The following is a 72,089-nucleotide window of genomic DNA, read 5'->3' as shown; positions in this document are numbered from 1 at the left end:
CTCTGCGTATAAGTTAAATAAACAGGGTGACAATATACAGCCTTGAGGTACTCCTTTCCCAATCTGGAACTAGTCTGTTGTTCCATGTCCAGTTCTAACTGTTGCTTCCTAACCTGCATACAGATTTCTCAGGAGAGAGTCAAATGGTCTGGTATTCCCATCTTTTAAAGAATTTTCCATAGTTTGTTGTTATCCACACAGCAAAGGCTTTGGCGTAGTCAATAAAGCAGAAGTAAATGTTTTCTGGCACTTTCTTGCTTTTTCTATGATCCAGCGGATGTCAGCAATTTGATCTCTGATTCCTCTGTCTTTTCTAAAACCAGCTTGAACATCTGGAAGTTCACAGTTAGAAGCCTGACTTGGAGAATTTTGAGCATTACTTTACTAACATGTGAGATGAGTGCAATTGTGTGGCAGTTTGCGCATTCTTTGGCATTGCCTTTCTTTGGGATTGGAATGAAAACTGACCTTTTCCAGTCCTGTGGCCACTGCTAAGTTTTCCATATTTGCTGGCATATTGAGTGCAGCACTTTCACAGTATCATCTTTTAGGATTTGAAATAGCTCAACTGGAATTCCATTACCTCCACTAGCTTTGTTCATAGTGATGCTTCCTAAGGCCCACTTGATTTCTCATTCCAGGATGTCTGGCTCTAGGTAAGTGATCACACAATCATGGTTATCTGAGTCATGGAGTTCTTAACTCCCTTACCTTCTTATTTTTTTTCCATCGAACTCATCAACTTCTAAAACAATAATAATTTATTTAACTCATTTTTTTTTGTCTTGTCTTGTAGAATATGTTCTCCACGAAGGGCTTTTGTACCCTATGTGCTTATAGCAGTGCCAAGCTTGTAGTAGGCATTTAGGAAATATTGGCTGAATGAAATGATACTGAAGTAATAGAACATTACCATGTCTTTGATCTCTTTATGTGTTCTTCTATAACCACATCCCTTACTCACTCTCCTCCAATGTAAATACTCTCTGTATAATTTGTTAATCTTTTTGTTTTGCTTTCTTTTTAGTTGGATTGAAGTATATTCAGTAAATAAAGAGAATATACTACAAAGTATATTCAGTAAAGCCAACTTTTTAACTTTGCATAAAATGAATAGTACTTGTATGTCCCCTTCTGAGGCTTCTTTTTTTCTCAACATTGTTTATAACAGGAGTCCCCGACATCTGGAATCTAAAGCCTGATGATCTGAGGTAGAGCTGACATAACAATAATCGAAATAAAGTGCACAATAAATGTAATGCGCTTGAGTCATCCCAAAGCCATCCCCCTCCCCCAGTCTGTGAAAAATTTGTCTTCCACAAGCCCTGGTGCCAAAAAGGTTGGGGAACACTGGTTTATAACATTCATCCGTATTGATGCAAACAGTTATAATGCACTAATTTTCACTGCTGGATGTTATTCCAGTGTATAAGCGTACTTCAATCCATCTATCTTTTCTATGGCACATGTATATTTATGTTGTTTTTCTCCATAAACTATACTGTCAGAACATTCTTATATACATCTTTCTACATAGCTGTGTAAGATTTTTCCTAGGGTTCACACCTAAGAATAGAATAACTGGTCAGTAGGGCTATGCGTGTTCAATTTTATTGACTATGTTTTCAATAAAATTGCACAAATTTATCCTTCTACTAGCAGAATAAAAGTGTTCTACAGCTCCAAATCCACAGTAACTCTTTGTTTTGTAAGACTTAGTTAGTGGTGGTGTATGATAGTAACTCACTGTAGTTTTAATTTGTGTTTCTCTGATCATCAAGAAATTGAGAATCTTTCCATATGTTTAAAAGACATTTGTTATCCCTTTTCTGTGAAATGCCTGTTCATTTCTTTTTTTGGATTGTTTTGCTTTTCCTTACTGAGTCATAGGAGCTGTTTCTAAAAAAACATAATTTTCTCAAAGCATTGTCTTTGAGGCCAATTGCACTACACAGCTTCACGACACCTGAGGGCAAAACTGTCTTGAAGTTTAACACAACCAGTAATGTAGAACAATGATCCTGACTCACCAAGAGAAATTTACACAGCACTTGTTGATTAAGCAAATGAAAGAATAAATATTCACTAGGATCTGTTAAAAGTGCAGTCCTGCTTTAAGTTAGGCAAAAAAATAATATCTTTGAAGAATATTTTAATTAAATATAGGTAAAATGAAAATAAGGGTATGTACATAAATCTCTCTGTGGAATTATCCATTTCCTAAAAATGTTCAATATTGACCTCATAAGTACAATTAGCTAAAGTATATTTCAGATAGACTAATCTTTAACTTGTCTTTTTAATTATGTTATAAAGATTTTTTTCTCTTACAGTTCTAGACATAAACAATAATAAAAATTGGCATTAACAATGAAGATTAATTGGCATTAATGTAACATCAAAATCACATTTTTGGTAATTCTGACTTTCAATAAATCCTCAATAAACTTTTTTATTTTCTTTTAATCACTGTAAACTTTATTTTTTATTTTTTTTAAATTTTATTTTATTTTATTTTTTATTTTACTTTACAATTCTGTATTGGTTTAAACATGTTCTCTATAACTCTAGTGTCTTAAAATTTTTAAATTACATTTATTACAATCTCGAATGCAAATGTAATCACTCTGCTATGTTAGAGTGAATGATGCTTACTCATTACTAAGATGGTTCAGTTCAGTTCAGTTCAGTCGCTCAGTCGTGTCCGACTCTTTGTGACCCCATGAATCGCAGCACACCAGGCCTCCCTGTCCATCACCAACTCCTGGAGTTTACCCAAACTCATGTCCATCGAGTTGGTGATGCTATCCAGCCATCTCATCCTCTGTCATCTGCTTCTCTTCCTGCCGCCAATCCCTCCCAGCATCAGGGTCTTTTGCAATGAGTCAGCTCTTCTCATGAGGTTGCCAAAGTATTGGAGTTTCAGCTTCAGCATCAGTCCTGCCAATGAACACCCAGGACTGACCTCCTTTAGGATGGACTGGTTGGATCTCCTTGCAGTCCAAGGGACTCTCAAGAGTCTTCTCCAACACCACAGTACAAAAACATCAATTCTTCGGTGCTCAGCTTTCTTCACAGTCCAACTCTCACATCCATACATGACTAAGATGGTATAATGTACCAAAGAACTAAGAAATAAATCCCATGACACTTTGTTACTAGACACAGTGTTCTCACTTGGGAAAGATTTAATTCACACATCCTCCATTTTGTTTAGTTGTCAAGGGATTGCCTGGCTATCTGTGATAGAAACTCGGATGAACCTTATTCATTATGCAACTAAAACCAGGAAATTGTGGTTTCTTTATACTTCACACCTAGGAAAGACCTTGATTTATAACAGGGTAAATAAACTTGTCACAGGAAATTCAGTGTCCCAGTACTTATTGAGAAATACCTTTCCTAGTCTCTCTAGCTTCTTCATCCACTTAAAATGTCAAGCAGTAATTTTAATAAGAGATATTTTAGAATCTGATAAATAATATACAAGGATATTATTGTATATAGAACAGAGTATATAACCAATATTTTACAATAACTTTAAATGGAACATAATCTATGAAAATATCAAATTATTATACTGCACACTTGAAACTAATGCATAGTAAATCAACTATACTTCAATAAAAATAAACAAAACAAATCTGAAAGTGACTTTTGAACTTGAGGCTTCAGAGCATATTAGAAAATATGCTTTAAAGAAAATTATCTAAGAATAGAAAGATGACTTTCTAGTTTGAAAGGGTCCACTGAAAATAAATGAAAATAGATCTACATTAGAACATGTATACACAATGGAGTATTACTCAGCCGTTAAAAAGAATACATTTAAATCAGTTCTGATGAGATGGATGAAACTGGAGCCGATTATACAGAGTGAAGTAAGCCAGAAAGAAAAACACCAATACAGTATACTAACACATATATATGGAATTTAGAAAGATAGCAATGATGACCCTGTATGCAGGACAGCAAAAAAGACACAGATGTGTATAGCGGACTTTTGGACTCAGAGGGAGAGGGAGAGGGTGAGATGATTTGGGAGAATGGCATTGAAACATGTATAATATCATGTAAGAATCGAATTGCCAGTCTATGTCCGATGCAGGATATGGCACGCTTGGGGCTGGTACACGGGGATGACCCAGAGAGATGTTGTGGGGAGGGGGATGGGAGGGGGTTCATGTTTGGGAATGCATGTACACCTGTGGTGGATTCATGTCAATGTATGGCAAAACCAATACAGAATTGTAAAGTAAAATAAAAATAAAAATAATAATAATAAATAAATTTTTTTTAAAAAAGAACATGTAATTGTGAAATTTCAAGATAGTAGAGTTAAAGAGAACATGTTTAAAGTTTACAGTGATTAAAAATTAAATACATTTTAAAAATACCATTTCACCTTGAAGTACTGAAAATCAGAAAAACACCTGACTATAACAGTAACGGAGTGGTGCTTTAAAATTGGGAGAAAAAAAAATATTTCTGACCTGTATTGGTTATTCTATACCAAATGAAACTATGAATTAAATGTAAAGGTGGAATAAAGATATTTTCAGGTATGCAACATCCCAGAGCAAAAGCTATTCTGGGTTTCCCTGGCAGCTCAGTGGTAAAGAATCCACCTGTCAATGCAGGAGACATGAGTTCAATCCCTACTCTGGGAAATACTACATATCTTGGAGCAACTAAGCCCATGCATCATAACTATTGAGTGTGTGCTCTAGAGCCCAGGGACCACAACTACTGAAGCCCACCCATTAGAGTCCATGCTCAGCAACAAGAGAAGCCACCGCATGAGAAGCCCGAGCACGGCAACTAGAAAGTAGTCCCCACTCGCTTCAACTAGAGAAAAAGCCTTCATAGGAACGATGACCCAGCAAACCAAAAATAAACAAAATTATTAATAAAAAGTCATTCCTCCCTTTTCAGAAAAATTACTGGACAGTGTGCTTCTACAAAATGAGAGAGTAAAACAGGTAGGAAGAAAACATGGAATCCAGGAAAAAGGAACTCATTAGCACAGCAAGGTAAGTGTATCCTAGGAAGACCATGAAAGATGAGGCCCCAGGAATCAGGTTACACAGTAAGTCTAGAAAGCAACCAGCCTGATGTAGAACAAGAGGATGCAGGACTTCAAGAGGAATGTCTCCCACAAACTGAGAGATTATCATATGTGCTTAAATGTAGTGAAAGGACACATTTTTATAAGGATTTTGGAGGAATCCTAGGAGGAAAACTAAGCAAATAGGAAAGCAATGAAAGTATTTCTTTTAGGAAAACAAAAAATTTGTGTAAGGAAAGAAATGCAATTGTATGTAAGCACATTCATTTATCTGACTTAACTGTGAATAATAATGCAAAATTTGAATATCTAACCACAATTTATGATCTATTATATAGGAAGTATTGAAGAGGAGTGGTGTGTGTGTGTGTGTGTGTGTATGAGAGTAGTGTTAAACCCTTTTTGTCCATAGTGGGAAGTCAATGAGTAATAATTAAAACTTAAAAAAAAATAAGAACTGTAGTTTAAGGCTGTTATTTAGATATGCAGAGGTAAATTCCCAAATAAAGCATTGTAAAAGTGGCTGACTGAAATTTAGAGTAGAGGATGGAGAGGGTATGAACATTTCCATTATAAGATTCATAGAGTTGTTAGATTTTAAACTTACATATTCAACTTAGATAAAAATAAAAGTTATTCAATAATACAATTAAGCAAATTAAAAGAAATATTATAATATCACCAGTATGAGACATCTTTTAACAGAAGAGTTTAGTGGAGGTAATGGAATTCCAATTGAGCTATTTCAAATCCTAAGAGATGATGCTGTTAAAGTGTTGCACTCAGTATGCTAGCAAATTTGGAAAACTCAGCAGTGGCCACAGGCCTGGTAAAGGTCAGCTTTCATTCCAATCCCAAAGAAAGGCAACGCTAAAGAATGTTCACACTACTGCACAACTGCACTTATCTCTCACACTAGTAAAGTAATGCTCAAAATTCTCCAAGGCAGGTTTCAACAATACGTGAACTGAGAACTTCCAGATGTTCAAGCTGGATTTAGAAAAGGCAGAGGAACCAGAGATCAAATTGCCAACACCAGTTGGGTCATAGAAAAAGCAAGAGAATTCCAGAAAAAAATATGCCTTATTGACTATACTAAAACCTTTGACCATGTAGATCACAACCAACTGTGGCAAATTCTTAAAGAGATGGGAATACCATACCACCTGACCTGCCTCATGAGGAATCTATCTGAAGGTCAAGAAGCAACAGCTAGAACCATGACATGAAGTGACAGGCTGGTTCCATACTGGGAAAGGAGTACGTCAAGGCTGTATACTGTGACCCTGCTTATTTAACTTATATTCAAAGTACATCATGTGAAATGCTGGGCTGAATGAAGCACAAACTGGAATTAAGATTGCTAGGAGAAATATCAATAATCTCAGATATGCAGATGACACCACCCTTATGGCAGAAAGTGAAGAACTAAAGAGCCTCTTGATGAAGGTGAAAGAGGAGAGTGAAAAAGCTGGCTTAAAACTCAACATTCAGGAAACGAAGATAACCACATCCCGTCCCATCACTTCATGACAAACAGATGGGGAAACAATGGAAACAGTGACAGAATTTATTTTCTTGGGCTCCAAAATCACTGTAGATGGTGACTGAAGCCATGAAATTAAAAGATGCTTGCTCCTTGAAAGAAAAGTTATGACCAACCTAGACAGTACATTAAAAAGCAGAGACATTACTTTGCCAGTAAAGGTCCATCTAGTCAAAGCTATGGTTTTTCCAGTAGTCATGTATGGCAGTAAGAGTTGGACCATAAAGAAAGCTGAGTGTTAAAAAATTGATGCTTTGGAACTATGGTATTGGAGAAGACTCTGGAGAGTCCCTTGGACTGCAAGGATATCAAACCAGTCCATCCTAAAGGAAATCAGTCCTGAAAATTCATTGGAAGGATTGATGCTGAAGCTGAAGCTCCAATACTTAGGCCACCTGATGTGAAGGACTGACTCATTGGAAAAGACCCTGATGCTGGGGACGATTGAAAGCAGGAGAAGGGGACGACAGAGGATGAGATGGTTGGATGGCATCACTGACTTGATAGACATGAGTCTGAGCAAGCTCTGGGAGTTGAGGATGGACAGGGAAGCCTGGCATGTTGCAGTCCATGGGGTCGCAAAGAGTCAGAAATGACTGAGTGACTGAACTGACTTCTGGGGCCTGGAGAGAGAAAAGTCCAGGCTTGGAGATGAGCAAACAGATTGGCAGGTAGTGTAAGAGGCTCTTCTGAAGATTTAACTACTTACTGGAGATACACACACTGCTTGGAGCCAATGTGCTGACTCTAGCCCACCTGATTTTACACTAAACTTTTTAGAGTTTGATTAAGTATTCGCCCATAGAATTTTATTCCTTCTGGATGATACTATATAAAACATTAGTGAAAATGGAAATACAATCTCAGAATTAACATTTCTTGAATACCTACCATATGTTTAACATATCTTAACAGGTTTTATTTTCACAATAATCTGATGAAGTAGTAGTCATCCCCATTTTACAAATGAGGAAACTGAGGTTTCCTCCTGACCTTGCTCGAGGTCACACAGGTAACAAGTATGAATCATGGCATGGAACTCAGATTTGCCTAACTCCGAAGTTTAATAAGGCCTCTCAGCTTCTCTTCCTCCCATGACTATAAAGGGGTATGACGGGGATGTTTACAATCAAGGATCAGGTCTTTTACACTATAAATAGGACCAGTGGTGGGTGTGGCGCCATCTTGTCTAGACTTGTGGGTGGATATTAAGAGTACCTTGTCGCTACCTATCATGTATCTATATCATAGGATATATCACATCTCATCACAGTTAATTATTTGCACATCTGTCTCTCCAGACTGAAGAGCTTCACCAGGACAGGCAGTGAGTCCCACACATCTATGCAGGCTCAGCAACTGCCACTGAGTCAGTGCTCAAGAAATGTGAGTGAACAAACGTCTCAGTTTCAGGCTAAGGCATTGAGAATATTTCATGTTCTTTCTGGACAAATTTTACCACCTAATTTCCTATCCTTAGTCAGTCTAGATGGTTGATGGTTTAATTAGAAGGCAGTAGAGGGGAATTATTCATCAAAATCAAGATGATATTAATGTCACTTAGAACAAGTATATCCTTCTCATTATAGGGGACTGGAATGCAAAATAGGAAGTCAAGAAACACCTGGAATAACCAGCAAATTTAGCCTTGGACTACAGAACGAAGTGAGGCAAAGTGTAATAGAGTTTTACCAAGAGAACACACTGGTCATAGCAAACTTCCTACAACACAAGAGAGGACTCTACACATGGACATCACCAGATGGTCAACACCGAAATTAGACTGATTATATTCTTTGCAGCCAAAGATGGAGAAGCTCTATACAGTCAGGAAAAACAAGACCGGGAGCTGACTGTGGCTCAGATCATGAACTCCTTATTGCCAAATTCAGCCTTAAATTGAAGAAAGTGGAGAAAACCATTAGACCATTCAGGTATGGCCTAAATCAAATCCCTTACAATTATATAGTTCACTTCAATTCAGTTCAGTCGCTCAGTCGTGTCCGACTCTTTGCGACCCCATGAATCGCAGCACACCAGGCCTCCCTGTCCATCACCAACTCCCGGAGTTTACCCAAACTCATGTCCATTGAGTCAGTGATGCCATCCAGCCATCTCATCCTCTGTTGTCCCCTTCTCCTCCTGCCCCCAATTGCTCCCAGCATCAGAGTCTTTTCCAATGATTCAACTCTTCTCATGAGGTTGCCAAAGTATTGGAGTTTCAGCTTTAGCATCAGTCCTTCCAATGAACACCCAGCACTGATCTCATTTAGGATGGACTGGTTGGACCTCCTTGCAGTCTAAGGGACTCTCAAGAGTCTTCTCCAACACCACAGTTCAAAAGCATCAATTCTTCGGTGCTCAGCTTTCTTCACAGTCCAACTCTCACATCCATACGTGACCACTGGAAAAACCATAGCGTTGACTAGATAGACCTTTGTTGGCAAAGTAATGTCTCTGCTTTGGAATATACTATCTAGGTTGGTCATAACTTTTCTTCCAAGGAGTAAGCATCTTTTAATTTCATGGCTGCAGTCACCATCTGCAGTGATTTTGAGCCTCAAAAAATAAAGTCTGACACTGTGTCTACTATTTCCCCATCTATTTCCCATGAACTGATGGGACCAGATGCCATGATCTTCATTTTCTGAATGTTGAGCTTTAAGCCAACTTTTTCACTCTCCTCTTTCACTTTCATCAAGAGGCTTTTTAGCTCCTCTTCACTTTCTGCCATAAGGGTGGTGTCATCTGCATATCTGAGATTATTGATATTTCTCCCAGCAATCTTGATTCCAGCTTGTGCTTCTTCTAGCCCAGCCTTTCTCATGATGTACTCTGCATATAAGTTAAATAAGCAGGGTGACAGTATACAGCCTTGACGTACTCCTTTTCCTATTTGGAACCAGTCTGTTGTTCCATGTCCAGTTCTAACTGTTGCTTCCTGACCTGAAATTATATGGTGGAAGTGACAAATTTGCTAGAGTGCCTGAAGAATTATGGACAGAGATTCATGACATTGTACAGGAGGCAGTGATCAAGACCATCCCCCAGAAAAAGAAATGCAAAAAGGCAAAATGGTTGTCTGACAAGGCCTTACAAATAGCTATGAAAAGAAGAAAAGCAAAAGGCAAAGGAGAAAAGGAAAGACTTACCTAGTTCAATGCAGAGTTCCAAAGAATAGCAAGGAGAAATAGAAGGCCTTTCTCAGTGATCAGTGCAAAGAAATAGAGGAAAACAATAGAATGGGAAAGACTAGAGATCTCTTCAAGAAATCCAGAGAAACCAAGGGAAGATTTCATGCAAAAATGGGAACAATAAAGGACAAAAATTGTATGGACCTAACAGAAGCAGAAGATATTAAAAAGAGGTGGCAAGGATACACAGAACAACTGTACAAAATAGATCTTCATGACCCAGATAATCTCGATGGTATGATCACTCACCTAAAGCCAGATATCCTGGAATGAGAAGTCAAGTGGGCCTTAGGAAGCATCACTATGAACAAAGCTAGTGGAGGTGATGGAAATCCAGCTGAGATATTTCAAATCCTAAAAGATGATGCTGTGAAAGTGCTGCATGCAATATGCCAGCAAATTTGGAAAACGCAGCAGTGGCCAGAGAACTGGAAAAGGTCAGTTTTCATTCCAATCCCAAAGAAAGGCAATGCCAAAGAATGCTAAAACTACTGCACAATTGTGCTCATCTCACACGCTAGCAAAGTAATTCTCAAAATTCTCCAAGCCAGGTTTCAACAGTGCATGGACAGTGAACTTCCAGATGTTCAAGCTGGATTTAGAAAAGGCAGAGGAACCACAGACCAAATTGCCAACATCCACTGGATCATCGAAAAAGCGGGAGAGTTCCAGAAAAATATATACATCTGCTTTACTGACTAAGTCAAAGCCTTTGACTGTGTGGATCAAAACTGAGGAAAATTCTTAAACACATGGGAATACCAGTCCATCTGACCTGCCTCCTGAGACATCTGCATGCAGGTCAAGAAGCAACAGTTGGAACTGGACATGGAACAACAGACTGGTTTCAAATTGGGAAAGGAGTATGTCTAGGCTGTATATTGTCACCCTCCTCATTTAACTTATATGCATAGTACATCATATGAAATGCTGGGCTGGATGAAGCACAAGCTGGAATCAAGGTTTCAGGGAGAAATATCAATAACCTCAGATATGCAGATGACACTACCCTTATGGCAGAAAACGAAGAAGAACTAAAGAGCCTCTTGATGAAAGTGAAAGACGAGAGTGAAAAAGTTGGCTTAAAACTCAGCATTCAGAAAACGAAGGTCATGTCATCTGGTCACATTACTTCATGGCAAATAGATGGGGAAACAGTGGAAACAGCTACAGATTATATTTTCTTTGGCTCCAAAATCACTGCAGATGGTGATTGTAGCCATGAAATTAAAAGACACTTGCTCTGTGGAAGAAAAGTTATGACCAACCTAGACAGCATGTTAAAAAGCAGAGACATTACTTTGCCAATAAAGGTCTGTCTAATCCAAGCTATGTTTTTTCCAGTAGTCATGTATGGATGTTAGAGTTGGACCATAAAGAAAGCTGAGGGCCGAAGAATTGATGCGTTTAAACTGCGGTGTTGGAGAAGACTCTTGAGAGTTCCTCGGACAGCAAGGAGATCCAACTAGTCTATCCTAAAGGAAATCAATCCTGAATATTCATTGGAAGGATTGATGCTGAAGATGAAACTCCAATACTTTGGGCACCTGATGCGAAGAGCTGACTCATTTGAAAGACCCTGGTGCTGGGAAAGATTGAAGGCGGGAGGAGAAGGGGACAACAGAGGATGAGATGGTTGGATGTCATCACTGACTCAATGGACATGAGTTTGAGTAAACTCCAGGAGTTGGTGATGGACAAGGAATCCTGGCGTGCTGCAGTCTATGGGGTCACAAACAGTCGGACAAGACTGAGTGACTGAACTGAACAGAAGGACAAGTATGCTGTATTTTTCTCTGAAACAAACTTTTTCTTATGTACAGCAGTCATAAACCATGAAGCAAGGATGTATTTCAAAAGAAAAGTGACACCCTACAATGCAAAGGGAGTGGCTTCTGTTTAAGGAAGTGAACAGCTGGGGGGAAGTTTCCACGTGGGCAGTTGTCATTTGTCCACACTTTTCTTGCTAAACATAAACTATTCCTGAGTACAAATATTCTGTCTATCCTTTAAAATAGTATCCTGAGTAAGCCTGGGAGCCACAGATGAACACTGAAACCAAGACACCACTGTAATTATAACAAAGGATATGAAAATGAGTTTTTTCTTCTTCATTCTCATTCACCTTCCCACTAAAACTTATCACACAAAGGCTTCTGTACTAGCAGGCTGAAAGAAGCATGTGTTTGTTTCAATCCATAAAAGAAGAGTGAGGAAGTTAAGAAAGGAATGTTGAGGGCATGAGCCAGGATTAGATGAAAGACAAAAACTAATGGTGCTGTGCTGTGCAGTGTGTTTTGGTATCCCTTGTGCTTGGGAATATCCCAGAGCTGGTGAGCTGTTAATCAGGCTTGAGCCTGGACTAGGCTAGCTTTTTGCTTCTGATACACCTCTGTGTACCCTGAGTACTCAGAACAGGAAGTTATCATCACCAGTAAAATTATACTAGTAGTAAGAGTTGTAATGATAATTAACATTTATTGAGAGCCTACTCTATTCCAGGCACTGTGACTGTGTCTTTATATACCTAATACAATTCTGACAATAATCCTGTGAAAGTGAAAAGTGTTAGTCGCTCAGTCGTGTCCGACTGTTTGCGACCCCATGTTTGTAGCCCACCTGGCTCCTTCCTCTATGGAATTTTCCAGGCCAGAATAGTGGAGTGGGTAGCCATTCCCTTCTGCAGGGGATCTTCCCCACCCAGGGATTGAACCCATGTCTCCTATGTCTCTTGCACTGGTTCTTTACCACTAGCACCACCTGGGCATCCTATGAAGTAAGTACAACTATTATCTGCATTTTGCTGTGAGAAAACTGAATCTCAGAAAGGATAAGCTACCTGCCCAGGGTCACTGAACAATCAATAGCAGAACCGGAATTTGAATCTTCAGGATATTCATTCCCTGCTCCACACGTTATCTGAATAAAGTGAGTGGAGGTGCTGAAAGTTGAACTTGGAAGGAGAAGCTGCCATTATTCCTAAGGACTTGACTCTGACTTTCGAAGAATTCTCAATTTGGATTTCAAAACAATACACCTGCTGCCGCTCTATTGTCTTACACAAAACAGGTACCTTTGAGTGTAATAACACTAATGTTGGTGGGGTGTGACTGAGTAGGAGTAGTCTTACATTGGAAATTCTCAGCAGTTACCTGAGTATTGCACAAAAGGAGGTGTGACATTGGGCAGATTCTAGCATGGTTATGAGAATGAAAGTGGGCTAATTAGATAGGAGAGTAAAGGGCAGATACAAAAGTCCAGGGCACCAAGGCTGAGCAAAGAAATATTTATATCTTAAAATAACAGAGACAGTTTAACTTTAAAATAGGAGTTCAATTGAGAGAGCAGCATTGGGAAGTACACATTATCATGTGTAAAACAGATAGCTAGTGGGAAGTTGCTGTATAATGCAGGGAGCTCAGCCTCGTGCTCTGGGACAATCTAGAGGGCTGGGATAGGGTGGAGGGGCGGCAGGGAGGTTCAAAAGGAAGGGGACTTATGTATACTTATGGCTGATTCATATTGCTGCATGGAAGAAACCAACACAACATTGCAAAGCAATTATCCTCCAATTAAAAATAAATTAAAAAATACTAACAAAGCAACAAACAAACAAAAAAACAGCAGTTCTCCATTTTGGCCTCAAAAGGTAATCAGTTACAGCTCACCCACTTGGGGAGCTATAAAAATGCAGATGCCTGGGTCCAGTTGTATGCTCGCTCACAGGCCAAATGTTAGCACTTCTTCCCAACTCCATGTTCCACAGCATCATGTTTGTTGCTCTAAATGATGGGAGTATTTATACCATGGAGATAGCGAAGGACAGGGAAGCCTGGCGTGCTGCAGTTCATGGGGTCACAGAGAGTCAGACACAAGTTGTTGTTGTCAGAGACTGAACAACAACAAGACATCATGGAAACTGGCCAGTGCTACAAATCTGGAAGAGCTGATGGCTAGCATCTACTGGCAGCCAATGCCTGGGTCCACTCTCAAAGATTTTGATTTACAGTTTGGGAATCAGGGGTTTTAAAACTCCCCCAGAGTATTCAATGGATATACATTTGAGCAAACTCCAGGAGGTAGTGAAGGATAGAGAAGTACGGTGTGCTGCAGGCTGTGAGGTCGCAAAGGGTTAGACACAACTTAGCAACTGAACAACAACAACAACAAGGGGATTCAAACATACAACTAAGTACAACGGCTCCAGCCTAAAACTCCGTACTCAAAGTGCAGATTTCAGCACTGGGTGTCATCTGGGAACTCAGTAGAAATGTAGAATCTCTCCCCACCCTGCCACCCCTGGGGTATTGAATCAGAATCTGCATTTAATAGCATATACATATTATTGTCAGAGAAGCCCGGATCTAAAACATTTATAATGTGCTGGTGCTTATGGTCCACTGACTAATAATATAAAAAGGAAAAGAGAGAAGTAGAGCAGAGCAAGACAGAGAGAAGGGCATGAGGGTGAGAACAGAGGTACAGCCAGCCCACAGAAAAGATGTATTTGGCAGTTACTTGCAAGGCTGGGCTGAGATCCTATGTTTTATTTCTCTGTTGTTATCTGTAAGTATGCCACTCATGGGACTTTTTTACAAAATTCTTTCTCAACCATCAACTGCGAAGCACTGTGAAAAGAGGCAAAAGAAAAATATGTAGCTGAATTAACCAGTACTGCATTTCTCAGCAGGGTTTCCCAGATGGCTCTAGTGGATAAGAATCTGCCTGCCAATGCAGGAGATGCAAGAGAGGCAGGTTTGATCGCTGGGTTGGGAAAATCCCCTGGAGGAGGGCCCGGCAACCCTCTCCAGTACTCTTGCCTGGACGATTCCATGGACAGAGGAGCCTGGCAGGCTACAGTCCATGGAGCCACAAAGAGTCGGATACAGCTGAGCACACACACATATTTCACATCGGTGCCTTTTTTACACATCCCTACTGAGAATCCCAGGGACGGGGGAGCCTGGTGGGCTGCCGTCTATGGGGTCGCACAGAGTCGGACACAACTGAAGTGACTTAGCAGCAGCAAGCTTATAAAATCTGACTGAAGTCCCAATAGACAAAGCTTCAAGGATAAGGCCTGGCATGCTGGTGATGAATAATGACTTCACATGTCTTTACAGAGATTCTAGAGTTCAGATGTTTCTGGCAACTATTACTATCACTTCACAATTTCTTATATGGTCTCAGACAGCTGGGCTCTGCTAATAATGAACTGATGAAAGCCTAACATGAGAGAAAACCTTGCTGTAACTTTTGGGGTCTCGCTCTTAAGCAGGTTAGTATCAAGATCAGGAATTTTTTTTTTTTTTAGTGAAAAGGTTGAGAAATGCTTTAACTTACATCCAATGAAATGTTGAAATCTCAATGTTAAAAAGAATAATAGAATCATAGAGATTCTAATGGGAGAGACCTTAGAATTCCAACTTCAATCATCACTGAATCCACAAAATATCTCTTTCCCTCGAGGAACATGAAAATAATTTCCTGATTCTTTCATCATATTTCACTGGACATCAGACAGGGAAGTCTTCATTACTTATTCTCACAACAAACCTTTATTGAGTACATGCTCTGTGCAGGCACTGAACTGAACATGCAGAATTTCAAGATGTATGAGGTATGTGTCACTTTTACTGGTTCATGGATGATTTAACAAACACACTGCTACAACCAGCTACTGGCTGAACTGCCTTAGCATGCCCACCCAAACTCTCCAAACAGAATAAAAAAATCTGAAACTTTTCTCAGTGGGAAAAGACTGTGTGATTGGCCCAGAGTTTCTAGTGACGGCTTAGTTAAAGAATTCTATTATACTAGCTGAAGAGAAAAATTATTTTCAGAAGAGTGGAATGAATGAATGAATGAAGATATTATGACTCCGGGTAATTTCAACAGAAACATTTTTTATTGATTGGTCAAGTGTGGCAGTATTGACCTCTTAATCTGTGTGTTGGTATTTCCTGGTTGAAAAATAGAATTCCACTTGCCTGACTTTTTTATTCTGAGACAAATTCTTATCATGAAATAGCTTATAGGGCCAGAGGTACATGATAGACAGGAATCGGCTCGATGCACAAGTTCTTCTGCCAGACAGAATTAAAAGCAATACAGTTAAGTAATAAGCAAGTTCTCCTTTCCACAGTGAAAAATAAGCAGCATTCTAGACTTCACTTTCACTTTTCACTTTCCTGCATTGGAGAAGGAAATGGCGACCCACTCCAGTGTTCTTGCCTGGAGAATCCCAGGGACGGGGGAGCCTGGTGGGCTGCCATCTCTGGGGTCGCACAGAGTCGGACACGACTGAAGCGACTTAGCAGCAGCAGCAGCAGTCTGTCACTGGGGTCCTTTCAGATGAGCAGAATTTGGGGGTTCAGCAGCTTTCTGCATGAACACATTGAAATCACTGTACCAATTGGTGCCATCAGCTCTTTGACTTGAGAACACACCCTTAAAAGTTAAAGAGCCATCAGTCATGTGACTTTTCATATGACTTTTCAGCCATCAGACTTTTCTATTTGTTTACTCTCTATAAAGTCCATCATTGTTTTCTCCTAGTGACCTCAACCGTGTGTCTTGGATCATTTAAGAAGGAAAAGTCTGAGATCCCTTCGTTAAAAATTGGAAAGACAGCATTCTTACACAGAGAGAAAGGAGTGGGCCAACCAATTCCCTCTTTTTATTTGCATGATTCAGTCAACAACAAAAGTAAAACACACTTTTTTTTTCATACATAACCTCAGATGAGACTGTAGATTCCTTAGCTCTTTGCAACAAAATGTGAAATTGTCTATAAGCCAGTCCACATGCACCTCGCCTGGATCATGTTAAAACGTCTTCTTCCCCTCTTGGAGCAGAGGCCCTAACTGGCCTGACGTCTGGCTTGGCAAGCAGTGGACTTGCTGTGGACTCCAGCTGCTTCTGATAAGCATATGACAAGATAAAACACTCCTTTCATTGGAGTTCTCCACTAACCAGCCCAGGGTAGAAAATCAAAAACCCCATTTAACTGGGCCCTGTATCCGTCGGATCTTAATAAAAGGCAATATGGAGAAATATTCTCCACTTGTAGCAAACCTGTGATGCAAACTTCTAATTCTTTTTGTTTATAACTGCAATAAGTATGGGCTTTCCAGTGGTGCTAGTGGTAAATAACCCACCAGCCAAAGTAGGAGATGTAAGAGATGCAGGTTCAACCCCAAGACTGGGCAGATCCCCTGGAGTAGGAAATGGCAATCTGCTCCAGTATTCTTGCCTGGAAAATTCCACAGACTGAGGAGTTGGCAGGCTACAGTTCATGAGGCCGCAAAGAGTCGAACTTGATTTAGCACAAACACACATATATGATGAGTTATAGAAATGTTGAATAATAAAGTATGTCAAATTCTTTGAGGTGCTCATTTCAAAATTGAGAATACTGTTTCTTTTCTCTTGGAAGTATACACAGAAATAGTCAAAAATGAGATTAATTCACTGATAGTGAATTATTATTACTAAATTTTTATCATTTTTTTCACTAAGCTTTACATTTTGCACAGCATGTTTGCATCCACTACCTCTCTTAATTTTCACAAACCTGTCAATTGTGTAGCAAAGGGATATAGGTCATAGATTTGTTTGAACCCTGCTATGGAACTGACCAGATGAGGTCCCTGGGGCAAGACATTTAACTGGTCCAAAGGCTAAGTTTCTTGATCATGATGTGTGGGTTAATAAAAGTTACCTCATAAGAATCCTGTAAGGATTAAGTGAGATAATCTTTGCTAAATTATCTTATGAGTATTAAATAATTACATAAAGCTCTTTGCACATTGCCTGTCATATGGCACATGTTCATTAAATGGTAATTCTTACTAATATTAGACTGGGAAAAGTAGGTAACAACATTCAAGAGGGATTAAATGAATGTTCAAGGGCATATAATCAGCTGTTCGAAGCACCAGGGACTAGACCCTAGGCTTTCTGCCTTCTAACCCTGTATATTTTATCTGTGTACATGGAGTTTTTCTCCATGCAAATGGTACTATATGCAAGGGGTGAATACAAATGTTAAAAATCATAGTCCAGACTTCCATCAAGGCAAGGTGAAGGCACAGGTATTAGATTTACTCACCTGTCAATAACCTCAGATATGCAGATGACACCACCCTTATGGCAGAAAGTGAAGAGGAGCTAAAAAGCCCTTGATGAAAGTGAAAGAGGAGAGTGAAAAAGTTGGCTTAAAGCTCAACATTCAGAAAATGAAGATCATGACATCCGGTCCCATCACTTCATGGGAAATAGATGGGGAAACAGTGGAAACAGTGTCAGATTTTATTTTTTTGGGCTCCAAAATCACTGCAGATGGTGACTGCAGCCATGAAATTAAAAGACGCTCACTCCTTGGAAGAAAAGTTATGACCAACCTAGATAGTATATTCCAAAGCAGAGACATTACTTTGCCGACTAAGGTCCATCTAGTCAAGGCTATGGTTTTTCCTGTGGTCATGTATGGATGTGAGAGTTGGACTGTGAAGAAGGCTGAGCGCCGAAGAATTGATGCTTTTGAATTGTGGTGTTGGAGAAGACTCTTGAGAGTCCCTTGGACTGCAAGGAGATCCAACCAGTCCTTTCTGAAGGAGATCAACCCTGGGATTTCTTTGGAAGGACTGATGCTAAAGCGGAAACTCTAGTACTTTGGCCACCTCATGCAAAGAGCTGACTCATTGGAAAAGACTCTGATGCTGGGAGGGATTGGGGGCAGGAGGAGAAGGGGATGACAGAGAATGAGATGGCTGGATGGCATCACTGACTCGATGGACGCGAGTTTGAGTGAATTCTGGGAGTTGGTGATGGACAGGGAGGCCTGGTGTGCTGCAATTCATGGGGTCGCAAAGAGTCGGACACGACTGAGCGACTGAACTGAACTGAACTGAACTGAACTGAACACCTGTCTAAAACAACCCGAAATCCAACAGAATGTATAAAACAACATTTTCAAGACACGAGGTATCAGAAATGAAGAACACTGGTCTCCGAAAGATGGGAAGAAAACAAGGTGAGCCCTACAAGTATTCCAGTTTTAAACTCTGAGAGTTACCAGGGTGTGGTACAGGGAAGGGAAACCCAGGAGGCACCCAAAGGACATCCTAAGCTAAGGAGATGTAGCTAAGTGCCTAGGGTGATCAAGGCAGTGAGAATTCATAGGACAAAGTACTATAGAGGAGATAGCTGCACAGAGAGAAACTTGACATCTGCAGATATTTCCCCTTGAGTAACAATGGAACACTTTTCAGTGCACATGTGTTAAGAAATCAATAAGAGAAAGATATCTGGAAAATCCAAAAATACTTGGAAAGTAAAGTAACATACTTCAAAATAAACTAGGGGTCAAATAACTCAAAAAAGAAACCAGAAAATACTCTGAACTGAATGAAAATGGAAACACAAAATATCAAAATTTGTAGGATGTTATTAAAGAAGTATTAAGAGAGAAGTTTACAGTATTAAAAAAAATTACATTAGAAAAATAAAGTTTATATTATATTATAGTTTATATTAAGAAGAGAAGGCTCGAATCAATGATCTCAGTTCAGTTCAGTTCAGTCGCTCAGTTGTGTCCGACTCTTCGCAACCCCATGAATCGCAGCACGCCAGGCCTCCCTGTCCATCACCATCTCCCGGAGTTCACTCAGACTCGCGTCCATCGAGTCAGTGATGCCATCCAGCCATCTCATCCTCTGTCGTCCCCTTCTTCTCCTGCCCCCAATCCCTCCCAGCATCAGAGTCTTTTCCAATGAGTCAACACTTCGCATGAGGTGGCCAAAGTATTGGAGTTTCCGCTTTAGCATCATTCCTTCCAAAGAAATCCCAGGGTTGATCTCCTTCAGAAAGGACTGGTTGGATCTCCTTGCAGTCCAAGGGACTCTCAAGAGTCTTCTCCAACACCACAGTTCAAAAGCATCAATTCTTCAGCGCTCAGCCTTCTTCACAGTCCAACTCTCACATCCATACATGACCACAGGAAAAACCATAGCCTTGACTAGATGGACCTTCATTGGCAAAGTAATGTCTCTGCTTTGGAATATACTATCTAGGTTGGTCATAACTTTTCTTCCAAGGAGTAAGCGTCTTTTAATTTCATGGCTGCAGTCACCATCTGCAGTGATTTTGGAGCCCAAAAAAATAAAATCTGACACTGTTTCCACTGTTTCCCCATCTATTTCCCATGAAGTGATGGGACTGGATGCCATGATCTTCGTTTTCTGAATGTTGAGCTTTAAGCCAACTTTTTCGCTCTCCTCTTTCACTTTCATCAAGAGGCTTTTTAGCTCCTCTTCACTTTCTGCCATAAGGGTGGTGTCATCTGCTTATCTGAGGTTATTGATATTTCTCCCAGCAATCTTGATTCCAGCTTGTGTTTCTTCCAGTCCAGTGTTTCTCATGATGTATTCTGCATATAAGTTAAATAAGCAGGGTGACAATATACAGCCTTGACATACTCCTTTTCCTATTTGGAACCAGTCTGTTGTTCCATGTCCAGTTCTAACTGTTGCTTCCTGGCCTGCATACAAGTTTCTCAAGAGGCAGGTCAGGTGGTCTGGTATTCCCATCTCTTAAGGAATTTTGTACAGTTTATTGTGATCCACACAGTCAAAGGCTTTGGCATAGTCAAGGAAGCAGAAATAGATGTTTTTCTGGAACTCTCTTGCTTTTTCCATGATCCAGCGGATGTTGGCAATTTGATCTCTGGTTCTTCTGCCTTTTCGAAAACCAGCTTGATCATCAGGAAGTTCACGGTTCACGTATTGCTGAAGCCTGGCTTGGAGAATTTTGAGCATTACTTTACTAGCGTGTGAGATGAGGGCAATTGTGCGGTAGTTTGAGCATTCTTTGGCATTGCCTTTCTTTGGGATTGGAATGAAAACTGACCTTTTCCAGTCCTGTGGCCATTGCTGAGTTTTCCAAATTTGTTGGCATATTGGGTGCAGCACTTTCACAGCATCACCTTTCAGGATTTGAAATAGCTCCACTGGAATTCCATCATCTCCACTAGCTTTGTTCATAGTGATGCTTTCTAAGGCCCACTTGACTTCACATTCCAGGATGTCTGGCTCTAGATGAGTGATCACACCATCATGATTACCTGGGTCGTGAAGATCTTTTTTGTACAGTTCTTCTGTGTATTATTGCCATCTCTTCTTAATATCTTCTGCTTCTGTTAGGTCCCCACCATTTCTGTCCTTTATCGAGCCCATCTTTGCATGAAATGTTCCCTTGGTATCTCTAACTTTCTTGAAGAGATCTCTAGTCTTTCCCATTCTGTTGTTTTCCTATATTTCTTTGCATTGATCACTGAGGAAGGCTTTCTTATCTCTCCTTGCTATTTTTTGGAACTCTGCATTCAAATGCTTATATCTTTCCTTTTCTCCTTGGCTTTTCGCCTCTCTTCTTTTCACAGCTATTTGTAAGGCTTCCCCCGACAACCATTCTGCTTTTTTGCATTTCTTTTCCATGGGGATGGTCTTGATCCCTGTCTCCTGTACAATGTCACAAACCTCATTCCATATTTCATCAGGCACTCTATCAGATCTAGCCCCTTAAATCTATTTCTCACTTCCACTGTATAATCATAAGGGATTTGATTTAGGTCATACCTGAATGGTCTAGCGGTTTTCCCTACTTTCTTCAATTTCAGTCTGAATTTGTTAATAAGGCGTTCATGATCTGAGCCACAGTCAGCTCCTGGTCTTGTTTTTGTTGACTGTATAGAGCGTCTTCATCTTTTGCTGCAGAAAATATAATCAATCTGATTTCAGTGTTGACCATCTGGTGATGTCCATGTGTAGAGTCTTCTCTTGTGTTGTTGGAAGAGGGTGTTTGCTATGACCAGTGCATTTTCTTGGCAAAACTCTATTAGTCTTTGACCTGCTTCATTCCGCATTCCAAGGCCAAATTTGCCTGTTACTCCAGGTGTTTCTTGACTTCCTACTTTTGCATTCCAGTCCCCTATAATGAAAAGGACATATTTTTTGGGTGTTAGTTCTGAAAGGTCTTGTAGGTCTTCATAGAACCGTTCAACTTCAGCTTCTTCAGCATTACTGGTTGGGGCATAGAATTGGACTACTGTGATATTGAATGGTTTGCCTTGGAAACGAACAGAGATCATTCTGTCATTTTTGAGACTGCATCCAAGTACTGCATTTCAGACTCTTTTGTTGACCATGATGGCTACTCCATTTCTTCTGAGGGATTCCTGCCCACAGTAGTAGATATAACAGTCATCTGAGTTAAATTCACCCATTCCAGTCCATTTTAGTTCACTGATTCCTAGAATGTCGACGTTCACTCTTGCTATCTCCTGTTTGACCACTTCCAATTTGCCTTGATTCATGGACTTGACATTCCAGGTTCCTATGCAATATTGCTCTTTACAGCATCAGACCTTGCTTCTATCACCAGTCACATGCACAACTGGGTATTGTTTTTGCTTTGGCTCCATCCCTTCATTCTTTCTGAAGTTATTTCTCCACTGACCTCCAGTAGCATATTGGGCACCTACTGACCTGGGGAGTTCCTCTTTCAGTATCCTACCATTTTGTCTTTTCATACTGTTCATGGGGTTCTCAAGGCAGGAATACTGAAGTGGCTTGCCATTCCCTTCTCCAGTGGACCACATTCTGTCAGACCTCTCCACCATGACCCGCCTGTCTTGGGTTGCCACACGGGCATGGCTTAGTTTCATTGAGTTAGACAAGGCTGTGGTCCTAGTGTGATTAGAATGACTAGTTTTCTGTGAGTATGGTTTCCATGTGTTTGCCCTCTGATGCCCTCTTGCAACACCTACCATCTTACTTGGGTTTCTCTTACCTTGGGCATTTCTCTTACCTTGACCTATCTAGAAAAAGTGCAAGATAATCATAGAAGAAAGAAACTGATGAGCAATACAGAAATCAATAAAATATAGGATACAGAAGAGAAAAATGAATTAAACACAGCACTGATCCTTTGAGAAGATCTATAAAATATATAAACCTAGATGGTTTGTAGCCTGCCAGGCTCCTCTGTCCATGGGATTTTCCAGGCAATAGTCCTGGAGTGGGTTGCCATTTCCTTCTCAGGGGATCTTCCCAGCCCAGGGATTGAACCTGGGTCTCCTGCATTGTAGACAGACGCTTTACAGTCTGAGCCACCAGGGAAGTCACTATAAACCTAGATAGCTAAACTGATCGGGGTAAAAGAAAGACACAATTACCAACTTCAAGGAACAGAAAGGTGATATCACTATAGATTTGACAAATGTTCAAAGAGTATAATAAGGGACCGTTATGACAACTTTATACCAATAAATCTGCCAACGTAGGTGAAATGGATAAGTTTCCTCAAAGACAAAACTGTCAAACTTAGCTCCAGAAGAAATAGATAACTTGATTGTGCTGTGCTGTGCTAAGTCACTTCAGCTGCAGACTTGTTTAGTCCTATACTTATTAAATAAGTTGACTTTGTAGTTAAAAAGCTTCCCACAAAATAATCACCAAGCCCAGATGACTTCACTAGTAAATTTTGCCAAATGTTGAAGGAAGAAATAATACCAGTTCTGCACAATGTTGTCCAGAAAATTGAAAGGGAGGGAATACATACCAATCCATTCTATGAAGTCAGTGCTACACTGATAACAAAAAGGAGACAAAGACATTATAAGAAAACTAAAAAAACAACAAAAATATTTTAGCAAATTGAATCAAATAATATATAAAAAGGGTAATACAAATTTCCTAGGAATACAAGTTTGGTTTAACATTAAAAAAAAAAAACAACAGTGTAGATTGCCTTATTAACTAACGAAAAAGGAAAAACTATTTAATAATCTCAATAGTTGGTTAAAGAGCATTTTATAATGTCAAACATCAATTATTGGTCAAACTCTCAGAAATCTAGGAATATAGATTACTTCTTAACTGAATAAAAGACATCTATGAAAAAAATGCCGTATGTAAAAACTCTACATCAAACAGACAAAAGCAAAGCTGTCTTTACTGGGGAAGAACTCAGCCTCCCACCCTCAGTCCTCTCATCATGTGGACCTGAGGGCACTGCGGTGAAACTCTGAGTGTCCAGAGGTTGTGATTTGAAAATCATCCTTCCAGGCCATGGGGAACCATGGAACCAAGTTATCAATAAATAGTGATCGAGATCCCATTCTGTGTGGCAGTTATATCATGAGCATAGACAACCATCAGCCTCAGGGTGGTGGTGGGATATAATGCCCAAGTCCAAGACTAGAGCCTGGCCATGTGCCTCGTGTACAGCAGACATTCTACCTATGAGGGGCTATACAAAGTATAAGATCACAGAGTGATGACTCATGCATCTCAAACTGAAGGACATTTCTCAGCACCGGTAGTTCATAAAGCCATTGAATAAACATTGTGAAACCTCCCTGAATCTTAATTTGTTTTGAAGATTGGAGCAAAAGTTATTTCGTTGTACAAGTAGATAGTTGCAAAATACAATGCAAGATTACCTGTATTTCTAATTCTAAAAAGTGAGATTGATTTAAAACAAAATTCAGACTTGCAGCAGATAGCCTCAGACTCAGGGATTAGGTACTCATTCTCTTATCAAGGGTTCCAAAGTGAAGACATTTGAGAAGCATGAAATGAATCTAAAGGAGTCTTCACATTGCAGATAAAGAAACTCAGGCCCAGATTCTTTATTAGATTTATCTGATGTCAGCATTAGATAGAGAATAACTCTTCATGAGGTATCCTAAGGCCTACTTTTTCAGAAATCAGTTTAGTTCAGTTGCTCAGTCGTGTCCAACTCTTGCAACCCCATGGACTGCAGCACGCCAGGCCTCCCTGTCCATCATCAATTCCCAGAGTTTACTCAAACTCACGTCCATTGAGTCGGTGATGCCATCCAACCATCTCATCCTCTGTCGTCTCCTTCTCCTCTTGCCTTCGATCTTTCCCAGCATCAGGGTCTTTTCAGAAGTAGCTGGAAAAATTATGATCTGTTCAGGAGTCAAAAATTAGATTTAAAAGCTTTCCACAAATCCGACCATATGAAGTAGTGGGGCAGGGGCACCAATGCAGCCAGAGTTCATGTAACTATATTTTCAAATTAATTAGAAGGATCATATACATACCTGTAAAATCCTACAGTCAAGACCACATAAAATGAATGCCAGATTAGTGTTAAACACAATGAGAATTGCAGGCACATAGGGGAGAGAGCAAGAGAGACAGAAAGAGAGCATGCACCCTTTCAGCTGTGATGGAAACCTGCAGATTGGTAACCACTGAAAAGAAGGGGAGACGTTTACATTGTCCTTCCTTGAGTATGCATAGCTGATTTGAAACATCCCAAATCCTGCAAAAAATCTTTCCCTTGTGGAGTTAAACTGGAAGTATTCTCCCAGCTGTAGTGGGGTGGCCATGGCAAGGATTGGATTACATGGCCTACTAGGTCCTTTTCAATTTCTAACAGGGTTCAGTTCAGTTCAGTTCAGTTCAGTCACTCAGTGTTGTCTGACTCTTTGCGACCCCATGAATCGCAGCACGCCAGGCCTCCCTGTCCATCACCATCTCCCGGAGTTCACTCAAACTCATGTCCATCGAGTCGGTGATGCCATCCAGCCATCTCATCCTCTGTCGTCCCCTTCTCCTCCTGCCCCCAATCCCTCCCAGCATCAGAGTCTTTTCCAATGAGTCAACTCTTCGCATGAGGTGGCCAAAGTACTGGAGTTTCAGCTTTAGCGTCATTCCTTCCAAAGAACACCCAGAGCTGATCTCCTTTAGAATGGACTGGTTGGATCTCCTTGCAGTCCAAGGGACTCTCAGGAGTCTTCTCCAAATGACACAAAACTGTTCATCTCTGTCTACTATGTGGTGGAAATTTGTATCAAGCATTTGCCTAATAATAATGCCTGTCTTGTGAAACAGGAAGAATTTTTTATTCATTTGTTTAATTTCAAATGAGACCTTCATTAAGTAGTTTTCAATTGCTAAGTTGTGACTGACTCTGTGACCCTATGAACTGCAGCATGCCAGGCTTCCCTGTCCTTTACTTGCCCAAATCATTAAGTAGTATAAAGAGATAAACTCTGAGAGGTAGGACACTGGTCTCACATACCTGCAGGTGAACGCAAACAACAACAAAATGCCAGCAGTTCACGGAGGAATGAGCAGAGGAACAGCCCTGGTGGCACACAGGATATGGCATCCCTTGCAATACTGTAACAGGAACTGGAAGAAAATGGCTTTGGGAATGCCACACAAAGAATGTTCTCAGGATATCTTCAGTGGAGGAGAGCTGCTGTCCATATGGCTGAGTCCCTTACTACCACCAAAACAAACCTTTTGTTAACTCTGACTTATTTCTTTTAAAGAAGGCAAAGACACTTTCATTTAACAGAAATCCCTTGAGAATTTCCACTAAGGATCATGTTCGGTTTTCTGTCAGGCAGATGTTCCCTTGGTTCGCACTCAAGAAAGAAGCAGACAGATTCATTAAGAGACAGGCAGACTCACAAATTCCTCTTTGGAAAATTCACCACAAATTTTTCTTAAGTGGCTGTTTCATATGATTGCTGTCATGGACATTTCAGTTCAGATTGCAGCCATGCCTCTTTCGTTTTGAAAGCTACTGAGGCACTCCATCACGTGCCAAGCTTCCACAAGTAAAGCACTGGGTAGGGCAGGGTTGAAGAGCAGCAAAGAGGGTAGGCATTCTGGCACCTAATGCCCTATTCCTATGCTATATTCCAGTCTCCCTGGCATTACCTCCTTTACCATGAGTTGCCATTAATTCCTTCCAGCTTCTGCTCCAAGCAAATCCTACCTCCCTGATTATATTCTGGGATTCATTTGCTGGGCCAGTGCCTAGCTTGGTTACACATGTGCAGCTACTAGTAAAACCTAAGAGTGCACAGTAGGATGCCTGGATGCGGCATTGGCTTTCTCTTCTGTGAACTGACTAGGCAGAGAAGATGACGACCTCTCAACTAAGACCTTTTTTTTTTTTCCCGCTCCTATTATAGCTTGAAGGGCTTCTTTGCTTTGCTCCGAAAACATGAAGGAAGAAAGCAAAGACTGTTAAACCCACTGATTTTCCCCAAAACCAGCACATTCTGTCACAGAGTCAGCAAATCTCTGCTTTATAGCTTCTTAAAAACTCTCTCTGGATGTAGTCATGTTCTGTGTGGCCTCCGCAATGAGTTCCACACTACACTGTGGGCTGCCAGGGAGAAGGGAGTAACCATTGATAATTAGGGGAGAGAGTTGGGACACTTGCAATCCAGATCACAAGGAAGGTCACCAGTCTGATTTAGACTGGTGGTGATATTCCAAGACTCTTTGGGCAGGACTCACTCATCTTCCTGTGAGTGACAGAGTCTTAGCATTAATCAAAGTGTCCCCACTGAAGCAGGAAACTTAAGCTAACTCTTAGGAAAGGGAGACTGGAAGGAGTAAGCTAGCTAAGACAGGGAAAACAAAACGGGAAATTGAGCAGAAACTCAGGTAACTATGCAGGACAGCTCAGCAGGCTCCCAGGCACCCGCGGACTCATACCACCCTAATTCTAGAACCCCTTTTCAAGTCTAGAAGTTGTCCCTTATAACCTGCCAGACTTGGTTCACAGCATACAGATCTTTCGTCACCATCATAACATAAGATTTGCACAGGCAGGATTTGGCTGCATCATTGATCAAACTGTAAATACATCCACATCATTAAGAAATTAATTTTGAAGCTAAAGCAGGGAGGAGAAATTGCCCAGGTGGTCATCAAGCGTTTTAACTGGCTAGACTAAAACTTTTCAGTTGACGTGAAGCCATGTTCTCAGAGGGCAGTCTAAGTCTCTGATTTTGAAACTTTCCTAAGTAGTTTCTTAAGTAATTTTCTCTGTTTCCTTTATGTTTTCCTTGGGAAAACTCAACTTTTTTGAAGGCTTGCTGGAAAAAACTATACTCGCAACCTGCAGACATGTAATCATTCTGTTTATGTTGTCATATTACTGGTACCGGTTGTCAAGTTATTACCCTTTGAAAAGTGCCAATCCCTTTCTACCTTCTTCAGCCTCAAGCAGAATCCCTTGAAGAAATTAACTTCATCAGCATTTCTCAACAGATCCTCCAAACAGCAGGAAAAAAAAACATAAAACATAGGCTTCCTTCAAAAGTTTGTACACTGAAGGATGAGATCACTTTCATTTATTCACTTTCTGTCTTGAGTGGATTTATGAGATTGTAGAAAAAGGCGTTGAAGACAAAAATCCTTTTTGTCAACTATAATTATTTTTATCTTTGCTAAATTATTTTTTTCATTCACTAAGGAAAGGACTTCTGAAAACAGAACTGTAAGAGGAGATATATTTGGGATATTTATGGAAAATATGTTTGGAAGAGGTTGTCTGAGCAAATGTGTTAAGTATAGAGGCTAAATGACTTGAAAGTTTTGCACATGGCAGGAGAGTAATTTGGAGATTTAGGGATTTAAAAAGCCCTTTGGAAAAGGCCTGAAGACATCTTTATACTCTCAAAGACAAACACCACATTCCAGGATCTTCTTCGGTTCAATTTCAGAAACTATAGGTTAAAAATGATCTGAATGGAACAAAGGTGAACCTTGTAATACTGTGGTGAGTTCTGAGGGATTTGAGCATAAATGAAAGAAATTGAAAACAGAAAACAAAAGAGACAATCAATCAAACCAGCAGCTGGTTCTTTAAAAAGATCAACCTTTCTAAACTTGTTTTTAAATTTATTTTTAAAATACTGTATATTTATATATGTAAATATAAATGTATATTTACATATGTATAATATACATTTATTCACACATATAAATATATAATATAATATATAAATATATTAAACAAAATATTATTTATGTATTAAATAATTATTTAATAATAAAATTAAATTATTTTATTTAATTTGTAAATTAACATTTGCAAACCTTTAGAAGGCTTCCTTCAAGTAAAAGAATTAGCCAAATCATAGATGAAAGAGGGGACACCACTCCTGACCCTACAGAGATTAAAAGTAGTAACTTCATGCCAGCAAATTAGGTAACTTGAAGTAGAAAAATTTGTAGAAAGACACAAATTACAAACTGACTCACGAAAAATAGAAAATATGAGTAGATCTATAAGAAGTAAATAAATTGGATTAGCAATTAATAATCTTCCCACAAAAAAAGTCTGGTCCCTGTGGCTTCATTGGTGAATTCTATCAAATATTTAAAGAAAATATAATGCCAGTCATTCATATGGAGATACAATGCCAGTCATTCATAAACTCTTAGAAAATAGAGAAAATTATTTAGAACTAAATTTAATAAAATAAATGAAGGACCTGTACACCAAAACTACTAAATAGTGCTGAGAAAAATTAAAGAAAATGTAAATAAATGGAGAGATAACTTCTATTCATGAATTGTAAGACCACATTCTCAGATGACAATTCTCTCCAAATTGATCTATAGGTTCAAAGTAACCCCTATCAAAATACCACTTAACGTTTTAATAGAATTTGACTAGCTGATCCTAAATGTTTGCAGAAGCACAAAAAACCTATACTGATAAAAATAATAGGAAAAAAAAAAAAGTTAGAAGGCTTCAAGTGACTTACTACTTGATCTCAACAAAGTAATCAAGACACTGTGATACCAATACAAGAGGAGACTCTTTGCACAGTAATCAGGACACTTGCAAGGATATGCATTTAGATCAATGGAACAGAATTCCAAGTCTAAAAATAACCCCTTACATGTATGTTCATTTGATTTTCAGCAAGTGTGCTATGATAATTCAACAAAGGAAATACTAGTCTTCTCAGTAAATAGTGTAAGTGCAAATGGATGCCATATACAAAAATATTATCTTAGATTCTCACATCATATATAAAAATTAACTCAAAACAGATCATAGAACTAAATTTAAGAGCTAGAACTGAAACAATTTCTGGGGAAAATAGTAGAAGATCTTTATGGCCTTGGAGTAAACAAAGAGTTTTTAGATATGACACCAAAAGCACAATCCATTAAGTCCACCAAAATTGATAAAAGCAGAAAAATTTTAATTCTTCATTTCAAAATTTAAAACTTCTCATTTTCTTAACAGTATATTTTTAAGCTCAAAAAATAAGCCACCAACTGGGAGAAAATATTTGCAAATATCTTCATCTGATAAAGGATATATATTCAGGATATATAAAGAACTTTTACAACTCAGTAATAAAAACAACCCAATTAAAAAATGGAAAAATACTTAAAAATATATTTTACTAGTGAAGATATATAGACTGCTAATAAGTACATTAAAAAACACGCAAACATGCTCCATGTCATTATTCAGTAAGGAAATGTAAATTAAAACCACAATGAGACACTATTACATACCTGCTAGAATTATTATAGCAAGAAAAAGACAGACAATTCCAACCACTGGTGATGATGTAGAGAAAACAGAATCTTCTAACATAGCGGGAATAGAAAATGGTGCAGAAACTTGGAAAACATTTTGGCAGTTTATTAAATTGTTAAATAAAAACTTTTCATACAACCTGGAAATTACACACCTAAGAACCTACCCAAGAGAAAAGAAAACATATGTCCACACAAAGACATGTATGTAAACATACACAGAAGCATTATTTGTAACAGCTAAAAACCAGAAATAACCCAAATTGATTGCAAACAATCCAAGAACTGGTGAATGGATACACAAAATCTATTATGTCTTTATATGGGTTTCCTCTGCTATCTTAAAGTCACGAGTTTCTAAAAACCTTTTATAAGCAAAACTGGTTTAAAACAAAGAAGCAACAATCTTAGGGCACATCCTATTAACCGAATGAATAAAATAAATCAAGATAAAGTACAAATCAGTCCATCCTAAAGGAAATCAGTCTTGAATACTCATTGGAAGGACTGATGCTGAAGCTGAAACTCCAATATTTTGGCTACCTGATGCAAAGAACTGACTCCATGGAAAAGACCCTGATGCTGGGAAAGATTAAAGGCATGGGGAGAAGGGGACGACAGTGGATGAGATGGTTGGATGGCATCACTGACTCAATGGCATGAGTTTGAGCAAGCTCCAGGAGAGAAGCCTGGCATGCTGAAGTCCATGGGATCGCAGAGTCAAACACAACTGAGCAACTGAACTGACTAACCGAAAGTACAAATGCTTACAGACACAGTTCAAAGCTATGGGGGCTTGGTGCTGAGTGTAGTTCCTGGGAAAGGAGCTTGGCGGTGCCACTCTTGCTGCCTGGGGTGGTGCTGATTGTATAATGGCTCCCTGCAAAGCAAATTCTGAACCCTCTTTTTGCAAAAGTAAAAATTCTCTTAGGATTTGTTTTGGTTAGCAAAAACAGGTAACAATGTGGGTCTTCTGTAAACCAAAATTGAAGTAAAGCACACCGTAGAAAGTAGGAATACCTGTAACAGAATCCCATTCAGCAATAAAAGGAAATAAGGGACTGACACATGCCACAACATGAGTGAATCTCAAAACAAGAAAAAGAAAAATTAGACTAAGTGGAAGAACCCAGATGCAAACGACTAACTATTGTATAATTGTATTTATAATAACACAAAATGTTCTGCAAAGGTAAACATATAGGGATAGGAAGCAGATCAGTGGTTGCCTAGGCAGAGATCAACTTTAAACAAATCTGAGGGAGTTTTTGTGGTGATGAAAACATTTGCAAACTGGATTTGGATTGTACTGTTGACTGTATGACTCTATAAAATTACCTCCCCCAAAATAAATGAATTAAATACTTAACAGTGGATAAATTTTATGGTATGTAAATAATGTCTCAACATAACACAGCTTAAAAAAGGAGTAAAGGGTTAACTGTTCTATAGTTCTTAACTATGGTAAAATTTCTGGACTTCTTCCTATTACTAAGCAAAAAACAAGAGTCAAGTGTATTAAGAGTTCTATGAAGATCATTTTAATTTAATTATTACCATAATTCTAAAATAAGAATTATTTTCCCATTTTACATATAAGCAAAAAGCCACAGAGAAAATAAGTAAAAATCCAGGGTCAGTCAAGGAAAGGGATCTGATCTGTATTTGTCTGGTAGCCTGCCAAGGGCCAGGCTCATAACCACTGCACCTTAGTGTCTACCAGAGTTGTACTCATCTCACATGCTAGTAAAGTAATGCTCAAAATTCTCCAAGCCAGGCTTCAGCAATACATGAACTGTGAACTTCCAGATGTTCAAGCTGGTTTTAGAAAGGCAGAGGAACCAGAGATCAAATTGCCAACATCTGCTGGATCATCAAAAAAGCAAGAGAGTTCCAAAAAAACCATCTATTTCTGTTTTATTGACTATGCCAAAGCCTTTGACTGTGTGGATCACAATAAACTGTGGAAAATTCTGAAAGAGATGGGAATATCAGACCACCTGACCTGCCTCTTGAGAAACTTGTATGCAGGTCAGGAAGCAACAGTTAGAACTGGACATGGAACAACAGACTGGTTCCAAATAGGAAAAGGAGTACGTCAAGGCTGTATATTGTCACACTGCAGAGTACATCGTGCAGAGTACGCAGAGTACATCATGAGAAATGCTGGGCTGGAAGAAGCACAAGCTGGAATCAAGATTGCTGGGAGAAATATCAATAACCTCAGATATGCAGATGACACCACCCTTATGGCAGAAAGTGAAGAGGAACTAAAAAGCCTCATGAAAGTGAAAGTGGAGAGTGAAAAAGTTAGCTTAAAGCTCAACATTCAGAAAACGAAGATCATGGCATCTGGTCCCATCACTCTTTGGCAAATAGATGGGGAAACAGTGGCTAAGTTTATTTTGGGGGGCTTCAAAATTACTGCAGATGATGATTGCAGCCATGAAATTAAAAGACGCTTGCTTCTTGGAAGGAAAGTTATGACCAACCTAGACAGCTTATTAAAAAGCAGAGACATTACTTTGTCAACAAAGGTCCGTCTAGTCAAGGCTATGGTTTTTCCAGTAGTCATGTATGGATGCGAGAGTTGGACTATAAAGAAAGCTGAGCACAGAAGAATTGATGCTTTTGAATTGTGGTGTTGGAGAAGACTCTTGAGAGTCCCTTAGACTACAAGGAGATCAAACCAGTCCATCCTAAAGGAGATCAGTGCTGGGTGTTCATTGGAAGGACTGATGTTGAAGCTGAAACTCCAATACTTTGGCCACCTGATGCGAAGAGCTGATTCATTTGAAAAGACCCTGATGCTGGGAAAGATTGAGGGCAGGAGGAGAAGGGGACAACAGAGGATGAGTTGGGTAGATGGCATCACCAACTCAATGGACTTGAGTTTGGGTAGGCTCTGGGAGTTGGTGATGGACAGGGAGGCCTGGCGTGCTGCTGTTCATGGGGCGCAAAGAGTCAGACACAACTGAGCGACTGAACTGAACTGAAATGATGGACTTCTAAGCAAAGTAACTCTGGCTTAGTATGCTATGTGAATAGACTATCTAACTCCCCACTATTCCTTCCTTTGATAACGTCACAGAAATGTGAGTTTATTTTCCTCCTTCTTGCCTCAGTCATTCACTTTACAATCATTTATTGTGGTTCAGTATTTTTCAATCTTCAGCTGTGTTTCAGCTGTATTTTAAATTTAACTTGCATCAGGTAACTGCAGCAGTACTTGACATCTTAGATCAACAAAGTAGAGGACTCCTGGCTATGAGGGGAAATTCCTTCTCAGTGTTTGAAAAAGCAAGTTTTCCATAGCTTAAATTTTGCATTAACAGTAGGTCTTTTGAGTCTATTGAATACGGCAACTCTTTGGAGAAATATAAATTGATCTCAGTGCATATTATAAAAACGCATTTGTCTCTAAATGGTTTCACATGAGACACAGTTTATTCCACAGGTTAACTTTCTAAATTAAATCCTTCTCTCAAGTCAAAACACTAAGAAGAAACAGGCTTCATAAATGCATAATGGAGTTTTTCATTAACAACAAAAACAGCATAAAGTTGAAGGGTCCACTGGGCAGATCTGAAATGCGGGAACAATTCATAACTGAGGGCCTAATATTCCATTAAAAAATCTCTTTGAGGTATCATCAGACAAACTTAAAAATTCTCTACCACTGGCCATTTCCAAGGGCAGATGCCAGTTTGACCACACATTTTAAACATGTGTCTGGAGAATTTTATGTAGCTCCTTTTAAAAACTTAAAGAGAACTGTATTCTCTGTTACCAAAGAAAGTTGGTCTATTGGGAGGATTTAGAAATGGAAAAAATGTAGAAAATAATCCACAAATAAATACTCGGGCAGTTTCTATTTGTACCTATGCCTGTACTGGTAGAAGTCAAGCTCGTTCGAAGACTACACACAAGTGAGGCATAATGCATTTTGGAGGAAAAGTAAAATAAAGAAGCCATGACCAGAGGATGGTATAATAGGAAATGGAAGCCATTTCACCGAGCAGCTGTTGCTAAAGCACATCTTCAGCTCAGACCACCACGTGGTGACCCAGGCCCCACAGAAGAGCATATTAGTGGCCACTTAAAAGGACAATAAACCAACAAACCAAATGATCATACTGTAACACAACTGCAGCCAGAGACTTAAATCTTTCACACTCAGATAGAAGACATACTTGTTAGTTTTTGCTTTAATTATTATATCTTTTAAATTTAACTTTATTAGATAATTCTTAAATTATCAGATGATTTTTCCACTTGCCTCTATTTTCCTATTTATCTCTCTCTTTAAAGAGAGAGATAACTAACTATAATTAACTTCTGAACATCCTTTTGTCTGTTTCAGAGAACAGGAATTTCAAAGTGAACAAACACAACTACTGTTGGAAAATAAAAATAATCATTGAGACTGTGGACCAGAGTTATAGGAATTGGTCCATGACCAAGACCGCAGGTTTGGCAGTGGCAAAAAGCATCCAGCCTGCAGGCCCAGGGGCCATGCCCACAGCACCATGGCTCCTGTAGGAGGATGGATGGGACAGAAGCAGTGACAGGTTTGTCTTTCTGGCATTGCCTGGCCCATCTGAAGGCAGGGGTAGTGGGCACAGAACACAGGAGAATTAGTTAGTGCCCTCATTGCAAGGTAATTCTCCTCTACTCTAGACATAGCCCAGGGAAAGAGGAAAGGGAGACTGGTCATAAGCATGGGCTCCAGGACAACTGTGTTCTCTCTTCCTCAGCACCCAAGAGTTCAAGTATCTGGAGAGGCCAGGCCTGGGTGGCTCTTTCTACTGCAGAAAGTCTGAAGTAATACTGTATACATTGCAGTGTGTTCTCCTCACCATGATATCTGAAGTACTATAACTATAAACATCCACATTTACAGATGACGCCTCTGAGTCTCAGAGAGGACCAGGGGCCTACTGCAAAGGGTTTTAATAGGATTTTCATAAATGCAAAGGGTGCATTAATGAGAGAGCCAGGCTAGAACCTTGTCTTCTGATCCCTACTCTGATGGTCCCTCCCCTGAACCACATTAACTCTCTGAAATCAATATGGTAAGAGAGGTTTACTGAGTCTTCTTTTCACTGTAGTCAGGGAAGGGGGATGGACTCTAGTGAAGATAACAAGGACCCTGCTGTACCAGCAGCATATAAAATCCAACTCTGTACAGATGGTTTTAGCATTTCCCCTCGTGCTCCTTGCCTGTTCTTTTTCTTGGTTGGCATCCCACTGTGTGTGTCCTAGAGAACAAGGCAGAGCTGCCAATTGCCACTCTGGCTAAGGGGCTCCACGGTTTCCATTCAGAAGTAGGGGTTATAATTCCACATTTGAAATTTGGTTTGGATTGAGTTTTGAGCCACAAGTCTCATATTCAAAAGGAAAAAAAAAATTCTCCACAAAGGCTTTTTTTCACCTTTTCAAGTAGAAAGAGGAAAAAGTCTGAAATCCAAATTATTACAAATTACTATTGGTGTTGATCGTAAGCACCTTTTTTTCAACAGTCATTGTTCTAAAGGATCTAGTACTAATCAGCTATCAGAATGACATTAGGAAGTGCTACTCTGGAATCTGCTGAAAATGTGAAATGGGCAGAAAACAAGTTCCCATTTCAGAGCTTCCGTATTGGACATACATTTCCAAAACATCTTCTCAAGACCAATTTATCCACCATTGGTCTCCTTAGTGGGATTTTGCATACAAAAGTCTCTTGGGAACATAAATAGTGACCACTAGCTGAAAGAAATACTGTATATTAATTATTGCTTGTATAACATTTTGAAGTTTGAAAAATACTTTCCCTCCGTATGCTATATTTAGACCTAAGTGTCTTATTATCCTTGTTACAAACAGGGGAGTTGAGGCTCAGCTAAGTACCTTGCTCAACTTTTCACATAGCTCTTAAGCAATGGAATTGACTCAGGAGAATGTATATTTGTGACATATCCATACTTCTCACAAATAATTTTTTAGAAAAATAAAAGCCTCTTACTATGTTATGTGACTGTGCAGTACCACTGGAATAAAAGCTTCTGAATCTGCTCAGACCTGGACTTGGTACCACATATAAGGTGGAGTGCAGGTATTTTCTTGAGGCCATGAAACCTGGGATTGGCCCTGTGACTGCCAATTCATCATTCACTAAAATTCAAATGGGTGAAAAGACTGGATTTTATTTAAACATCTATTTCTATAGCTTTCAACATGTCTCAGTTTGTTACTGAGAAATGAACCAGAAATTAGGAACCAAAATTACCTCCTGTTTCTCTGAGGCCTGCTGTAGGACTTACACAGAAAGGAGCTAGGCTGACGCTACCCTATCTTGCCTGAGTCAGAGGCAATTACAGGCTGCTCCCTCTCTTGCATCACTTTAGCAGTTAATTCAAAATTTTCTTATATCATAATCATGTTTTATTATGATTTTTATTTATACTATGTGGTGGTGGTTTAGTTCACTAAGTTGGGTCCAATTCTTGTGACCTTATAGACTGTAGCTCACTGGGCTCCTCTACCCAGACAGGAATACTTCAGCAGGTAGGCATTTCCTTCCCAGGGTATCTTCTCAACCCAGGGATCGAACCTGTGTCTCCTGTAATTTCCCACTATATTGTGACCCCTTCTGAGCCAGGATTGTCTATAATCTAAATAGTACAGCACCTCTACAGGTTTAATGATCATTCACTGAGTGAATGAATATGACATTAGGGAGATCTGCCTTATGAATGAACTCAGACTCATGGAACATTTGTGCTAAAGCATACCCACATGGCAGGGACCTAATTGAAGAGGTACACTGGCTAGATTGATTCCCTAATCCATTTCTGGCCAGGAAAAAAAATGTTCTGGAATTAGAAGAATACCATTCTTGTTCATTTAAATGTTCTTCATATCACAGCAAACCTTTGTTTATAAATATGGTGTTGTTGTTTGTTTTAGTCTCTAAGTCATACTTGACTCTTTTGTGACCCCATCAGGCTCCTCCGTCCATGGGATTTCTCAGGCAAGAATTTGGAATGGGTTGCCATTTCCTTCTCCAGGGGATCTTCCTGACCCAGGGATTGAACCCAGGTCTCCTGCATTGGCAGATGGATTCTTTACCCCTGAGTCCCCAGGGAAGCCCAAATATGGTGCTGCCTTTCCATAAAATAGACAGCAGGCACACATCCCTTTCCAGCAGTGGAATGTGCTGAATCAAACCATTCATGACCTCTCACCTTTCTTCTGCTAACCAGTTGTGTGATTTACAGGTTGACGAATATCAAGTGAAAATATCATTTGGGGTGAGCATTTGAGAAAATACTATGATGAAGGGGGCTCTAGTTAAATTAGGCTGAAGGAAGGTGGAACACTTGTTACAGACCAGTGGCAAAAGAGAAGGCTTTCACCACGATGACCAAAGATGAGTCTCTGGCCTCCAACTTGGTCTCTAGTACTGTAGGGCTGCTCTGCAAGTACTGACAAAACATAGAACTATCAAGAGGTGGAATGGGTCTCTCTTCTGACTAGCAATTTTACTAGCATTTGTACAGCATGTGCTGCTTCCAAAACACTTCTACACACATTTTGTTAATTAATCCTCAGGAAAGAGGTATAACATAGTTGTTAATAATTCATTATATAGACTTTGACCTAGGTTAGAATCTAGGCTTCCTTGTACTTGCTACATGATCTTGGGAGAAATTTAACCTCCCTGAGCCCCAGTTACCATCTTAATAAAGAGGTAATAATAGTACCTGTCTCAAGGGTGACTAAGATTAAATAAGATATTGTACATAAAGTATTTGGACAAGTGCCTGGTCTATAATAAGTACTTAATAACAGACCCTTGTAAACGATGTAAATATTATTCTTATTTAAAAGACATCTCCCTGTTTCTGCTGCCCTGGAGAGTTGTTCTGATAGGCAAACCAAGGAAGACCTTCTGAATCAAGTGCTTACTCTGCACCAGGTCTCAAGTGTGCTGCTTCAGAGTCCTGACAGTCTTTATTTAGTCATAGTTCCTACTGATTTGAGTCAGCCTCTGGTCTCTGTCAGGACCAAGCTTGTAGTTTCTCCTCATCATATGACTCTCTTCCGCTAGCTCTCTATGCTATCTCACACCTGTGGTCCTGGACAGGCAAGACATGATACAGGCCACTGGAGGAAGATGGTTCATAAAGTCAGCTGGGAAGACAGTTTTTCTTAGAGAGACTGTTTTTGGAAAAGAAATTCCTCCTTTCAAGTAAAATAATATTGACTGAAATCACTGGGCTATGCCAGAGACATCAGGGCATCATTATAAGAAAAGCCTTGACTAAGCAATGTTTATAATTTCAGAGTTGTTTGGAGTTTACGGTATAATTTATGCCATGTGTTCTATCATTAACAGTTTTTAAGACCAATCTTTTTTTTTTTTTTAATTTAACTGAACACAAAACACCCACTTGTGACATGACATCTCCCATAATAAGGAAGACACACTCTTTCATTGAACTGGGAGGTTTCCTTTGGAAACCATTATTTGTTGGTTAGCATTTCCCTTCAGCCATCTAACTGGCTGGAGACAGTAAAAACAACTTAAAGAGTGGAGAGTTCAATTTACTTGCCCAGAATGTGTACTGTGAGTGGTGTCCTAGGCTAGTCTGGTTTGACGGTGGGAGCTTGCCTTGATTCACATTCAGGAATCAAGAACACCTCTGTGGTTGAGCAGAGCCTCTGAAGTATCTCTAAAGAAAGTCTTCCAGGCAACAAGGCAGTGCTGCTCTGTGTGGAGTGGAAGGGAGTTCACAGCTGTGAGGAATTGAGCACTGACTCCTGTCGCGGGGCTGCCAGAAGTTTGTTGAGCACACCACAACACAGACCCTTGAAAGGGCTTGGTTCCTTCTCAGAGGTCTGTCTGTTTGAAATATAGGCTGTGTAGAATGAGGAAATCATTAAAGGGAAATGAACTAGTTGAACCTCTAGTGCAGCTTTAAAAAATAATCTACCAACAAAATGCTTTGAAAATAAAACCACACACACACACACAACAACCTCTGCCTTGGTTTCACGGGAGAGGAGTAAGACTTTAAATGCTACTTCTGCAACACCAGTGAAAACGTGATTAAATTTACAAAGTGGAAATATTATGGAAGGAAGCTATTTGTCTCCCATTTATTTACACAGTATAGCATGATCTCGCTAACTACCAATAGCCCAAACACTACGTGTGCTGATTTTTTGAGCTTCCCAGCTTACATAGGAACTGCTGCTGCTGCTGCTAAGTTGCTTCAGTCGTGTCCGACTCTGTGCGACTCCATAGACGGCAGCCCACCAGGCTCGTCCCTGGGATTCTCCAGGCAACAACACTGGAGTGGGGTGCCATTTCCTTCTCCAATGCATGAAAGTGAAAAGTGAAAGTGAAGTCACTGAGTCGTGTCCAAATCTCAGTGACCCCATGCACTGCAGCCTACCAGGCTCCAACGTCCATGGGATTTTCCAGGCAAGAGTACTGGAGTGGGGTGCCATTACCTTCTCCGACATAGGAACTGCAGGCATGAGTAATATGGCTTTGGCTCTGCCAAACATTAGCACTGGGAATACATGGTAACAGACATCCAAATCACAATCTGTCCCCTGAGGCATGCTCAGTGCCTCCCTCCCTCCCACCCACAACTACTTGGTTGCTAAACTCTATCTACCTCCCAGGAAATCCTCTAAGTCTTACCTTCCCTTGCCTTACTTGGAGTCACTACCATGGTCTCTTACAAGGAGTGTTTCACAGCCTCCTCGCTGAGTTCCCCGACTTCCCTTTTGTTTTCTTCCATTCTACTCCTACACTGCCCCATAATGACCCCTCTAAAAACACAAATCAGCTCATGCCTCACAAGCTCCAATCTCCTGTCACTGATCACAGGATAAAGTTCAAACTCCTTCCAAGAGCCTTTAATGGTCTGGGAATTTATCTGTCTGGGTTCTGTCATTGACTGATGTATGTCCTTAATCTCTTCGAGCCTCAGCCTCCTCATCCATAAACGAGTATAATAATGGTACTGATCTCCAAGGCTGTCACAGGGGTTCAATGAGATAAGGTAAGTAAAGCCTAAGATAATGGCAGACACAGAAGTGCTAAATGAATGCTATTATCTTCGTACACAGCCCTCAGCAATAGCCCTTACATTAAATAACTTGCAGTTCCTGGAATAGGCTATAATGTTTCATATCTCATGACCTCATTCCTGTTGTATTTATTAACTGATGTATCAACTGATTACTCACTCATCAGGTATTTACTGAACACCTGGACATGACTGTGGCTTCAGCACCAAAAATCAATTGAGTGCCGAAGATATGACAATGAGCAAGACAGAACAAGTACTAGCTCTCCTGAAGTTTACATTCCAAAAGTGAGGATCCAGACAATAAAATATTTTTATAAATAAACTCAATATTTTAATGCATTTAGTATTATTAAATAAATACAAAATATCAAACATAGTTTGATGCTTGAAGAAAGTAAGGGTAATGGAGTTGGTGGCAGGCTGAACTAACTCTGCTTGGCGATCAGAGTAGGTCTCTCTGAGACAATGACAAGGAATCCAGAGGCACTGAAGTCACTCTAGTCCAAGAAACAATGTTTAATCAAAGTAAATGCCAAATATACATATAAATTATTGGGTTGTATATTTTTTTTACAAATAGAGTTTGCTAAATGAACTTAAGCATAACTTTCCATTTCAAGAAGGTATTTTGAGTGTTTCAATTTAAATTGAATAGAAACCAGGTAGTTTGAAACATTTTCCAGCATTCCTAATTCTGAAGTCATTTAGTGATTTCTTCTGCCATGGGCATTATGCTACATCTTAAAGAAACAATGAAAAAACCCTGTCATGGATAAGAAAAAAGACAATCACAGTACAATATAAGAATTACAAGCAAAGTGCTAAAGGACACAGAGGAAGAGGTATAAGACTTTGGCTTGGGAAACTGATTGGAAGAAGAGCGGCTTTGTGTCGATGATGAGTTCCATTTTGAACATGCAAGCTTGAGGTGACTATAAAAAAATTGAGTATAGATGTTGAATAAAAGCTTCAATGTGCAGATTTAGAGTTGTCTTGTTGCCAAAGATCTGTGAGTTATCAGCATGAGTATATGTGGCAGCTGAAGTCATGGAAATGAAAAAGATTGCTAACAGAGAGAGTGCAGAATGAGGAGAAAGCTAGGACAGACATTTAAGAATCAAAAGGAGGAGGAGAAATCTCTGGAAGAGTTAGAGAGACAGTAATGTGCTGTCATGGAGACCAAGACAGAGTTTCAAGTTGAAGGGAGTATCTGCTCTGTCAACTTCTACAAAGACGTCAAGGAAGATGAGAATTTGACAATAGTTAGACACAGGCAAGGGCAGTAGCGGTAGAGAAGAGGCAGAGTAGATGGTAAAGAACTGGAAACAATGAGAGGATAGTTGTGTGGGGAGCTGTAGTGAATATTGGAAAGACTGAAGTCCAGAGAGGTGAATGGTTGACATTTCTGATAGACTTATTTGGTAGAATCCAAGCAAGAGTGTAGATTTCACCTCTATCCAGGAGAATTCGATCAATAAAACTAATTCTACTATGAAATAGAAATCTGAGCTTGGCACCAAGCCTATAGCCCACTTCCACATCTGCCCTTTTCTCCCATAATATAAGCACTACTGTTAATGAGTGCTTCCATCTGCCTGGCATCATGCATATGCCTTCTGTAGATTTGGTCTTTGTGACTTGCCCACCTCTGGATACTCTAGTAAGCATAAAGTTCAGATGCATTTTTTAAAAGTTCTTTGAAATAAATGAAAGAGGCTAAAATCAGAAGCCAAATACTCATCAGAAGGCACTTTGATATAAATTATTTTCATGTAGAACCCAGTGTCCTTTTTAGTGCTGTCCATATATTTGAGATATCACACCAGGCCTGCCCTTTCAAGGGCCAAAACACCAGTCTTGCCCTTTGCCAGCATGAAAATTGCCCCACGATGTTGCCTTCATCCTGAAGGTGGCTATGAGGCTGCTGCTGTCTCCACTTTGGAGGAACAACATGCAACAGCGGAGATGAGCATCAGCCTGTAGACTGAAGCATGACTCAGCTTGACTGCAGTCCAAATCCTAAACAGAAGATGAACCATCCACACGATCTGCCAGCAAGACCCTAACTCCAATAGGTATCACCCTGAACAGTCTCAATTTCCAACTGCTAAATGAAAGGGCATTGGGCACCACCTACATTTGTCTATGGGTATTTTTGAGTGCCTTTGTAAATGCCATGAAATTCTATTTATACTTCATAATCACATACAATGCTCCATGTAATTTATACGTAGAGAGTGTTTACTTTGAAAAAAGAGAGCTAATGATTTTGTTTGGTTACATCATGCAGTTTAGAAAAATTTCCAACAGTCAGTAATCCAGTGCACTTTTAATTTAGTCTAACACTACCTACTTTTATTCAGATTTGTCCTTTCAACATGGTTTAGTTCAAAATAAAATTTTTATCTGAGATGGTATATTTGGCATAGGTCTCAATGACTTTATGAAGGGGAAAAAAAACAAAAACAAAAAACCTCAATGACAGCCCATTAAACATTTAAACCAAAAGATAACAGACCGAAAAAAAAAAAAGAAAAATGAAGTCATATTCAGTGTAAAGGACTGTACAGGCCAGGTTCAGAGGAGTGTGCTATTTTATCTAGTGTGCACAAATTCAGTCACTGCTAAGCAAAAAGCTTCTGTTCATTTAAGATTAGATAAATATCATTAAATAGCACTACTTGGTAGAATAACTCTTCAGTTCAGTTCAGTCATGTCCAGCTTTTTGCGACCCCATGGACTGCAGTATACCAGGCTTCCCTGTCCATCACCAAGTCCCAGAGTTTGCTCAGACTCATGTCTATCAAGTCAGTGACGCCATCCAACCATCTCATCCTCTGTTGCCCCCTTCTTCTCCTGCCTTCAGTCTTTCCCAGCATCAGGGTCTTTTACAATGAGTCAGTTCTTTGCATCAGGTGGCCAAAGTATTGGTGCTTCAGCTTCAGCATCAGTCCTTCCAATGAACATTCAGGACTGTTTTCCTTTAGGATTGACTGGTTTGATCTTGAAATCCAAGGGATAAAAATAACTCTTAGGGGATGATTTTTATGAATTGAGGCTTTGAGAGAACAAGTGAATCTTCTTTAGTAATAGAAAAAAAATTTAATGCTCATTTTGACAAAACCATTACAGATAGCCTTTTACTTATTTATTCCCAAAGAATCTATGGTAGGACCCATGCACCAACTGGATAGAAGAAAAGTAGATAAATTTGAGACAGATTTACAAGGAAAACTAAGAAAGAACAGTTGATACTCTGCTTTTTCAGATGACCTGCATAAAATAATTCATGTTTCTATAAGTCTGAGGCCTGAAAAAACTGTCAGATATACAGGACTCAGGAGACACTGACAGCAAATCAACTTGAAGGAAAGAGGAGAGCCACATGGCTAACAAGACTTCAGGAAAGAAGAAGCCTCATAAGTCAGATAGTCTGACCACCAGCAGTACGATTTTGGTTGGATGCTACAGCCTTCTGAAAGACACAGTCTGCGGTATTTTCTTCCTTTTCAAGCCACTAGATACTTCCTACAAATATTAGGGTGGCAGTATTCTAACAAACCTACACTACAGTTCTGTAATCTGCTCCCTGGCCTAGAAGGACTTGAAGCCCCTCTGTTCCCAGAGTTCCTACCATGGTTCACGTCTTCCTGAGAAGTGGAAAGGGAAACAGGGAATGCCTATTATACTGTGGGCACTGTTAGATATATCTTCTCATCTAATCCACATGGCAACCTTGTAAAGTGTTGTTATCTGCATTTTTCAAATAAGGAACCTCAGTCTCACAGACATTAACCAAGGTTACACAGCTAGTGAAATTAGTGGCAGAGTCTCAATATGACTATAGTATGGCTCCTTACAAAAGGTTTCCTGGTGACTCAGAATGGGTCTGAGAACTCACATTTCCCAGATATCTTCAGGGACCGATCAGGTTCAGTTCATTCTCTGTGGACTCAGGAAAGACCTGCCCTTTGTGAAACCCAAGACAGAGACTATAGCTTGGTACAAATACTAGGGCAGTAGTCACTAGCAGGTTCCCCAGAAGCAGCACAACTGCTTCCTCACTGCTCAGTGTTATTAACAAGAAACATCCCTGAAAGAAAAGAAAGGAAAAGGCAAGTACAAGTGACTGCTAAAAATACACTGGCATAGTTTTATGCACAAAGAAAAAACATAGCTACAATATTAACATTAGACTAAAGAATTCAAGAAGAAAAAGCACATTATGAAATGAAAAGTAACATTCACAACCAGAATACAATATTTTTCCCAAAATATTGAAAATAAGGGCTACTTGAGAAACATAGTAATATAGATATATATCTGATAGATAAACACAGAGAAATAGCTACATAACAAAGAATACACATTCTTCCAATTGTGATATTTAATTGTGTGCCTGACTACAATAACCTGAATACATCACTGAAAAAATTTTTTCTAGGCCTTACTTCCTGATTACAGTCCAATAAAGTAGAAACCAACAATCAAAAAAAAAAAAGGATAAACACTTAACTACTAGAAATACTTCAGTAATCTTGCTGCTGCTGCTAAGTTACTTCAGTCATGTCCGATTCTGTGCGACCCCATAGATGGCAGCCCACCAGGCTCCTCTGTCCCTGAGATTCTCAAGGCAAGAATACTGGAGTGGGTTGCCATTTCCTTCTCGAATGCATGCATGCATGCTAAGTCACTTCAGTCGTGTCTGACTCTGTGAAACGCTATGGACAGCAGCCCACCAGGCTCCTCTGTCCACAGGATTCTCTAGGCAAGAATACTGGAGTGGGTTGCCATTAATCTTAAGCCAAAGTAAAAACAAGTCACTTAGACAGTAACAAAGAATCACTTCATATTAAAATTTATGAGATATGTCTAAAGCTAAATTCAGATGGAAACTTGAAAGTTTCATGTGAAACTTATTCCTTCAATAATTTATTATCAAAATAAAGACTCTAATTAAATGGCTTAACTTTAAATATTAGAAAAATACCAAAATAAACCAATGGAAAGCAGGAAACATAAATTAATAGGGATAAAATATTAAAATAACAAAACAGAAAATAACAAAAGAAAATATTAAAAAATGAAAGGACCCAGTCTCATTAAAAAGACAAAACAAAACACAAGATTAGCAGTGAGAAATACACTATAGATACTGAATAGATTTTAAAAACTATAAAAGAATATTATGCATGACTATATAACAATCAATTTGAAAGTCTGGAAGAATCATATGACTTTCTATAAAAAAATATAAAGTGCCAAAGTTGTTCTAACAAAAAGTGAAAAAAAAAAAAATACCCTGATAGACCCATAACCATGTACCACTAGATTAGAAAGACAAAGACTTCCCAAAAGACAAAAAAGATATGCCACAGAAGTATGTACTAAGACCAGATAGTTTTGAAATTAAATTCTATTTAATCTGTCAAAACAGGTAATACTTATATTATTCATGTCATTCCAAGTCACAGAAAAAGCTTGTAAACTCCCTGATTCATTTTAGGGAGTTAGCATAACTATAATCTTAAAACCTGATAAAAACAGTACAAACCATGGAATTAGTTATTGAAAAATGAACTCAAATATATAAAAAGGATCAATGGGAACTATATTTGCAACAAATATATAAGAATAATGTCAAGATCCCGCTATCTAACTGCTAACCATGGTGCTGAGACAAGTTAAGTGGAAGCACTCCATACAGTCTGAGTAGGAAATCCTGGAATCAAACTAGGAGACCTGACTAGGGTAAATACTGGAGTGTTGCTAAGATGAAATGGAGAAACCAAACTTTATTCCGAAGAAGAAGTTATCACTAGGAACACTGTCTGAAGGGAACTTCTGGACAACCATATACAATACATATAGCCATTCTTTTTTAGATTATATTCACATATAGGTCATTACAGACTATTGAGCAGTTTCCTGTACTATACAGTAGGTTCTTATTTAATCATCTATTTTATATATAGCAGTATTATACGTCAATCCCTTGGGGTTCCCCTACGGCTCAAGCAAAGAATCCACCTGCAATATAGGAGACACAGGAGACTTGGGTTTGATCCTTGGATCAGAAAGACCCCCTGGAAGAGGAAATGGAAACCCACTCTACTCTTCTTGCCTGGAAAATTCCATGGACAGAGGAGCCTGAAGGGCCACAGCCTACAGAGTCGTGAAGAGGGATACAGCCGTGAGACGGGGCACACACACACACATACGCTAATCCCAATCTCCCAATTTATCCTTCCCCCAACTCCTTCCCACTTGGTAACCATAAATTTGTTTTCTACATCTGGACCCTATTTCTTCTGGACCCTATTTCTGTTTTTTCTGTTGTTGTTATTTAGTCACCAAGTTGTATCCAGCTCTTTGCGACCCTGTGCACTGTAGCCCGCCAGGCTCCTCTGTTCATGGGTTTTCTCCAGGCAAGAATACTGGAGTGGGTTGCCATTTCCTCCTCCAATAAGTGATATTACATGACATTTGTGTGTGACTTACTTTATTCAGCATGGCAATCTCTAGGTCCATCCATGTCACTTCAGTATCTAAGATTACATTTTTATATATAGTTTAATATCATTAAAAGATCATTCATCAAGTAAAAAGAAGCTGTTGAAAAGTCTTGGTGGAGTAGCATTAAAAATATTTTACATGTAGCCATGGAGATATATGAATCAATTCATATAAATTTATCATAAAAGAAAACTCTACTTAGAAAAAGAGAGACAGCCATCTTATTTGACTTCATCAGCAATATTCGCACATAATTTCAGGATCTTCAGGTAAAGTTAGAGGCTACTAATACAGCAGAAGACAACTACTACATATTAACTGTTGAATACTCCACAGATATAATTTCCTGTCTTCCATGGGTCTGATAAATCAGCCCAAGATAAGAAATCCCTAAATAAATACTACTTGATGCAAAACAAAGTTATCTTAACTGCAGTATTTTCTTTTTTTGCTAAATTTGAGGGGAAAAAACACAAAGCTTTTAACTCCATTCTGCAAATAGAAGAAATACTTAAGACTTGTCAACATATGTGACTTACTGATATTTAACTAATGAATGATAAAATCTATCCTCACAACTAAACAGGAGTCTCTCTAAAAATCTGTCAAGATAATAATATAGCACAGCTCAGGGAAATACAGCCATTATTTTGAAATAACTTTAAATGAATATAATCTATAAAAATATGGAATCACCATGCTATACACATGGAACCAACATTATATTGTAAATAAACTATAATTCAGTTTCAAAATAAATAATGCAAAAAGTGGAAAATATTAAAATTTATAAATATTGAGAGCTACAAAAGACTGAATTTAGTAGGTAAAATTCAAATATGCTTTATATATTAAAATTTTGTTCATTGTTAATGCTATTACAGTTATTTTTAGAAGAATGTCTACTCTGAGATGACATGTACTGAAGTATTTTGCGGTGGAGTGCCATGATGGTTTCTTCTTGCAAGTGATTCAACGGCAACAACAAATGGGAGGATGAAGCAAAATATGTAAAAGTGGTGACTGTATGTGAAAGGCATATGGGTTCTCCTGTACCAATTTTTCAACTTTTCTGAAGAGTTGTATTTTTTCAAAATGAAATGTAAAAGGAAAAATGTGATTACAGAAAATTATCAGCCTTTGTCTCCTCTATGTTAGTATCTTAGTAGCTGGGATACAAGTCATCGACGTGCTTTCATTTTCCTCTGTCCCCATTCCAATATTTATCTTCTGTGAATATAATTCTTAACATTAATTAAGACATATCACTGTGCCAGGAAGAGATTGTTACAAACAGACATAATGATCCAGTATGGAAAATGCAGACAGACTCAATTCTTTTAAGCTGTTCAAAAATACTTAGGAAACACCCAGAATCTTGGTTTATTTTGTGACTTGGAGGGATACTTGGAACATTTCTGGAGTGGCTGCATGAATCTGATGACATACGTATTATTGTCTTTCATCTTTGCTTTTCGTCATGTTTCAGGCAACACGTGAAATCCCCAAGCCTGGAGAGGAGTGGTCTTTTTCCAAGCATGTGGGTCTCTCCTGACACCTACTGATTGAGGCCAGGAAGGTTGAGGATGACAATAAAGGCTCCCAAATTCTTGTGTGGGATGGGAATTTCCCACCAGAAAAGGAGGTCAGAGGCATCAAGATTTTTTGAAGTTCCCCAGGCAGTTTGTATGAAGCCAATTTGAAAACCAGTGCTCTAGAGACTTGCTCCTCAGTGTGGTCTGAGATTTTAGGTGAGCAGAAGTCAGTGTAAGAACTATTGATTTTATGGTCTAATATATTATGGGAGACCTCTCTTGAAAATTCAGGAAATATTAGTAAAGAGATTAATGCTATTGGTTTCCTCATAAATTCTTGGCAATCTGTGGACTTTAAGCAAACAGAAATACATTTCACATTGCCTCGTTATTACCACAGCTACCACTGCCCAATTGTTTCTTTTACCCAAATACGCTGAGCAGGGCTGTGGACCTTTACTATTTCATTTGTCTCTCTGTTAACAGTTTTAGAGCATAAACTGAAACTGAACTGTAAAGAAAAAACAATTTGCTGAAGCTATTCTCCAGAGAAAATGCAATGAAAGGTAAGATAAATTATGAATACATTTATGGATAGCAAACAGATGATTTTTTTCCAGCACAGATGACATTAATTCAACTAATATTGGAGATAGGCCATATGAGCAAAAACTTTCCAAGGGTAGTATGAACATGATAATGAAAATTTTGTGCATTTTGCTTCTTTGGGTTGTTTTTAGGGCCTTCCCTGGTAGCTCAGTTGGTAAAGAAACCACCTGCAATGCAGGAGACCCTAGTTCAGCTACCCACTCCAGTAGTCTTGGGCTTCCCTTGTGGCTCAGCTGGTAAAGAATCCACCCTCAACGCAGGAGACCTGGGTTCGATCCCTGGGTTGAGAAGATCCCCTGGAGAAGGGAAAGGCTACCCACTCCAGTATTCTGGCCTGGGGGGTTGCTGATGCACTGGTACAGTGTTCTGAAACTTTTTTCCTACAGCAAATTTAACACTCAATGAAATAAATTATTACTCCAGTTTGACTGCTTCTGGCAAGAACAAGAATTTCACAAACCAACAAATGGCTGATTCAAAGTAGTTTTTATGTAAAATATAAGGAATTGTTGTCATTTAATGAAGGCTTAATATATGTTCGGCATTGTGGTAAATATCTGCATGTTTTTTTCATTCAACTCTCAAACAGTCCTATGATACCTATGTATCATCTACATCATTATTTGGAAGAGGAAACAGAGGCTTAGAGCTTAATTTGCTCTAAATCAGTCAATGAGACCAAGCTCTTCTCCTCTAATACTTCTTACAGAGGGCTTCCCGGGTGGCTCAGTAGTAAAGAACCTGCCTGCCATCGCAGGAGACACAGGTTCAATCCCTGAGTCAGGAAGATCCCCTGGAGAAAGAAATTGTAATCCACTCCCAGTATTCTTGCCTGGAGAATCCCCAGGAGAGAGGATCCTAGAGGGTTACCATCCAGGGGGTCACAAAAGAGTTGGACATGACTTAGTGACTAAACAACAACTTCTTACAATTACTGAGGATTAGAAACGTTCTTCCCAGTAGGATCTACTGATCTGAGCTGGAATTCTCTGAAACATTCTAGAGGAAGCCTGGTCTATGGGGCTTCTATAGTTTTAACTCATCCTTGTCTTGCTCAGAAAGAACACTAGTTGATAGTGTTCTTCTCAACAGGTGGCAGTACTTGGCACCAAGACTCCTTACAATGCCCCTGAATTCTAGGAAGTAGCCAGCTTCCTACTTAACAGGCCCCACTTCCTAATCCCCTAAACCTCTGAAAAGGGTGTGAGGTGTAGGGAAAGTTGCAGATATTAATAATTTATTGGGATAAGTCTTTTAACAGCAACAAAAATCCTGATTTCATGAAACTTGAAGATATGTGGATTTGCTTCTATACCACCCAGTAAAACATACTGAGATAAAACAAATCACATGCAATTTTTGGTTTCCAAGTGCATATAAAATTTTTGTTTATGCTATACTGTAGCATATTTCAGTGTGTAACAGCATTATATCTTAAAAAACAATGTACACATCTTAACTTAAAAATATCAGAGCCTTCATAATCTTTTTGCCAGTGGAGGGCTCTACCTTCATGTTAATGGCTGCTTACTGATCAGGATGGTGGTTCCTGATGGCTGGGGTCTTGGCAGCAATTTCTTAAAATAAGACAACAGTGAAATTTGCCACATCAATTGACTCTTCCTTTCATGAACAGTTTGTCTGTAGTATACAGAGCTGATAGCATTTTACCTACAGTAGAACTTCTTTCAATATTGCAATAAATTCTCTCCTGCTGCTTAGTCAACTCAGTTTATATAATATTCTAAATTCTCTGTTGTCATTTCATCTTCACAGCATCTTCACTAGGAGTAGATTTCATCTAAAGATACCAGTTTCTTTGCTCTTCCATAAAAAGCACCTCATCATCTCTTACTTACAGCATAAGACTGCAGTAATTCAGTCACATCTTCAGGCTCCATTTCTAATTCTAGTTCTCCTGCTCTTTCTACCACATCAGCAGTAACTTCCTCTCCTGAAGTCTTGAATCCTTCAAAGTCATCCATGAGGATTGAAATTAACTTCTTCCAAACTCCTATTCACTTTGATATTTTGACCTCTTTCCATGAGTCACAAATATTCCTGATGGCATCTAGAATGGTGACTCCTTTCCAGGAGGTTCTCAATTTACTTTGCTTAGAGCCATCGCAGGAGTCATCATCTACGGCAGCCAAAGCCTTATGAAATGTATTTCTTCAATATAAAACTTAGCAGACGAAATCCCTTAGTCCATGGGCTGCAGAATGGATGCTATGTTAGCGGCATGAAAACAGCGTTAATTTCATTTACATCTCCATTAGAGCTCTTGGGTGATGAGGTGCATGTTGAATATTCAAAATATTTAACAATATTTTGAAAGGAATCTCTTCTTTTCTTCTGAGTGGTCTCAACAGTGTGTTGGCTTTGGAGGGGCTTGTCTTTTGTTAATTTGTGTTTTGCCACACCACTTGGCTTTCAGGATCTTAGTTCCCTAAGCAGGGATTGAAACACTTTGGCCATGGCAGTGAAAGCATCAAATCCTAACCACTGGACTGACAGGGAATTCCCACAACAGGGGGCTTAAAATATTCAGTAAATCATGTTGTAATGTCCTATCTTCCAGGACAGCACTTGCTGTTCCATTGATAGATTATGGGCAGAGCAGATTTAGCCTATTTCTTAAGGATCCTAAGACTTTTGGAATGGCAAATGAGCATTGGCTTCAACTGAAAGTCACCAGGTGCTTTAGCCCCTAAAAAGAGAGTCAACTTGTAGTTTGAAACTTTGAAGCCAGACATTGATTTTATCCTACCCAGCTATGAGTCTCAGATGGTATCTTCTACTAATACAAGGCTGCTTCATATACACTGAAATTCTGTTGTTTAATGAAGCCAAAATCATTAATTATCTGAACTAGAAATTACGATAACTTACTGTAGCTTCTACCTCAGCACTTGCCGCTTCACCTTGCATGCTGTGTAATGAAGGTGGCTGTTTCCCTTAAATCTCATGAACCAACCCCTGCTAGCTTCAATCTTTTTTCTGCAGCTTCCACACTTGTCTCAGCCATCACAGGACTGAAGAGAGTTAGGGTCTGGTTTTGGATGAGACTTTAGACTAAGGGAATATCCTAGCTGGTTTGGTCTTCTTTGCAGACCACTGGAACTTTTTCCATAGCAGTAGTAAGACTCTTTTATTCTCTTATAATTTTTGCACATTTACTGCAGTAGCACTTTTCATTTTGCTCAAAAATGTTTCCTTTGCATTCATAACTTGGTTACCTGTTCGGTGCAAGAGGCCTAGCTTTTAGCCTGTTTCAGCTTTTGACATGCCTTCCTCACTAAGCTTAATCATTTTTGGCTTTGACCTAGAGTTAGAGATTTGTGACTCTTCCTTTACTCAGAGGCGATTGTAGGGCTATTAATTGGTCTAATTTTCAATATTATCATATCTCAGGGAATAGGGAGGACCAAGAAAAGGGAGAGGGATAAGGAAATAGCCCATCAGTGGAGTGGATAGAACACATGATTAAGTTCACCACCTTTATGAGTGTAGCGGCTCATGGCATCCCAAAACAATTACAGTAGTAATATTGAAGATCACTGATCACAGAAAACCCTAACAAATATAATAATGATTTTATATAAAAAATTTTTTTAAAATACTGTGTCACCAAAATGTGATACAGACACATTAAGAAAACGCTGCTGGAAAAATGACACCGATAAGCTTGCTTGACACAGGATTGCTACAAACTTTAATTTGTAAAAAATGTAGTATCTGAAAAGTGAAATAAAGTGAAGCATGATAAAACAAGGTATTCCTGCCTTTGGAATATACAGACATTGCATATTGTGAGAACTGTTTCTCACATACAAAAGTGTGTATGTTTTGCCTAAGACAAAAATACTGTAACTTTTTAAACACATAGGAGTTCAGTTATTCCCCCTATATTTTTAAATGACCGAATCCCTTACATTTCCCAAGTCAGTTATGGGGGCAAATGGATAATTCCTATCAAATGGGTAATCAAAAATATTATTTATGACAAAGAGAATAGAAAATATCCATTGAAATGCAATCACAGTTTGTTAGTAAGAACTTTTTGATCTCCATGTCATATGAGCCTTACATTTAACATGTATGTAGTAATAGAACACAGAAATGCCCCTCACAAATCCACTTCAGGAAAGAAGTCACCTGGTGGCTTGCACCACAGTTTATTAAGCCAGTCCCTGACTTTCATATATGCCCAGCTCTAGGCAAGAATAGAATATGTCTGCATATACCCATGTGACTAGTGACTTTCAACAGATGTCCACATTGAACTGAAAATAAACAGTATATCAAATAAAATTAAATATTGGGTTAATAAAATGTTACAGAAAAACCCTAATGAACTCTTTGGCCAACCCAACACTTACAGGAAATATTATTTCAAGTCAACTGGATTACATGCAGGAACATATCAACTCTTTAAGATTAAAAAAATTAATAAAACATTTATAACCAGCTCATGTTCCTTTCAAATATAAAATCATTAAAGCTGACTGGTTTTCAAACTCAAATTACCCTCAATATACCAAGATGGGAAGTGGCTAAGCTCATTCAGAGTTGGAACCACCACTGCATGAGTTGTGAGCAAATTGAGATTTCTATCCTTGAGTGGCTGCCGGTGTGCAAATACAGGATTCTGAAATTCTTTTCACCTAAAGAACTGATTGCATTTCCACAAGCAATGAGTTTCATTAGATGAGATGACAATGAACAATGGCTTTGCGTAAGCACAAACCTAGGGTGGCTCCTGTACACATTTATTTTGTCTCATATATTATCCTGAGTTCAGCCTGTTTGTGTGTCAAATGGATGTTTGTGAAATGTTGTCATCCACTGGGAGTTAGGAGATATCAACATTGACCTAACATATATATATATATGTATATATATATATGTGTATATATATATGTATATATGTATATATATATGTGTGTATATATATATGTATATATGTATATATATATGTGTGTATATATATGTGTATATATATATGTGTGTATATATATATGTATATATATATGTGTGTATATATATATGTATATATATGTATATATGTGTATATATATGTATATATATATATATCAGAAGAGAACATTAGAATGTACATTTACATATATATATATATATATTGCAGATGAATTGTTCAAGTTAAATACCAACAGTTTAAAAGTCAACATTTGTTCTCCAAATGTCCACATCGTTCATATGTATTTACTTAAAATTTTATACTTCTTAAATTTTTGAAAGAAAAGTGATGAATCCCTGCCGTGACACAATATTACAAAGCCTAAATGAATATAATAGGTGGTATGCTTAGATGAAAGAACAGGGGAACATCATGATTAAGAAAATCAGTTCTGTGGATAAACCTTAACAGTCACCTAAGCTTTGGGATAATTACTTCACAGGGTTGTTATATAAGATAACATATGCCAAGTACTTAATACACTGCCTGACTCATCACAGTAAATGAAGTGTTATCAAAAATCCTTATCAATAACTTTAATTCTAGAAAATGAATGACTGAATACTCAGTTTGAGTTGTTTCTGTCACCTTTGTGTGTGATTCGAGGGGATTTCTGGTAGTTTAAAGCCTTGCATGTCTTGAAAACGAGATTTATTGGTCCACTCTCATCTCACCCCATGATCTCAGGAGAAACTTACAAGTTTAGGATTCTGCTTGTGTCCTAATTTGAGAAAGTCAACCCTGTTTCTAAAACATGTTGCAGAGTAGCTTTAATGGCTTTCCTGATAGCTCAGTGGTAAAGAATCTGCCTGCAATGCAGGAGACACAGGAGGCATGGGTTTGATTCCTGGGTTGGGAAGATCTTCTGGAGAAGGAAACGGCAGCCCACTCCAGAATTCTTGCCTGGAAAATGCTATGGACTTGGGACCCTGGTGGCTATAGGCCACAGGGTAGCAAAGAGCCAGACATGACTGAGCGTGCAAATACATACACACCCTTAACAGGGAATAGGGGGCTGTCTATTAGAAGCATCTTCTCAGAAACTTAGGGGAGATTCAAAGCCAAATCAGCGTAGCCCAAGTCTGGTGCCAAAGGAACATTTTACTCACATGTTAGGCTTATTTGAATTATAACACAGTTGGTTCTGAAAATCAGAATCAAGATGCCAAGGACACACTGATCAAATTATTAAAATTCACAAGATAAAAAAAAGCTTCTACCACACATTCCATTCAAAAATTAGTTCAGAAGTTTGTCTTGTTATCACACATCCTATTTGGCAAGTTTTTATTAGGTCCAATAAAAACTCTATTCACTAGAGTTTAAAGCATTTAAATATGGCTGCTTTACATGGTTTTGCAGCCACAGCTGGTGCCAATGTGTTGACAAAAAATCATTCAGGAAAGCAAGTCTAAGAATATAGTTGGGATTGATATTCTCTTCAGGCCAGGTGTGCAGATCAAATGTCAAGAAACACTGCCAGTTCTGATGCATAATTAGGAGAGACTAGGAGATTTAGCACTTGGAGGCGCGTAACTGAGTAAAAAACAATTAAGCACAATTTTTAGAAGCTTATCACGTGCTCCCTTCCACTGGCTTCCATCACTGACATTACAGGACACGTGGTTTTGTGCTCCCTTCCCCTTATGTCTGCATGTGTGTACTCAGTCGCTTCAATCGTGTCTGACTCTGTGACTCCATGGACTGTAGCCCACCAGGATCCTCTGTCCATTGAATTTTCCAAGCAAGAATACTGGAGGGGGTTGCCATTTCCTCCTCTAGGGCTCTTCCCCTGGACCCAGGAATGGAACTCGCGTCTGTTGCGTCTCCTGCTGTGGCAGGCGGATTCTTTACCACTACCGTCACCTGGGAAGCCCCACCTCCCCACTTCTACCTACTGCCAAGCAAAATCAGATAATGCTATTCCTGCTTATTGTACAGTTTACAAAGTACTTTCACATGCATTGCTCATTTAACCCTCACATCCACATAAAATGGAATTTGGGAAAATAGCAAGGAAAGCATTACTCTTCATATTTTAAGAGGTGAGAAAGGTAAAGTGACCTATACAAAAATGTAGTGATTAACACATAGAAATACACCCAGAACTTCCTCTTGAAGTGCCCCAATGTCAGAACAGCTACAAAATTAGGGCCACTCTGGGACTCAACAAACATCTGGAGACCTTTGGCTCACACCACTGATTGCCAGACCAGCTGCAGAGATACCAAGGAACAAGATCTGAATTGGAATGAGCTTCAGAAGCCCACTCCTCAAGACCAGTGGACTGTGGGCTAATTCTTGGGATCTGAAAGGAAAATTGAATATCAATTCTGGGGCACTGGATTAAAGTACAAGGATATATTCTAGTGGCTGGAACTAGGAGTACTTCTAATATCATCCAACAAAGTTAATAATGCTCATACTGTCAACTAAGGAAAAAAAAATGTTCAGCATCTGCCTTTGCTTATAGGTCTCAAATACTTCCAAACCATATGTGGATTTAACATGGATTTGATGATACTGTATAGCTGTTTTTTGATTTCTTGGTTGCTCTTTTTTTTTTTTTTGCATTCTGGAAAGAGAACATGAAAGACCAAATGAAAAGAGCTAGTGCCAAAAAAATGTTTTAATTCATCTTTCTTTTGAAAACATTGGATTCATGAGCTCAATCTTCTTTTATTGACTTTATAATTTCCTGATGTTTTTACTTAATTTTGCTTAAAGCACATATAACTGGATGCCTACAAATTATTCTCATAACCTCATCCATAAATGACTCAATACATGGCAGAAAAATAGGTTTATATTAAAAAAATCTCCAATTGATGTAAAAATCACTAGATTCCAGAGCAATTTAAAAAGGAATTCTGAGATCCTATAGGAATAGAGTTGCATATACTCAGAGGTCCCTTTTTATTCCTGTAACACATGCAAAGGCAGCAGAAAGAACAGGAAACAAAATTCAAATCTATATTTGATAGAACCAGGAATTTAGACTCCAAAGTATTTGTAAATTCTGCCAAAAGCAACTGAGTTTGCAGAGAAACCCCAAAGGGGGAAGCAGAATGAAGCCCAGGTGACAGAGAGCACAGCAGTGGCAAATATCAGAAATTTACAACAAACAAACAAAAACAGTTCCTGAAGTTCAGAGATACATTCTAAGAGGCAGGAACTATATCCCTTGTCTGAACCCAGAAGATGCAAGAATAGAGATGAATTGAATATCAAAAGAAGCCCCCTTGAACTTGATTGATTCAGAGAAATGGAGGAATCAAGAAGAGCTAAAAGCCATCAGATAAGCTGTATTTGCAGGAAACTTAGTGTCAGCTAATAAGTGAAGACTGTTTGTTTTGTTAAAATCATTTAGTGTTGAAGATCACCCTGGTTTCTTTCCACCTTAGGAAAGTTCTACAAAGAGCTGATACAAGAAAATTCATGAAGAATGTATCCTTGTACAATACAAAACTTTGTATGTGTATGAATCAAAATTCAATACATTCAACAGGAAAATTTAATAAAAAACATAGCATCAATGCAAAGATGCTATACAAACAAGGGATTAAGTGGCAAATTTATTAACAGAGAAAGCCACTCACCAGAGCAACACTGCCACAGAACAGGTAAAGTGAATGTAAAGGTTTCAGTTCAGTTCAGTTGCTCAGTCATGTCCAACTCTTTGCAACCCAATGGACTGCAGCACGCCAGGCCTCCCTGTCCATTACCAACTCCCAGAGTTTACTCAAACCCATGTCCATTGAGTTGGTGATGCCATCCAACCATCTCATCCTCTGTTGTCCCCTTCTCCTCCTGCCTTCAATCTTTCCCAGCATCAGGGTCTTTTCAAATGAGTCAGAGATTCGCATCTGGTAGCCAAAGTATTGGAGTTTCAGCTTCAGCATCAGTCCTTCTAATGAATGCTCGGGACTGATTTCCTTTAGGATTGACTGGTTGGATCTCCTTTGCAGTCCAAGAGATTCTCAAGAGTCTTCTCCAACACCACAGTTCAAAAGCATCAATTCTTTGGTGCTCAGCTTTCTTTATAGACCAACTCTCACATCCATACATGACTACTGAAAAAACCATAGCTTTGACTAGACAGACCTTTGTTGGCAAAGTAATGTCTCTGCTTTTTAATATGCTGACTAGGTTGGTTACAGCTTTTCTTCCAAGGAGCAAGCATCTTTTAATTTCATGGCTGAAGTCACCATCTGCAGTGATTTTGGAGCCCCAAAATATAAAGTCTGTCACTGTTTCCCCATCTATTTGGCATGAAGTGATGGGACTGGATGCCATGATCTTAGTTTTCTGAATGCTGAGTTTTAAGCCAACTTTTTCACTCTCTTCTTTCACTTTCATCAAGAGGCTGTTTAGTTCTTCGCCTTCTGGCATAAGTGTGGTGTCATCTGCATATCTGAGGTTATTGATATTTCTTGTAGCAATCTTGACTCCAGCTTGTGCTTCCTCCAGCCTGTTGGGACCTGACCTGAGCCGTGACAGGCTCAACAGGCCACACTAGGCCTGAGCCTCGGGTTCCTGTAAGCATGAGTCATAGTTCTGGGAAGCCCCTCCATGGTCCCGATGACGCCACGGTCCCCTCCGATGACGCCAAGGTCCCGATGATGCCAAGGTCCCCAATGACACCAAGGTCCCCCCCGATGATGCCAAGGTCCCCGATGACACCACAGTCCCCGATGACGCCAAGGTCCCGATGATGCAAGGTCCCCAATGACGCCAAGGTTAAGTCAGTCACCACGATGGCCCAAGGTTGAGTCAATCACCACACACCAATTGCACTACTGCTGAGATAAAAGACCGCCTGTATATAAGCAGCTGTGATTCAGAGCTCGGGGCTCTCGTCAAGACTCCACTGCGCTAGATGAGACTTGAGCCCTAGCTCGAGCTAGCAATAAACCCCTTTGTGCTTTTGCATTGCTGTGGACGTCTTATTCTCTCAGTTTTAGGGACTCGGACACTGGGTATAACACAGCCCAGGGTTTCTCATGATGTACTCTGCAGATAAGTTAAATAAGCAGGGTGACAATATACAGTCTTGACATACTCCTTTCCCAATTTGGAACTAGTCTGCTGTTCCATATCCAGTTCTAACTGTTGATTCCTGACCTGCATACAGATTTCTCAGGAGGCAGGTCGTGGTCTGGTATTCTCATCTCTTTAAGAATTTTCCAGTTTGTTGTGCTCCACATAGTAAAGGGTTGCTATGAGTTAATAAAAACAATCCCCTCTATAAGAAATAGCCCCAAAACAAAACTGAGAGATCTTAAGAAAGAAATGTTGAAAAGGACAAAGCATGAGCTGTAAGAACTGAGAGGAGAAGTAGAGAAATAAAACCACCACAGAAATTAGAATAAGACTTTAAGAAAAGGTGAAGAGCAGCATATTATAGGAAATATAAAAGGGATATAGAAGATAAAAAGAGAAAATAGAGAAAAATAAAAATAAAGGAAGACTTGAGAAGGACTGAGAGAAAATGAGAGCTATAGATGCCAGGTCTGGGAGATCCAACATATACATAACTGCAATCCCTATGGAAAATCTAAATGATGGGACAGAACAAACAGTTAAAGACATAATTCAAGTAAACACTACATAATGAAAGGCCGCGGACTTTGCCTGCACCATTTTGGGTTAATTTATCCAAAATAGTGAACATAGAGACATAATCTAGTATGTTTACTTGTCTTCAAAGATGAAGAAAGAATTCTTTTGGCAAAAAGAGTGAATAGATTATATAGAATTAAAACATCAGAGTGATCTTAAATTTCTTCAGAGCAATACTTATCACCAGAAAACGTAACAAAGTCTAGAAAATACTGAAGGAAAGAAAGAAAGAAAGAGCTGAGAATTTAACATCAAATCAGATTGGGCTTTAACTTTACTGACAACAGATTACAACATGAAAGAATTTAGAGAATACTGTTCCCATCGTTTCTTGCATAAACTTCTAAAGACGAAGGACTGGCCATGAGTTTTAACACAGAGAACTGTAGAACTGAAACAAGTGTGAAGAGATTAGGGTGACAGAAGAGAACTTGGATACTGTACGTCTTAACAGAGGAGCCTGGCAGGCTACAATCCATGGGGTCAGACATGATTTAGCAACTGAACAACAACAAAAATTGGAAGAAAGTGGAGGAAAATGTGGGGGCAAAGGGCTTTCCAGATGGTGCTAGTGGTCAAGAACCTGCCTGCCAGTGCTGAAGATGTAAGAGACACAGGTTCGATACTTGGGTCAGGAAGATCCCCTGCAGAAAGGCATGGAAACCCACTCCAGCATCCTTGCCTTGAGAGTCCCATGGACAGAGGAGTCTGCTGGGTACTGTCCATAGGGTCACAAAGAGTGAAGCAACTTGGCTCACTTGAGTGAAAGACATGACTGAAGTGACTTAGCACAGCACACATTGGGAGGAAAAGTGCATATATTCTGTCGTGTAGTATCTGTTGTGAATGGATATCATTTAAAGATGACATGTTATGCAATATCTATACTAATATTTAATAATACAAAGGTAAATTCTAAAGCTAGGTACAGAGACAGGCTAGGGAAAGAAGGGAAAATAGGAAAGATTTTAATTTTATCATTGCTCATAAAATAGGCTTAATAAACAATGTCTAAGTTTATGAGGAACTAAAAATATTATATGAAGCTATCATCACCAAAGTATTATCATAAAACATAACAGCAAACCTTTCTCAATCCCAGCTAAATCCCACAGAGAAAGCAAAATGAAGGAAACAGAAACAAGCTTCCGCTCCACTGCTTTCTCTCTCCCCAGCCTGTACCTATGCTTCCCTACAATCAGCAGACAGAGGATGAGAAACCTCAGGCTCAGCAGAAAGATGGTTCTGAATATTACACAAGCACCACCTGAAAGTGGACAATTGCAGCAATACAGCCCTTTTCTGAGAGATCCCTGAAGGACAGCAGTAAATAGAAATCCTCCCAGGGAGAGCAACTTTGAGCTGTGCATCTGGTTGTTCATGTTCCTTGGAAGGGGAAATGGTCAAACGTGCAATTGCACACAAATTCATGGGCTGGCTGGTTGGTCGGAAACTTGATAAGAACATGACTGGAAAACAGGTAACAAGGAAAGCTGGCGGAAAACGTATATGGGTAGATCCTCTGAAGGAACAAAAATCCCCATGATAATAGTTGTGTCCCATGTGAACACTTACCAAAGGGAGACCTCAGCAGAGAAAAATTATAATAATCAAGTGGATAAGAGGACCCATTTTACAGATACCAATCTCTTTCCCCAGCCACTAGTGCCACCGCCCAGTGGACTCAGGAGCAAGGTGGCAGTGGTGGCAAGGATGGAGGTTACGCATCCGCTCAGCATCACAGACTTCTACTCACCAAGGCCAACCCGGCTATGGCCACTGCTGATTACCTCATCAGCTGGCAGCAGAGACTAACCCTGAGTTCCCCCAAATGGCACCACTTCCTGGGGTGATGAGCCCGCTATTTGGTGGCAGGTTGATTACACTGTATGACATCCCTTCGGAAGGGACAGTGTTTTGTTCTCATTGGAATAGATATTTATTCTAGATACGGATTTGCCTTTCCTGCATGCAATACTTCTGCCAAAACTACAATCCATGGTATTGCACACAGCACTACTTCTGATCAAGAAACTCATTTCACAGCAAAAGAAGTGAAGCAATAGAAACATGCTCATGAAATCCACTATTCTTAACTATGTTCCCCACCACCCGAAAGCAGCTGGCCTGATAAAAGGGTGGAATGAGCTTTTGAAGACAGTTATAGCACAAGCTGGGTGAAGACACGTTGCTGGGGTCAGAGAAAATACAACAGAAGACTGATACACTCTGAGAAATGAAGGGGAGGGGAGTGGAGAGGAGAGGAAGGAAGGGAAGAAAAGAAAAGATTCAATCTAAAATCAGACAAGGTAGAACACTTAGGTTAAAAAGCACTAAATAAGGCAAAGAAGGAAACTTTATAACTTTATAAAACCAAGGGTAATTCACAGTAAAGACATAACATTTATGACTACTATGTAACAAGTCAGAGAAGGCAATGACAACCCACTCCAGTACTCTTGCCTGGAAAATCCCATGGATGGAGGAGCCTGGTAGGCTGCAGTCCACGGGGTCTCAAAGAGTCGGACACGACTGAGCAACTTCACTTTCACTTTTCACTGTCATGCATTGGAGAAGGAAATGGCAACTAACTCCAGTATTCTTGCTTGGAGAATCCCAGGGACAGGGGAGGCTGATGGGCTGCCGTCTATGGGGTTGCATAGAGTCGGACACGACTGAAGCAACTTAGCAGCAGCAGCAGCATGTAACAAGTAATTAGAGGATACACAAGGAGGAAAAAACCTTATTAACAATAGGAAATTTTAATTCACCTCTCTCAGGCCATGATTGATCATAAGAGGAAAAAATTAGGAATATGATATAGAAACTCAACTCAGTTCAGCTCAGTCACTCAGTCGTGTCCGACTCTTTGCAACCCCATGGACTGCAGCACACCAGGCTTCCCTGTCCATCACCAACTCCAGGAGTTTACAAAAACTCATGTCCATTGAGTCACTAATGTCATCCAACCATCTCATCCTCTGTCGTCCCCTTCTCCTCCTGCCCTCAATCTTTCCGAGCATCAGGGTCTTTTGAAATGAGTCAGCTTTTCGCATCAGGTGGCCAAAGTATTGGAGTTTCAGCTTCAACATCAGTCCTTCCAATGAATATTCAGGACTGATTTCCTTTAGGATTGACTGGTTGGATCTCCTTGTGGTCCAAGGCACTCTCAAGAGTCTTTTCCGACATCACAGTTTGAAAGCATCAATTCTTCAGTGCTCAGCTTTCTTTATACTCCAAGTCTCACATCCATACGTGACTACTGGAAAAACCATAGCCTTGACTAGACGGACCTTTGTTGGCAAAGTCATGTCTCTGCTTTTTAATATGCTGTCTAGGTTGGTCATAACTTTTCTTCCAAGGAGCAAGTGTCTTTTAATTTCATGGCTGAAGTCACCATCTGCAGTGATTTTGGGGCCCAAGAAAATACAGTCTGTCACTGTTTCCATTTTTTCCCCCATCTATTTGCCATGAAGTGATGGGACCAGATGCCATGATCTTAATTTTCACAATTATTTAGACTGACCTGATTATAAATATCACACTGTACCATAAAAATAAAGAGATTATTCCTTCTGTTTAAGTGCCCATGAGACATTCACAGAAATTGATGACATATTAATCAAAAAAATTTTCAGTACATTTCAAAAAGTAGAAACAGTACAAATAACATTCTCTGATCAATATGCAAACCTACAAATTAACAATAAAATCAGAAGATAGAAAGCCTGTATCTACTGGAATTTTTAAAAATTCCCTTTAAAAATTCTTGAATCTAAGAGGAAAATTTGAAGCTAAAATTGGAGAACATCTAAAAGCATAAAACCATACATTACTAATGCAATTTTGAGAGGAAAACCACAGCCTTAAAATAGTCCTACTATACACATGAGACTGAAAATACATAAATTTGGCGTTCATTTTAAGAAGTTAGAAAAGAATCAACACAAAATAAATGAAAGCCAAAGGAAGGAATCAATAAAAATAAAAGCAGAACTTAAGAAGTTAGAGAATGAGAACTAAAAACCTGGTGCTTTGGAAAGAGTCAATTAAAAGGATACACTGTTAAATAACTTAGTCAGGAAAAGAACTTTTAATGGGCTAATAAACTAAGTGATAAGGGAGAAATAATTACAAAAATGAAAAAAAGGCAAAATTTTAATAAATTGGACTGTTTTCTCAAAAATAAAAATACCAAAATTGACCTCAGAAAAGAGATCAACCTAAATAGAAAATTTTCCATAAAAGAAACAGTGAAATTCAAAGACCTACTACTGCCTATTGCCCATTTTCCCCAGTTGAAACACCCAGTAGACATGATTTCTCATGGGAATTCTATAAAACCTTCAAAATACAGATATTCCCAATGCTATTTAAAACTATTTTAGAGTGCAGAAAAAGAATTTCAGATTCTGTTTTGAAACAGGTAGGACACTGGTGGTGAAATCTGACAAAGCACATGTGAGAGAAACCTATCTCCAATCTCAGGTGTGAATACTGAACAAGACTCCTAAAGTCCAGCATTAAAAATAATAATGCATCATTTCCCAGCAGGATTTATTATGTCTGTGAAGGAAGGTCAATACCAGAAAATCTATTAGTCTGTTGTTCCAATCTATCAATTAGTAGGCATAAGGAGAATCATACAATCTTTTTATATACTATAAAGGCATCTGACCAAATTCAAGATGCATTCTTGACAAAATTCTTAAGAAAGTATCAATAGAGACTTCTTTAAATATTAAGATTTTTTCTTTCAGCCAAAGTCAGTACTATATTTAAGGGAGAAACTCAAGAGCACCTCACATAGGAACAAGCAAGAATGGTCCTGTCACCACTGTTATTTGACTCATTACCAGAAGTACTAACCAATGCAGTTACATAAGACAAAAAAATTAGATACGTGAATACTAACAAGGAGATAAGACAATCACTACATGTAGGTCATGCAACACATCTACAAACCCCAAGGAAGTCAACTGAAACACTGTTATACACAAAACAACAACAAAAAATTCAATAAATTAGAAGGCACAAAATTAACATACAAAATGTTCATATACTCAATAGTAATTAAAAATACAATGAAAGACCCTATTCCCAGGTAAAAGGGCTAAAAGAAATGCTCAACGCCTAATACTGTAAAGAAAAACGTATTAAACCACTCTTTGAAAGACAAAAGGAATTCTTAAATTAATGGAAGGGCATTTTGAATAGGAAGACTCAACATCATAAGGATGTCAACCCTCCCTAAATTAATTTGTAAATTTTATGTGGTTGGAATAAAAGTAAAGTCTAGTTTTACTTTTTCAGAACTAAATCAAGTGATTTTTAAAATTTATATGGAAATACAAAAAAAAGTCAAGAATCTCTGCAAAAGAAGAAAACTAATGTGAGATTGTCTTTGTCAGATAAAGCCTCAGTGCTAATAAAGTATATTACTGACACATGAATAGTTAAACAGACAAATGTAAGAGAATATAGTCAGAAAGAGAACTAAATACAAATACAGCTTTAGTATATAATAAATATGATACCTCAAAGCAGTGAAGAAAAGAGGTACCATCAATGAATCATCTGGAAACAACCAGGAAGCCATATGGAGAAAAAATATGGCCTGATCTATACCTTAAATCATAACCTAAGATAAATCCCAAATGGGCTAGGAATTTATCCTATAGATACCAACACATAGTAATAAAATGACACTTTAATATTATCTATTTAAGCACTGAAGCAACATACTGACAACAAACTAAACACTTACCTATTAGGGACTGATTAAGTACACTAATAATACATCTATAAAATGGAATCTTATAGTTCTGTGTGAAAAATATATTTTATATCAATATATTATATCAAAAGACCTCCAAGCTACATTAAGTGAAAGAAGAAGGAGTAAAATGTGTATAGTATGTTATCATCTGTACTTTAAAAGAACAAGGAAAATAATAATATATAATCTTATTGGCTTGCATATAAATAAAAATCCTTGTCAAGGATAAGAAACCAGTAAAAATGGGCACCCTCTGAGGAACTACAGGAACAGGTTGACTGAGGTCAAGAATGTAAGGGAAAATCTTAGCTGTATACTTGTTGATATTGAAGCCAGATCAATGAGTACTTATTCCAAAAGTTAAATTAATATTTATTTTAAATGTTAATATATATTTTGAATTTTAATACATATTTTAAAATCTAATTATAACCCAAGGATGAAACAGAATGGTCTGCAAACAATTTTCCAGCTAGAAGAGACAAATTTATTTTACTAGCAAATCTGTGCATAATTTTTTATAGATAAATATCACTTTAAGAACAAAACACATTTCTGACCTCAGGAATCTCAAAATGATTCCTGCAGCCTAGGTCAGCTTCCTACATTTATATACGTGTTTATACCTCCCCTTTATTTCTGTGAAGCATTTATTATAATTAAATAATCAGTTCATAATGTATGTCTTTTAGTGTATGTCTTCCATCCTAGAAAACATCACAAGGGCAGCAGCCCTGGTTGTCTTGTTCAATTCTGTATCTACAGTGTTGACACATAACAGGTACTTACTACATTCAGTGAAGAGCTGGTATGTTTTTAAAACCTGGATGTTTTATTTCTGTTTTATTCAGAGTCAAACTAACCATGGACATATTTCATATTGCTACTCAGATAGTGGGGCTGAGAAAAATGTTTTCTGATGGTTCCACTGCTGTAATGCTTCTTGCAGGCACACTTGCTTTGAAAGAAAGTGTTACGGCAAAAGCCTATTTGCAGGGACCTCTGAGGTTTCAAAGGCTTGATAATGTGCTCTTGAATAAAGTTTTGGAATTTTTCCCATTTCCAGTCACTCTTCCTTCTTTTACTAAGAGGTCTCCCCACACCCAGCGAGTTTTGCCCAGGCTAATAGCTGCTTCAGTTAGACATGATGACTTCCATCTTCCCCTGAACCTTCAAGAGGCTTTGAGTCTCAGTTTTAGTTACAACTTTCTGCTTTGTGTCCTTCAAAATGAAACTCTTGTCCCTCTATGTTATCTTTTTTTTTCCCCCTTCCCATGGCCTGGATTGTGGATACAGAGCAGCATAGCTGAAGACAACTGGAGCAAACATCTTAGAGCCAGAGAGAAAAGCGAAATGGAGCTGACAGCAGTCGCCCCACCAGCCTGGGTCCTCCAATGTCCTTGTAGAGTACAACCCAATGACCTACCTTGAGGTTTCATAAGAAGAGAAAGGAAGCTTCTAAACAACTTAAGCCGCTGTACTTGGAGTCACTTTCTTATAGTTGCTAAGCTTATTCCTTAAAATGGCAATAATTACTGGTGGGGTTCTTAGTTTCAGGATGTTTTACAGATAACAAAATCCACTCAACTAATTTAAGAAGAAAGGGGTTTCAGTCTATTCAGTTTCAGTTCAATCGCTCAGTCGTGTCCGACTCTTTGTGACCCCATGGACCGCAGCACGCCAGGCCTCCCTGTCCATCACCAACTCCCGGAGTTCACCCAAACCCATGTCTACTGAGTCGGTGATGCCATCCAACCATCTCATCCCCTGTTGTCCCCTTCTCCTCCTGCCCTCAATCTTTCCCAGCATCAGGATCTTTTCCAGTGAGTCAGCTCTTCACATCAGGTGGCCAAAGTATTGGAGTTTCAGCTTCAGCATCAGTCCTTCCAGTCAATATTCAGGACTGATTTCCTTTAGGATGGACTCGTTTGATCTCCTTGCAGTCTAAGGGACTCTCAAGAGTCTTCTCCAACACCACAGTTCAAAACCATCAATTCTTTGGCACTCAGCTTTCTTCATAATCCAACTCTCACATCCATACGTGACCACTGGAAAAACCATAGCCTTGACTAGACGGACCTTTGTTGGCAAAGTAATGTCTCTGCTTTTTAATATGCTGTCTAGGTTGGTCATAACTTTCCTTCCAAGGAGTAAGCATCTTTTAATTTCATGGCTGCAGTCACCATCTGCAGTGATTTTGGAGCCCAGAAAAATAAAGTCTGACACTGTTTCTACTGTTTCCTTATCTATTTGGCATGAAGTGATGGGACTGGATGCCATGATCTTAGTTTTCTGAATGTTGAGTTTTAAGCCAACTTTTTCACTCTCCTCTTTCACTTTCATCAAGAGGCTCTTTAGTTCTTCTTCACTTTCTGCCATAAGGGTGGTGTCATCTGCATATCTGAGGTTATTGATATTTCTCCTGGCAATCTTGATTCCAGCTTGTGCTTCTTCCAGCCCAGCGTTTCTCATTATGTACTCTGCATATAAGTTAAATAAGCAAGGTGACAATATACAACCTTGACATACTCCTTTTCCTATTTGGAAGCAGTCTGTTGTTCCATATCCAGTTCTAATTGTTGCTTCCTGACCTGCATACAGGTTTCTCAAGAGGTAGATCAGGTGGTCTGGTATTCCTATCTCTTTCAAAAAGAAAGGCGTTTACTGCAGTCTATTAGTAAGTTTCTGAAATGCCAAGGAAACTATCTTGAATCATATACCATCCAGAGCAATGTAGTCAGAAGAAATATCCAGCTCACTACAGACTTATTCCAGAGGAAATCCCACCACTGTCAGCACACTATATGCTGCTAAGTCGCTTCAGTCGTGTCCGACTCTGTGTGATTCCAGAGACAGCAGCCCACCAGGCTCCTCGGTCCACAGGATTTTCTAGGCAAGAATACTGGAGTGGGTTGCCATTTCCTTCTCCAGCACACTGTATAGAGCACCCTAATGATATCCATTTCTTTGGGTTATAAACTGACTTGTTGAACTGTGAGAGATGAGCATGGGAGCTGCCCACAGAGCTCGACTGAGTTCTGTCTCTCTGGGCCATGTCATGGTGGGCTCTGACTGTAATGTACTGATCTCCTTAGCTCTATTTTCTTTCTGGAGTTAACATCTCTGGTAAAGAGCTTCTGTTTCAGTCTGTTGAAGTGTGGTTTTAGTTGCTCTCAGTGATATCACTGATGGCCCACGTCTTCTTGGTGTGCGTTTTGCTCAGTCACTCAGTTGTGGCTGACTCTGTGTGACCCCCTGGACTGTAACTCACCAGGCTCCTCTGCCCATGGGATTTTCCAGGCAAGAATACTGGAGTGGGTTGCCATTTCCTCCTCCAGGGGATCATTCCAACCCAGTGATCAAACCCATGTCCCCTGCATCTCTTGCACTGGCAGGTGGGTTCTTTACCACTGTGCCACCTTTGGGGAACCATTTCTTTTTTAGGGGTTCCTAAAAACATGATGTTTCAAGTTTTTTCATCGAAGGTTTAGCATAATAAAATGCTTTAAACAGTAGAATATAATTTTTCAGTAGGGAAGACTCATCCCATCACAATTCTGAGCCTAATTACAGAAAGGTCCCTGAAAAGACAAGATTTATGGTCAAAGAAGACATTTATGGCATAAAGTTGGCAAGGAGTCAAAAAAGAGCAACATTCAATTAACATTCTGAGACATACGTGTATTGACTAAAAACCAGATCTTGAAGCCATAAACATTAAGACTTGTTCTTTTCTCCTTGTCAGTTTAAACACCCAGAGCACCTTAGGAAACCAAAGAAACACGAACGTTTACAAAGGAAAAAGGCTGGAGTGAACCTGTGCATTTTTATGTCAGGATAAAAATACTTCTAATGGTAGGATATTCTTTTGCATTTTTTCTCACATTTGACTTATTTTAAATCCAATGTTTTCTGTAATTTTTATGACTGTCCTCAAAGGCACTGTGTTTTGAGTCAGCAAGGTATTTACTTTTTTCACTGTAGGCAGATTCTTTACCATCTGAGCCACCAGGGAAGCCCTATCTGAAAATTACCACTTTCATATTTAAAACATTTTTCATCTCATTTTCATAAGAATTTTTTCTACAGTCTACTATGTTCTAATCTGCCTTATTAAACAAAAGATACTGTCTTCAGTTGTTTCAATGAATATTCATCACCAGTCAGTGTTGGCAGAGTGAAATTCTAAATACTTTTAAAAGTTATTTTCTCTTCCTATTTTTCTGGCAATAACTTGTCACTGATACTCCATCATATGTGTGGAAGTCATCTAATCTTTTCAAACATTTTTTAGAGCTTATCAAGCTTAGTTGAAGTAGTGTCTTAAGTGAAAACAAGTAGTCTATCAACGAGGGTTTCTAAGTTTACCTAGGTAGGAAGGAATATAATTACTCTGGTAAGTTAGAATGCTTTGTCTTTGTCAAAGCCATTTCAACGTGTTTTTCAAAAACTTGTTGGGTACATATCTATGCACCAGAGACTTGAGAACTGCAGAAATCTGACTGCCAAAAGAGTGGTTTTACTATGCTTCTAGTTACAATCTTTTTTAAAAAAGTTTTATTTATGTATAACTGACATACAATAAACCACATAGGGGCTTCCCCGTTGGTTCAGCGGTAAAGAATTTGCCTGCTAATGCGCAAGACTTGGGTTCAGCCCCTGGGTCAGGAAGATCCCATGGAGAATGAAATGGCAACCCACTCCAGTATTCTTGCTTGGGGAATTCCATGGACAGAGGAGCCTGGTGGGCTACAATCCATGGGGTCTCAAAGTTGGATACAACTTAGCGATTACACAGCAACAACAAAAAACTACATATGTTTAAAGTGTACACACACAGTTTTGATATATGTATACATCCATGAGTCTAGCATCACAATCAAGACAATCAATATGTCTATCATCCCCAAAAGTCTCCTCTATTTCTTGTTTAAGCCTAAAACCCAGATTTTCAGGAAACCACTGATCTCCTAATGCCACTATAGATTGATGCATTTTCTAGAATTTTAAATAAATATAATTATATAATATGTATTATTTTTTGGTCGTTTTTTCCACTCAGCATAATTACTCTGAGACTAATCCATGCTGTATCATGCATCAACAATTCATTCCTTTTCATTGCTGAAGGGTAGTGCATCATATAACCATACCACAGTATATCTATTCATCTCTTTATAGACATTTGGGTTGTTTTCCGTTTTTAAGCTATTACTAATAAAGCTGCTACACTAGTGTCTGTACAGTGTTATGGACTGAATTATATTCCCTTAAAATTCACATGTTGAAGTCCTAAGCCCTGTTACCTCAGAATATGACATGATATTCATAAACAGAGACTTTCAAGAGGTGATTACATTAAAATGAGGCCAACAGGGCAGGTCCTAATCCTATCTGGCTGCTGTCCATAGAGGGACACCAGGGAAGGGCATGCATGGATAAAAGACTGAACAACGGCACAGTGAGAAGGAATCCAATGTGTCTAATATATACATTTTTCTTTTATAGGTCTTGCTTTCAGTGATGTATCTAAGGGATCTTGCTTAATCCAAGGCAGCAAAAATTTTCTCCCCACACTTTCTTTAGAAATTCTATAGTTTTAGGTTTTTCATCTAGGTCTATGATACATTCCTAGTGAATTTTTACAAATGGTGTAAAATGTGGATAGAGGTCTTTTTCTCCCCAACCTCACCATTTGTTTAAAAAACTGCAAATCAGTTGTCAGAAAAATTGTGGGGCTGCTTCTGGACTCTGTTTTGTGCTATTGGTCTAACTCTCTATCATTACACTAGTGCCATACTCTTGACTGCTACATCAAACAGTGCTGGTCCCCAACTTTGTTCCTTTTCAACGTTGTTTTGGCTAGTCTATTAATAGGCCTTTTATAATCAATATGATTTTTAGAATTAGTTTATCAATTTCTACAAAAGGTTATGACAGATTACATTAAATTTTTAGAGTCAGTTTCAATTCGCTGATTTGTTTTCCCACTGTGGTTCATATTTTCTTGTTTCTTTGCACAGTAAGTTTTTAACTAACAGATATTCTAAACTTTATCTTGTTGGGTGGTATATATTTTTGTGTTCCTTTAAATATTCTAGAGCTTTGTTCTGGGATGCCATTTAAAGTGCTTGGAAACAGCTTCACTGTTTTCACATCTTGCTAGACTAGTCTAGAGCAGCTTATTCCTTACCACTGAGCCAAGACTTTTCTGTTCTGTACCCAGTGTCCTGTGAATTCTGAGGTTATGCAGTCTGGCTAATGGAAGTCATAATTCTTTTCTGCCCTGTGTGAGCACCAGGCACTGTTACCTCTAATACGTTTAGATGTTTCCTTCTCCAGCCCCAGATACTCTCCTCACAGGCAAGAGCTAGTCATTACTCAGCTGAAAACCTGAAGGGAACTCTCTGCAGATCTCTTAAGTCCTCTCTACGGGCAGCTCTCTCCTGTCAAGAACCCTGTCCTGTGAACTCTAGACATCTTAGTCCCCTGACTCTCAGCTTTATCTCCCCAATTCAGAGTCCACTGTACTCTCCTGGGCTTCCCTTCCCAGGACTGTGGCCTGAAAACTCTCTTAAGTGGTGAGCAGGGTAATTATAGGGCTCATCTTATTCTTGTTTCCTGTCTCTCAGGGATCACAGTTCTTTGCTGCCTGATGCCCAGTGTCTTGAAAACCACTGTATCCTATATCTGGACCCTGTGCTTTGGTTGGCTGTTTCTGGTAAGTAGGA

At 39.1% G+C, this 72,089-nt stretch overlaps 1 pseudogene; it reads right to left on the bottom strand.

The window, feature by feature from the left end:
- Positions 1-39,959: 39,959 nt before the first annotated feature.
- Positions 39,960-52,288, bottom strand: LOC120856545 (annotated as a pseudogene).
- Between the last annotated feature and the right edge of the window lie 19,801 nt (positions 52,289-72,089).

Source organism: Oryx dammah, unplaced genomic scaffold (assembly GCF_014754425.2).
Source record: "Oryx dammah isolate SB20612 unplaced genomic scaffold, SCBI_Odam_1.1 HiC_scaffold_28, whole genome shotgun sequence".
Taxonomy (NCBI): Eukaryota; Metazoa; Chordata; class Mammalia; order Artiodactyla; family Bovidae; genus Oryx; species Oryx dammah.
Note: the sequence above shows the minus strand (reverse complement) of the source record. Positions and strands in the feature narration are given on the sequence as shown.